The following is a 60,948-nucleotide window of genomic DNA, read 5'->3' on the forward strand; positions in this document are numbered from 1 at the left end:
GAAAAGACATGACCTCATAAAAGAAATATTTTATTTGATTTTAAAATAAAACTGGAAATTAATTTTAAATTTTGAAAAACAACCAAAAAATAAAATCAAACTGAAAATCCTTTTGGATAAAAATGAAAATCCTTTCAAAAGATATTTTAATCACACAGCCCATCAACAAATAATAACCAAACAAAAAATTGTGACATTCATATATGGGCCCAGGGATAGTTGGATTTAATGGAAACATATTGGACCACTCTAGATCTGATTTTTTAGGTTGGCCCAAATCATTTTGCAGTTGAAATAAGCCCAGATCACGCTGATTAAAGGGGAAATGCTCTTCTTCTGCTCAGAATTGTCTCATACCTGTTTATGAGACAAAAAGCTCCAGCAAACACATCAGCATTTTTCAAATAAAGAATCATAACTCAAAATTTCTAGACAAGTTCTAAGCATGCAGAATCTATCCTCAGCTAATGGTTTTGTGAAAATATCTGCTAATTGCTCCTCCGATTTAACAAATTGAATGCTAATATCTCCCTTTTGGACATGCTCTCTTATTGAGTGAAATTTCACTTCAATATGTTTAGTCCTAAAGTGCAAAACTGGATTTTTAGAAATATTAATGGTACTCATATTATCACACATCAAAGGAATATTTTCAGCATTTAGTTTGTAATCGGCAAGCTATATTTTTAACCATAAAAGCTGAGAACAACATGAAGAAGCAGCTATATACTCAGTCTCAGCAGTGGATAGAGCCACAGTTGGCTATTTCTTACTAGACCAAACATTCAAGGACTTTCCAAGGAAGCAACATAAGCCTGAAGTGCTTCTTCTATCAACTCTATCACCAAAAAAATCTGCATCACAATAACAAACTACAGAAAAATCATCAATCTTAGGGTACCAAAGACCGAAAGTGGATGTGCCATGAACATATCTAATGATCCTTTTAACTGCAGAAAGATGTGACTCTTTTGGTTTGGATTGGAACCTAGAACACAATCCAACACTTTGTACAATGTCGGGTCTAGAGGAAGTACATAAGAGAACCAATCATTCCTCTATACCTAGTCTCATCAACATCTTTCTCAGTTTCTCCCTTATCTAATTTAGAATTAGGATGCATGGGAGTTCCCATGGGTTTGGCATTTTTCATACCAAATTTCTTAACTAATTTCTTGGCATACTTTTTTTGATGAATGAAAATACCTTTTTCAGTTTGTTTAATTTGCAGCCCAAGGAAAAAATTAAGTTCACCCATCATACTCATGTCAAATTCAATTGTCATGAGTTTTCCAAATTCAGAATAGAAGGATTCATTGGCTGATCCAAAAATAATGTCATCAACATATATTTGGACTAGAATAAAAGAATCATTAGAGTTCTTGATAAATAGATTTGTGTCAGTGGTGCCTCTTTGAAAACCATTTTTCAGAAAAAAAAGAGCTAAGTATCTCATACCAAGCTCTAGGAGCTTGTCTTAAACCATAGAGAGCTTTAGATAATTTGAAAACATGATTAGAATGCTCTTTATTTTCAAAACCAGGAGGCTGCTCCACATATACTTCTCTATCTATCACTCCATTCAAAAATGCACATTTCACATCCATTTGATATCATTTAAAACCACAAAATGCAGCATAAGCTAAGAGAAGTCTTATGGCTTCCATTCGGGCAACAGGGGCAAAGGATTCATCAAAGTCTATTCCTTCTTCTTGGTCATATCCTTGTACTACTAGCCTTGCCTTGTTTCTTGCAATGCTACTATCTTCTCCCAACTTGTTTCGAAATATCCACTTGGTGTCGGTCACTTTCTTTCCACTTGGCCTTGGAACTAAAGTCCACACTTGGTTCTTTTCAAACTCAAGAAGCTCATCCTCCATAGCTTTAACCCAAGAAGGGTCACTAAGGGCTTCCTTGACATTTTGAGGCTCTATTTGTGAAAGAAGGCAACGTTTGATCCTTCATTTGCCTTTCTAGTGGAAGACCTTGTTTGCACTCCATGAGAAACGTCCCCAATGACAAATTCCTCGGGATAGTTCTTCAAGAACCTCCATTCACGAGATCTGGTGGATTTGGTGGCAGATTCAGTCACCAAGGGATTCTGGGTGCTGCTGTTTCCAAGATTTCCTTCAAATTCATGAGACAAAATGGAATTGTCTCTCAAATTTTGAGCAGTTGCAGTTTCTGGTTCAGTTTGACCAGAATTTTCTTTTTCATGATTTTGAGTGATTTCATCTTCCTTTTGAGCTTGATTTCCTGCATCACAATCTTCCAAAGTGCTTTGCACCAAGTTAGTATCACAAAATGTAACATGTATGGACTCTTCAATAATTCTAGCATCTTGATGATAAACCATATATGCTTTACTAGTTATGGAATATCCTACAAACAAACACTCATAAGCCTTTGGATCAAATTTTCCCAAATTCTTTTTGTTATTTAAAACAAAACATTTGCTTCCAAAGATGTGCAAGTAATCTAAGTTTGGTGGGAAGCCTTTCCAAAGTTCATAAGGGGTTTTCTTCAAAAATTTCCTTATGATTGTTCTATTCAAAATGTGGCAAGCCGTGTTAACCGCTTCAGCCCAAAGGAATTTTGGAACATTACTCTCACAAAGCATAGCTCTTGTCATCTCTTGTATGCTTCTATTTCTTCTTTCCACAATACCATTTTGTTATGGTGTTCTTAGACAAGAGAAGTTATGAGATATTCCAAATTCCTCACAAAAGGATTCAAATAAATTATTTTAAAATTCAGTTCCATGATCACTCCTTATAGAAGAGATTTTCAAATCCTTTTCATTTTGAATTTTCTTGCAAAAAGGTTCAAAGGCCGAAAAGGCTTCATTTTTGTGTGCAAGAAATAAAACCCAACCAAACCTAGTGTAGTCATCCACAATTACTAAACCATAATGTTTACCACCTAGGCTTTGAGTTCTTGTTGGACCAAATAAATCAATGTGTAGCAACTCAAGTGGTCTTTTAGTAGAGATGTCTTCCTTTGGTTTAAAAGAACTTTATGTTTGTTTTTCCATTTGGCAAGCATCACAAGTGATGTCTTTGTCAAACTTTATCAAAGGAAGACCTCTTACTAATTCTTTCTTTACAAGTTTGTTTATTGAAACATACGTGCATGGCCCAATCTCTTGTGCCATAACCACTTTTCAGTTTCTTTAGAGTGAAGACAAGCTACATTTTGATCCTTTAGTTCGTCAAGAGTAAGTCCATACATATTATTAAAACGCTTGGCAACAAACATCACTTCATTTGTCTTTTCATTAACAACACAGCATTCAAGCCTTTTGAAAACAACTAAATATCCTAAATCACACAGCTGACTTATACTCAAAAGATTATGCTTTAAACCACATACCAAAAGTACATCATCAATGAAGGTAGATTGCTCATTACCTACTTTTCCAACAGCAATGATTTTACCTTTACCATCATCTCCAAAAGTCACAAAACTGCCATCATACTTATTTAGTTTGATGAAGTAAGTTGACCTTCCAGTCATGTGCCTTGAACATCCACTATCCATGTACCACATGTCCTTTTTGTTCTTGGATGCTAGGCAAATCTGTATGAAGAGTTTCAAGTAGCCTTAGGTATCCAAATTAATTTGGATCCTTTGAAGTTAATCCATCTTGGTTGCCCAAGAGCATTGAAATCACAAACAACATTATAAACTTTGTTTCCTACAACTCTCTTTTCAATGAAACATTGTGCATATGAGTGACCAAATTTCTTACAATTTACACAATGATTTTCTGATGTGTGTCGCTGAAATTGAGGTGAGTTATATTGCTTGAACTTATTAAAGTGTTGAAATTTTCTGGTTTTTGGAGGAAATGCATTTCTTTTGACAAACTGATTTTTATTAAAGTTATTCCTCTTTGCAAAAGCATTTTCACCAGAATTTCTTTGAACATTTTTACCTTTCAAAAATGAGGTTTTATTGTAAAATGGTGGTTTCTTGAAAGCAACCTCATTTTTCGAAATGTAACCCAAACCTGGCCGGTTTGAACTCGGATCAGTTCTTGGTGAAGGCTCGGTTTCACTTGTGTACACTTCATCAAATTTTTCTTCAAAAGTTGAAACATATCCAATACCCAATTTGGTTGGTATGGATTTGGTATTTGATGAAGAAGCCACAAATTTTATAGAGGAAGTGTTGGAAACTGCATCTTCCTTGGCTATTTAGCCTAAACCAGATTTTTCAAACAATGGTCTTTGACTTGCAAGTAATTTGTCCAAGTTACTAGAGCCTTGAGCAAATTTTGCCAAGTCACCATTCAGCCTTTTAATTATATCATTTAATCTTTCATTTTCAGCAATTAACTCATGAGAAGGATCCACAATGTGCTTTCCTTTTAATTTTTCAAGTTCAGATTTTAGAAATCTGTTTTCTTCAATGATATCCAAAGCACATTCAGTTTCCTTCACTTTTTCTTTTAAAAAATCATTTTCAGCTCTTAACACATCTCTTTCAGATCTGCATTCATTGTACTTGTCAAGCAGTTTTGAAGTGTTTAAAGTGAGATCATCAATAATAGCATGTAAGTCCTCAATTGTCAAATCATAGTAATTTACCTCATCAAGATTGTTGTTTCCAGCCATGAAGCAGTCTTTGTCATCTCCTTCAGATTCTTCTTCTTCATTTGAGTCATTCTCAAGATCCTCCCAAGCTGCCATGAGTACTCTCTTCCTTTCCTTCTTTCCTTTGTCCTCCTTTTTGAGCTTTGGATAGTTTAGCTTGAAGTGTCCAGCCTCCTTGCAGTGATGGCACGTTACCTTGCTCAAGTCGAACTTGTGCTCCTTTGAACTTGAACCCTTGTATTTGCCTTTGTTCTTCATCATCCTTCTAAATCTCCTAGCAAAAAACAAAAGCTCGTCATCTGAAATACCATCACTAGAATCACTCTCTTTCGGTTCTATTTGTGACTTGAGGGCTATTCCCTTTTTCTTTGAGTCTGTGTTTGTGTGTGTGGCTTCATAGGCAAGGAGTTTTCCTCTCAGCTCATCATAGGTTATGGGACTTATGTTGTGACTCTCGGTTAGGACAGTGGCAGTGTTTTCCCATTCTTTTGTGAGGCTTCTAAGGAGTTTTCTCACCAAGATTTGTTCTGCATAGTTTGTATCCATAGCATCAAGGTTGTTGATTATGATTGAGAATCTCTCAAACGCTTCATCAATGCTTTCTCCATCCTTCATGCTAAACATCTCGTACTCTTTTCGCAGCATATCAATCCTCGTTTCTTTGACTTGTTTAGTGCCTTCGTGTGTAACCTGGAGTTTTTCCCAGATTTCTTTGGCTGTCTTGCATCTAGACACCTTCCGGTACTCTTCAAAGCTGATAGCACAGTGAAGAAGGTTGATTGCTTTAGCATTCAGCTCTATCTTCTTCTTATCATCTTCATTCCATCAGCTTCTTCTTTTGGAGTTACCACTCTATCAGCACTTGTTTTTGTTGGGATCTTGGGACCGCTCACAACAATCTTCCATATGTTGTAGTCAATGGATTGGATGAAAATCCTTATCCTTTCTTTCCAGTAGGAGTAGTTCTTCCCGTTGAAGAAAGGTGGCCGGTTGTTTGACTGGCCTTCAGTGAGGGTGTAGGCAACTGTGGTTGTGCCCATGTTGTTCGCCATTGGATCTTTGCTCCAAGCAGTTAAGCTTGATTCTTGAGACCTTAGCTCCTGATACCAATTGAAGGTTGTGGTAGGCTTAGAGAAGGGGGGTTGAATCTATGCCTTCCTTTTAAGTTGCTGTTATAATCCTTTTAAAACAAACTTTCAATTCTGATTCTGTTTGTACTCAGCAGCGGAAATTTATGAAACAATTTATTTTTGTCTCGTGAATATCAGAAAACAGAACACAGCAGAGAAGAGAAAAGCTAACACCAGCATGTATCTTGGTTCGGTTGCCTTGTGCTATGCAACCTACGTCCAGTCTCCTCCACAACTATGGAAGAATTTCACTATAGTTAACAGTATTACATACACCAATTTTGCAGGATTGACCCAATCCTTTCACACTCAAGTTCTAACCTAACTTGACATTGGCTATGCTAATACCTAACTATTCACTCTTAGTGCTAACCCAACTAAGAAAGGGATACCTCACAGGTACAAAATACAAGACATAAACATACCTAAAGAAATCTGAAAATAACTCTAGGCTTTTCTCTCAAGTGTATCACTCAGCCTTTTTTAACTCATGGCTTTTACTTGAGTTTTCTCACAATATGCCTTTTTTCTCAAGAAATTACAGAAAGATAAACATTGAAAAGTAAATTACAATCTGTAAAACATGAAGGAGATTGACTTCATCAACAGCCTCTGTGCTATGCGAAAAACCAGATTGGCAAGCCCCTAATTCAGTTCTTCATACTGGCAGAATGCACCTTTGATTAGGTTACACTGTCCAGTTAGTTGAACTTCTTCAAAGAGCTCTCTCAGAACAAAACCTCTATTCACTGGTTTTCTCTCCTTACTTTCTGAATGAACAGCAAGCTTCTTTTATCTCCTTGCATGTTGCTTGGTTCTTCTTCCAAGGTCAACACCTTGAGCCTTGAGCTTCACCAACCCACAGATTCACTTTTTCTCATCAAACCTTAGAGTAAAAACTTTGCTTCTGACTTCTTCATCTTGACCGAAAGCCATAAAGCAGTAACCATAGAAATCTTCTCATGGTCAACTTGATCTTAGCCATTGAGAAACTACTTGGTCCCCAAGTATCACTTGTGACCGTAGATGTAAAGCAGAATAGGGCAGAGAACAACTTTCCCTTGAATGCCATTTTCGGATAGAGCGGAGAGTTGGGAAGAAGAGAAGAAGATCTGATGCATGTAAGATGAGATGGATTACCTTTAGCCTAAGCTTGATTTGGTTTGGATTTTCTGTTTTAGCTTCTGTGTTTCAATCTTAAACTTTCTCTCTCTTGCTTCTTTGGTTACTAGCTTAGGGAAGAAGCTCTTTCTCTTTTTCTCTTTCTTACTTTTTTGAAGCTTTGATTTGACTTGCTCAGAGAGGAGAGTAACGTTGCTTTTGGTAAGGCAAGATGGAGGAAATTGAAATTCACTTTGAGCTTGGATTGGTTTGGTTCATGTAATCTGTTTGGCCCATCCAATTCCTTTGGCTTCTTTATTTGCTTTTTCTTGGGCTTCTGATTTTTGCTTTCAGCCCATTTTGTTTTATTTTATTGCAATTGGGCTGCTTGAATTGAATTTTGGCCTGCAACGTATAATAAATAATTAGTAATATGCAATTTTTAATTAATCCATACTAATTATTTATTTACCAAAAATAATGTTTGTCATCACTAATTGATTTAGTTAATTTCTTAACTCAACGCTCTCTGTTAGCATATTCCACAACCTCTTCCTATTCTTAAAAATAGGATTACCATACAAAAAGTTACAGCTCCAACCATTGCCTTTACTATCACTAATTTGAGTTTTAATATAATTATCACACCACGAGTAAACATTAATATTCACATTATCTTTCCACAAAATATATAGACCACCGGACAAGCTCCGAGGTTATACACAAAAGTATTTATCAAAATCTAACCTTCTCCTAATCCTTTTTATCTTAATATCCTTAGCTCTAGTTTCCATCAAAAAGACAATAGACGGATTTTTCTGTTTACATAAATTTAAAAGTTCATAAATTGTCGAGGATGCCGCCACGCCACGACAATTCCAGCTAAGTATGATCACGGCTGAGGTTGGGGCATATATAGGCCCGCCTCCTCAGCCATGATACAGTTACCTGATTCCCATTCTGCTGTCATCATAACCAAGTTCTCTTCCTTGTCTTCCCTTACTCCATTGCCTCCCTCCTTGTTGGTCTTCTTTTCCTGGTCATCTTTATTCACTTCCTGAATCCCTTCCATTGCAATTAACCTTAAAGCATTAGCTTTCACAGAGTCTTCACCATCTACCATCCTTGATCTCTTACAGTCCTGAGCTTCCTCTTCCAATCTGTCTTCATTTTACTCAATGTTAGATATCATAAGAATTTTCTTATCTTCCCTCTTCTTTTTCAGACTTAACTCAGTTTCTATTTTACGTACAAGTTGGAGTTCCCATCCTGTTATTTCTCCAAATTCCTCTTTTATAACTTCATTATCTTTTTCCTCATCAGCAGCTAACTCCACAAAGTACTCCACCCCTTCTTCATTATTTGATTTTCCCACCTCCTTTTTCTTCCTACTAAAAGCTGTTTGTTTATTTTTTTTTCTCTATATTCCCATTTTTCTCCTCCTTGATTCTGATTGTCTCCAACGTTGTCATGTTGTTCCTTCCCTTTGAATAATATGCTCCTTCCTAATGTGTTTTTCCTATAAGCTGCTGAGAACCTCCTTAACTCTTTTCTTATAGTGACCTCTTTTCTATTTTCTATTCTGCCTTTCTCTTTTTCCTGCATCGTATAGCTATTTACCTCCTCTGAAAATGTTTGTACCGTCAGTCCAACCCTTCTAATATTGTTTTCTGTTGGTTCAGGCCTTAAAAGGTTAAGAGGGACTTTTTCACACACTTTGTCTTTTTGAAAATTATTTATTTTTTAATGGGATTCTCCACCATATTCAGCCCAAATATTTTTTTCCTCCTGACATTTTTTTCTAATCTTTTCAACTTGGGCTTGCCTCTCCAGTTGGCCTTGGCACTTGTCTACAATCCCTCTCATCTCCCTCTCTGCAGCATTAATTGGATAGGCTGCCCCTAATTTTCTTGTGTTATCATTTCTTCCCTGAAAATTTGGGATATTTTACAATACTCGTACCTGCTCCCCTCCCCCATGCTCTCTCCCAGATTAGTTTTCCAAAAAATCTGCTTTTCTGAATTCATGCTGCAAAATCTATTTAGCTCTGATCATACTCTCCTCAGTGTCTTGTTTTCTGTCACTCTCTCTTTCTCCGCTCTGCCATCCACGCGCTTCTTCCTTTACCTCTTTCGCCTTCCATCCTTCTTGTCTTGAGCTACCAACAGCCATGGATGTATTATATCGGCCTTGATAAACTCCCAGACCTGCTGAATAACGCGGTTTTGTCGAATCCCAAGAAGCTATTGCTATTGGATTTGTGCAACTTTTCTTTTCATGCCCAATGATACCACAGTTAAAGCAATAACAGTCTGGCAGTCTCTCGTATTTGAAATGAACCCACATATGTGGTAAAAATTCTCTCGCTAACCAAAAGCCCGTTGGGAGTTGCTTTGTTATATTGATCTCCATTCTGATCCTCAAAAAATATCTCCGCAGAACTCCTTCCACCCTTCGATCTTTGGCTTCAGCAAGAACTCCCAGCATGTTCCCAATTTGAAGAGCTGCTTCTTTATGCATGTAATCCAGTGACAAGCCATGAACTTGTATCCAAAATTCCATTATATCATGATCAACTTCGAAAACTGATTCTCTCTCAGTCCACAGTATGAAGTTAATCAAGTTACCTCTCATATTCCATGGACTGTTTTGGAGTATCTGCAACCCTTTTCTCCTATCTTTGAAGCTGAAGAGCATCTTCTTTAGACTAATCTCTGTAATTGCTACTCCTTGAGGGTTGCCCCACATCCCCATGAGTGCATTCTTACAAGCTTTGAAGTTGATTTCTTTGTCCGATATAACTTTTTCTACAATATTGACACAATCAGTTTTAAATCCTTGCACTCCTGGTTTGTTGAGGTTGATAACTTTTCCTTCTATAGATTCCATGCCAAACTTTGCCATTTCATGATGTTTTCTCTTGTTTGCAAGTTTCTTGCTTCTGGCGTGCAATGTTTGATATACGATTATGTTGTGGTAAAATTTTAAAGGTTGATGTTAATAATATTTTATGGTGTTAATGTGAGTAGCAGCATTTATAACTCCTTTCTGGAGAAGAATTTATTGTTCTGAGAAATCATTCCTGGTGCGAAAAAAGTGGACTAAGAACTATTTTAGTTTACATTGCTAATATAAAAAACTACCTTGGATTGTAGGTGATAGGTTTTTTTTTTCATGATATTGTAGCTGAGTTTGATGGAGCCACTATGCTAGCTCAATTAGCTAAAAGACCTATCCGATCCAATGATAATTGGGCCTCTTAACTAATAGTGGCATGATTGAGGTATGTTGCACTTAAATATTTTGAGTTGCCCAACAAAAAAACAATGGCTTGAATTTTAGGATCCACATTCTGAATAGTACCGTATCTAAATATTGAGCTGTTATTCTCTAGGTTTGAACTAGTTATAACATTTGAAATTGAAACTGAAGAGTAACCTTTTTATCATATTTTATAATTTTTTTGTGCTGCTTGATGCTAATATACTCAAATAATGGTGCTTTCTTTTTAACCAGTGGTGCTTAGCACAATAGTTAATGTTCGAAGCAACTAGCTGAATCATAACCATGTTCTTCATGTCCAAGATGAGCAAGTTGTAATTAATTTGTGACATTGAGGATCATGTAATTAAAAAATAAAAGAATGGTTAGTTATTGATCTTGTTTGTGACATGACATGTGTCATGTGTGACTAGGACTGTTGTATGTTAATGTGTGGTTATCCATAATAATATGCTTATGATGATTTTGGACAACAAAACCTTAAAGCCTTATCCAAAATTATCTTCTTTGTTGGGCCATAAACATTGGTTACTTGACTTAAACGGAACTGAAATTTGGGCCCTACTAGACAAAATGCAAGACATTTCTTGATAGGCTTATCAGCATAATCCTATTTTCCCCCTCAAATTCTCGGATCACATGTCAGGGACAATTACTAATAGAACTTATTGGCTTTAATGGAATTAATTCTTAAGGTACTAAAGAAAATTAAATATCTTAAAACGAGTTTTTCAGTGGATATTTAAGAACAGGTAATACTAGCTCAACTACTAAAATTAATCAGTAATATAAAATAATATATAATAATTAATTTTAGTTTGATTTTAGTATATACGTATATTTTTGTTTAAGGATCAAAATGACACTTTAATATAACGTCGTTATTCAAAGGCTGTAAATAACCTATGATCCAAAAATCAAGATTGATACTTCTAGTAGTAATATATTTGAATGGTCTAAAGTTATATGAAATTAGTCTTGTACTAAAGAAAAGTTATCGCTCGGGTTTTTCCACTATAAGGTTTTTTATGCAATTTTTTTAAGAATTTATGCTCGTTATGAAATGGTGCTTTCATTTATAATTAACCGATCAAAGAGGATTATTGGTGGAGGGTTATAGCCAAAAGAGGAATTGTCTATAATTGAATTCATCGTTACCAAGTGAAATATTTCGTAGAGTGCAATTTTCCAATACCCAACTTTCGAAGAAGTTAATAGTACAAGTCTTACACTTTAGTCAATCTAATGTGTGACTATTTCTGTTTTTCTTTTCAAGATGCTTTTCCATTCTTGTACACAGATACACTAATTTTAACCCCTTTTTTGTGATATATATATTAAATAAATTATAATAATATCATAATATTTTGTTAATATTAAAATACAAAGTATTTTTTAATATTCTTAATGATATTTTTTTAAATATAAAAATTATTTAAGATATTATTTATTTTATAAATAATAATATATATTAATTCTATATTTATTTTAAATATTTTTTTGGATATGTCAAACGATATTAAAAAAGTATTTTTTAATTTTTATTAAGATAAATTAAACATAAAAAATGTGAAAACTCAGGTAAAGTTGATTTCACGTGAAGTTGATATCTGAGAGCCGTTAGATGAAAATTTAGTCAAATCAGTCAAATTATCTAACGGCTCTCAGGTATCAACTTCACGTGAAGTCGACTGCACCTGAGTTTTCACCCATAAAAAATACGCGTATCGAATAAATATCTTGTTTAAACTGTGTCTAATACATAGACAAAATAATTCAATGAAGTTGTAACTAATTTTTACAGTGTGATTCTTCCTATTAATTCTACTCCTTACCTTATGTACTGAAATTTGTTATTGATGTTCTAAAATATCAAGGCATGTCTCAATACATGAAGATATAACAGATGAATATTGAAAGGCCAAAAAAGAATTGATGATCCAAAAGTTAGGGTTGGTGATAAGGAGTGATAACGTTCTATACATGCAAATATAACAAAGAAATCATGATTATTGGAAGGACGCAAAGAATGATCCACAAATTAAGGTTTGCAGTGCACATACACACCAATCGATTATTGGTCTGCCACTATCTATATATTCAAGGATTGAATTTATTATAACATCGAATCAAATCGTCTATTTGTATATTAAAAAGCGTTACCATATCCTCTATAGAAGAATCTTGGACTTATATACATATTTATATAATTTGTTAATACATTCTTTGTTTTGTGGTGATCAGAGCAATGACCTGTAACATCTAGAAGGTTGGATTTTTTTTTTTTAAGGGAAAAAAAATGAAGGTGGCGTAAGATAAAATCGAACTACCTGCAGGATAATGCAAATTAAAAGAAATTCTGGCAAATTGGTCATTCGAAGTAATCCTCTTGGTATAATAATAATAATAATAATTAAATTTTTAAAAATTTTAACTTTTGATTAGTTAGTTCTTAAAAAGATATCAATTAAATTTTTTATATGTTATTCAGATTTTTAATAAATCTAAGTTAGTTCAATATCTAATGATTTATAAGCAAATTTATTCCTCTTTAATTATGAGTATCAGTTTTTTAAATATGCACCAAAAATTTCTCTCTGAACAAAACAAAAGGAACAATAAAATATAAATTGAAATTTAAAGACTTCAATTATAAGAGAAGAGAATTACATAACGATAAAACGAAATAAAAAAATTTCTACAAAGTTAAAATCAATAATTTGAAAACTTGAAAAAAAAGACAAGATTATTTTACTGAAAGGAAACAACTTGCATAAAAAGAAATTATAGAAAAATTTGAAAAAAAATGTAAAGACATTGAAAAAATCTTACTTGCAGCAAATTCAGAAAATCACTGGAAATGTATAAATGTGAAAGAGTATTTTTTGAAAACAAAATAGAATTGTACATATATTTTATTATTTATAGTGGTGTTTGTCTTATTATTGTCATATAAATATGAAATAATGTAGTTTTATACCGTAAAATATTCATAATTTTTTGAGTTTTCATACGACTTTTATTAATTATTCTCTATTTATTATGAATCTTTATCAAAATAAGTAAAGTTTTGTTCAAAAAATTAGTATCTACATGACAATTTTTCATAAATAAATACGTCACCATATAAGTACTACAATTAAATTTTACGTAATAAATTAATAGAAGGACATAAAGTATCCATTATTTATTATTGTAAAAAATTAAATTGATATTTTTTTCTTTCAAAAACTAATTAGTCCCAAATCAAAATTTTTAAATCCTAATTGTCATTTTAATCTAATAATAATAATAATAATGGATACTACATTTTCAATATTATAACTAACATGATTTGATTGAAGAAGTTTCTTGCATTGCATATTATTCCTAGACTTGGTTCCAACTTTCTATCAACATGGGCCCCACTTCATATTCTCTTGTGGATGTGAAACCAAACCAAATCATAATTCCTCTACACCCTGAGTTATACTGTGATCTTTATTTATTGTAGTTTGGTTTGTATAATAATATTAGTAAGGACATACATATAAATATTCAACGAATCATACTCTAAATTTATTCTTTAATAATTATTATTTCAAATAAATTAATCTTTTTTAAAGAAATAGAAACTTATTCTCAAATCTTTTAAAATATTATAATTTATAATAAATTAGTCTCTATTTAAAAAAAAGGTACGAAAAACAGATTAAATTATAAAATTTTAAAATATAATAAATATATTTTTTTATTTTATTAGAAACTAATTTATCTAGTATTAAAAAATATTATAGACTAATAATTTGTCATTATTTTATTAGATTAATTTATTAAAAAATTAAGATCTAGAGTGATGATATATAGTATAAACATATATGCTAATTGACAACATAACATTGAACACAAAGAACTATATGACACAAAGATACATATCTTCTAACAATAAATACTAATTGAGTTAGGTGCCGCAACTTTCTGTAAGTCAAGCTGGATGTGTTGGACTAAATTAAAGAAAACTATATAATTGACAAATCAAACCATGTTATTAAGCGAGCATAACATGACTTTAACTTCATCATGTAAGAAAACTCCCAATTGGTTAATTATAGTTCAATTATTTTGCTTCATCTCTTAAGAAAACTACTCCTAATTAATCCATTAGGTTCATTTTTATTTAATTTTTTGGGGGAAAGCTAAGCAAAGCAATGTCTTCACGTCACTACTAGCTATATAGTATAACTTAAGGATAAGAATGTGTACATGCAAATATAACATATATACCCCATACTCATACCATGCATATACCATTGTATTGTTTGTATTTGTATGATTGTACTTTTATACTGTTGTATGTAGCAGCTTCTCCATGATGTGCTGCTGAGGTGGTTCTTCATCAAACCTATCTCATCATGAGTCATGAACCAACAAGTAGGGTCAATTATTAACCATGTTTCTTCTTTTTTTTTTTTTTAATTATTTCCTTTAATCAAAGATATAGGTATACTAGGAAGCACTAATACGACACGCGATACGGATACGACACAATACGGATACACCGACACGTTCTTTTTATAAAAAATTGGATACGACACATTTAGGATACGTTGTGAATTAAAATTTAAATAATATATTAAATTAATAAAATATCATATTATAAATATAAGAGTAAATATAGTTGTATAAAAAAATCTTAAAATTATGCAATTATTTAAAAAAATTTAAACTAGTGAGTAAGTAAGCTACCAAAGACAAACGATAAGTAGATTTAGGTTTTGATTTATTAATTATTTTATTTTTAAATTTAAATTTTGATTTGTTTTAATTTTAGAATATTTTAAAATTAGAAAGAAAAAATTGGTTAATCGGACCATAAAATCACAAAATCAATTGAAGATTTGCAGTCTAGCAGAAAGATCCGTCTCATGAACATCTGAATCGAGTTGGACTCGTTCGGATTCGTGACAACTCTACCAAAATTCTGCATCGCAAAAAGACACGTTGTCGATACGCTCGTTTGAAGTATCCACCCCGTGTCGGTGTCGAATTCGCGTCCGACACGAATACGCTGGCACCATGAGAGAATCCGTGCTTCATAGTAGATATATCAATTAACCATGCTAAGTTTTCTTTGTCTTCAAAATATGTATTAAATGTATTTGGTAAGCATGTAAGAAATTTTTGTAGGAGTGGTGATATTTGCGTATAAACACAATCTAATAGTAGAAACTTAAAATACTAGAATAAGGAGGATCACATCAACCTAATTCAATCAATAGTTAAAAAATAATCAACGTCCCTACACAATTTTAAAAGGTCTAGTTTTAAAAAATCATTTTCTCTTGGATTTGGAATCTGAGTATGAAAAATTGACACCAAAATTTCATGTCTTTCTATTTATAGAATTTCAAATACTAAAAAGTTGGTTTAATTATTTGATTGATCTTTATAATTTTTATTAAATTTATAATTAAATTTTTATATTTTTTCAATTGAGTTTTTACACTTTTTTTTTAATTTTGTAATTAGGTTATTTTCATATAAAAAATATTAAAATTAACGGAATATTTTAAGAAAAAAAATATGTGGTCAAAGATGTAATTAAGTCTTTAATTTGCGAAAAAATATTCAATTGATTCTAATATTTTTTATACTAAAAATGACTTAATTACAAAATTAAAAAAATGTGTAGAAACCCAATTTTTTTTTAAAAAGTATAAGAATCTACTTATAAATTTAACAAAATTATAAGGACTAATAAAGTAATTAAACCTAAAAAAATTTCAAACTAAGATTTCATCTGAAAAAAAAAAGATCTGAAAGTTGAGTATTGTGTATGAAAAAATCAACACTACAAAATCATATCTTCTATAAAATTTTAAATATTCCAATAAAATATCTTAGAAAAGAAGATATCCAATTAGGAATTAGAATTTCATTTTAAGAAAGAAAATTATTGGATTTATTCTTTTTATCAGATAAATTAAACTGCCCCTAATAATTCTATGTATTAGGTTATAAATTCATCCAATTTTACACATTAGAACATAAACTCATTCACTCAAACCTTAAACGAATTTCTATCTATTATTTGATTTTCCCCAAATTTTAAATCCAAATACAAGATATTAAAAAATACATGATTTGTCACTTCAATAAACCCTTGGGTTTGATTGGAGTGCATATAGATTGTCATAGCGTTCTGATCCAAAAGAATGAGAGTGTTGAAAATGAGAAAGCCCCACAAAGGAATGTGGGTCCAATTAATTTATGATCCAGTTGGAGTGTGTTTTTGCCTTTGCCACCTCAACAATCCATCCTCTTTCTCTCACTATCTCTTTGGACACTGTCTTTAGCACGTAGCCAACCCATAATATAAGCTTCCATGCAACTCCAATAATCAAACCAGAATCCGATACATTATTAATTTATTATTGTCCAAGCTAACTCAGGCAGCCACCACAATAATATTAATATTCATGATATTCAAAAATATTTCATCTACGTTAAATATCGGTCATTATATATTTTTTTTATTATATTTATATATAATAATTCAGATTTTTTAAACTAAAAAATAATCAATTTGTCATAATAGAATAGTTAAATATATAATAGAAGAATAATAAAGAAGTAGTGTAATAACTTTTATATAAGATGTCAACTACATATTTCAAGATTCATTATTCATGTTGTTCAAATAAATCATTGGTTACTTAGCATTGTCCTTATTAATAATATTTTTGCTGCCTTTAAAAATAATAATACTATAAGTGATGTATATAGTAAAATAAATAATATCATATCATAAGATAATGAAGAAATAAATTTAGATCATAATAAAATCAAATAGTAAAAACCAAATCCTAAAATGTTAAAAGTTAATTAGAAAGTCACATAATTATATAAAATAGTTATAAGATTCTTTCTACTTTTTAATCTTGATTATTGTTATTAATGTAAAATCTTCTAATAATATTTCGTCGAACTTGCCAATCTCAATCTCATATAAAATTATTCCTCTATCTCGCCTACTTCAAATTAAATTAAAAGAATGGATCATACTTGGAAATTGAAGAAATATTTTTTCTTTTATTTAATTCACTTAATTTTTGTTTATATATGTATTCTCCTACTTAAGAATCTGATTCATATTCCTACAACTGCATTAAAGATTGCGAATCATATGTTGAAATTTTGGATTATTGCTTTTCAATTTGGATCAGTATGAATTTACTTGGTAATAAGCAGGCTAACTGATGATAAGATAATATATCACAACCAATAATAATTAGCCTATTTCTTTATTTGCCATTTTTTATTTAATAATTAATTTGATATTTTATCCGAACTTTTAGAGACACACAAAAAGTAAAGGAATTCAATAAACAACTCCAAAAATAACAAAAGAAAGATTTAGTTTCAGATAATGAACAACATTACAAAATACTTGAGAAACAAAAAAAAAAGTGAGTGGGGGAAACTCTATCTATTTAATTAGTTCTAATAATAAACAGGGAGAGAAAACTAATAACAATCAAAATATGGGTATTAAAATAGATATTAAAAATATGTATTAAAATATAAAATATGTATTAAAATATAAAATAGATATTAAAAATATATAAAATAATATATATTTATATACAAATATATAATATCAATTTTGTATATACAGAAAATATTTGTTTATCAATAAGTTGAAAAATTACAACTAATTAATAATAGAAAATATCATATATATCTTCTTCTTTTAGAAACATATGAACATTTCTATTATTTAAAAATAGTTTCCAACGAACTGATGGTACATTTGGGAGGCTGCGTAAAATAAAAACTAATAGAAAAAGAAAAGAAAAGAAAAAAAGAATTTCTGTAAAAATTCTGTTAAACAATAAGGTCCCACAGGGACAAGAGGTGACCCATGAGCTTTTATTTTTTGGTGCAACAAAAAGATAAACAAAGACACTAATGGATAATGATTATCTGTACTTTGTTCTTCCAGAGAATCATTGGTAGTTTGGAATGTATCCGTATAAATATAAAAAAAAATTATATACACACAAATTTACATATTTTTTAATTAAATAATTAGTCATTACGACAACATTTTTTAACTGAAATAATATTTAAAAAATATTGTCTAAAAATTGATAAGAGTTTCACTACACACACGGATAAGATCGGATCAGATATAACTTAAAATTTTATCCAATTCGCACTGCACTTATTGGATCGAATACAATATCTACATTTTTTAAAATCAGATCTGATCTGATCCGATCTACACATGCAGATCGGACCGGATATCGGGTATATCCGTATAATTAAAAAAAAACTATTTTAAAATTTATTTGACTGTTTTTACAAAAAAAAATCCAAAAAATTTATTTTTCATCTGTTTAAGCCTATTTACTTCTAAAATATTATCAATAAAAATTCTATTGAATAACAAAAACAAAATAATAACACAAGAATTAAGTTTAATTATTCTAAGTTGAAGTACAACATAAAAAATTAACAACAAGATATCATAAAATTCATAAAATAACACACTAAACATTACAAGAGAAACGAAGCTTTGCGGCGGTTTTTTTGTCGAATTGCGGCGGTTTCAAACCGCCGCGAAACAGCACGCCAGCGAATTAGGAGCCGCTGTCCATAAGGGTGCGGGGAATGCATTTTGCGGCGGTTTTCAGCAACCGCCGCTAAATGGGAGAAGTTATTTGCGTCGGTCTTAAAACCGCCGCTATTTGAAAAACAAGTTTTAAAAAAAAAATTGCGTCAGTTAAAAAACCGCCGCAATTTTATGCAAGAATTTAAAAAAAAATATGACTAGCAGTGGTTTTTGATGAAGCTCTGCTTTTGCAAGTGAGACACATGGCTTTCCATTTCATGACAGCAGGCTGTCTTGTTACTTATCCCATCCCCACAACCCTTGGAAACATGCTTCATGTCGGGAACGAAGTATCAACCCATATGTATATAACATAGACTGACTGAAAATCACCTAGAGCCAGCTAAACTTATCGTTTGATGACCATCACTATTAAAATTTTTCGCTAAGCAAAAAAAAAAAGACCTTTGTTAGCATGGCAATTAGACAGCCGTCTGAGAACTTTCTTTGCTTGAAAAGGTTCGAGCTTGCTAGCTACCCACCGAAGGACAATATTCTTACAATCACTGATCCGACTTGAGTTCTCAGTTTGAACACGCATTGCATCTATGCCCATAAGATCAGGAACTTTTGAAGCAATTGTTGTTGCAGCTTCCAATATAGCATTCTGACAAACTTGGTAGCAACATTCTTTCACTGGATCAACTTTCTCACAGGCAGATAAGGAGTTTAGAAGTATCCACTATGTCATGAAACTCATCCACATTTTTCACTGGGCAAGATGCCTCAGTGAAATTTGAAGTACGAATTGAACATATCTGCCTCAGATTAGCACTGGCACCTTGGCCCATCAAAATCTGCTCCACATCCGAAAGGCAGTGCCTGGCAGTGGTCCCATTCAGCAGCTGTGAAGTTCAAAACACAGAGTCCTGCAATATGCATGCAATGAGACCGTTAGTCAAAAGAGAGAGACAATCCAAATGCAAGCAATTGAAATCTAAACAAGCCACAACTATTATACAGAAAAGAACCTAATAACTATGGAATAGAGGTATTTGTGAATGGAGCCAACGGTGAAGGTGTAAGAAGAGGAAGAAAGGGCTGCGGAGCACCAATAAGTGAGATTTCAGGCAGCATAAAATCAACATGGTTGTCCTGAGGTACAGAACTTTGAAGATGATCTAATCTACTGCTATGGGACTCATGTGCACCTGTACCAAAACACCAGTAAGAGATAATATTTAACCATGTGCATGTCCTCGTTCTTTCAGAGATCACTCATGAAAAATTGTGCTATTTGCTGGAATCAAAATTCATACATCTCAATATAACTTGTGCCCAGAGTAACAAGTTAATATATCAAGACATATCATATAAGCCAGAAGCCACGTAAACTTGAAAACATGTAGAAAGCTCTATTTATTACTATCTTAATTTCCTTTTATGTCATGGTAAACATTTGCTACATCTAATACATATGGATGCAAATTTTCAGTGACATAAAACGGAATAGAGTGAGCGATTTGAGCCACTGGGAGTGTCCAGAGAGGGGGCAATATTAGTGTAGTTTCAAACACACTATTTTTGTGATACTAGAATAATTGAAGAGAGGCAAAAGAGACAGGAGTTTCATTGCACTCCCTTTGGAATAATAATACTATACCTGCATTTCTTCTTTTGGTAGCTGTTAATTATTTAATGGCATTCCATTTTGCTAATCAAACTAAGTTGTTAGTATAAGACTTCAATAGTAAAAAATATTAATTAAAAACTAAAACTTTCAATTTTCAACTATATGCAATGAATTAATACCTTCCAAAATTTTTACCAATAAAAGACAATAAAAAAAGTAAAGTATCAATTAGGAGGTGTACCTGTTAAGTCTTAATCCTGACACCATTAGTAGTATCCTTAATAATTGCTGTATCTAAATCACTTTCATCACTATGCCAGTTGAATTGTCTTCCCCAAAGCTTCTAATGCTGAAAAAGTTTAGATTTTTGGGTAATAAATAAAAATTAAAAAAGGTTAAAATGTCAATTAATTAGCTTGTTAAAGTGACATGAAGTTTTACACTAATAAAACTGTCACATGGAAATAAATTGATAACAATTTAAAATATAAGATTATAAGCGAATAAACTGAAAATCTGAGCCTAAAAATATAAACATTTTAAGCTAGCAACTAAAAACAGTGACACGAATTTGAATTAAATGCTGCTTTGAAGATTAAATGATACTTAATTTCATGTCCTGGACCACACAAAATTCAGCTCTGGGTTGTAAACCAGTTTTGTTTTTATTTGTTCAGATTCTTCAACTGTGGTAGTGTTTAGCTTTATCCCAAATTCAGCTGCAGTTGTCACAATCTCCATGGAAAACAATAACCTATTTATAGATCAGTCAACTACAAAACTTCATTTAATATCAGCTCAAACCTTGACAATTATTTCCATGCATATCCAAAGAATTCAACGCCCATTTGCATGCAGGTATAGCATATATAGACAAAGGGTCAAAATGAAGTACCCTTTAACTTAATCCAAATGGAAGCATGCAGAGAAGAGTGATGCTCAGAAAATTTGAATGGAAAGTGAAGAAAACACTAGCAACCAAATGTACCTGTAATTAGTTAAGGGTACAAAGTTAGCAAGCTTCCCACATTCTAGATCATCCTCAATACTTTATGTGTTAAGAGCAACCTTCTAGACCTCTCCATCATGCCAAACAATAACATCTATGACAGACCCTTTATCATCATAGCTCTAAAACACCAAAATGAAGCATAAACAGCAAATAATAAATCACATATCCTACTTTTTCCCTTTAACCAAAAAATAATAATAATTCTCATACAAAATGTAGCAAAACATTGTCGAAATTGCTCGGATCAGTATAGTGAAACATATTCAAAACACTTGGCATATTGTCGAACACTTGGCATGCAAAAACATAAACAACACAAAATAGCACTAACAAGCATTCTTTGCAATACCAAATCAAAATTCAACACTAATAACATGAAAAATTAGCAGCATTTCGCAGTGACTCAGCAAAGTATCAGTCAATTAATCCAAACAAATTGAAATTCAAACTCAAGAAGCTCTTAACAGCATGTTTAATTATATATAAACTAACACTAATTTTAATCAGAAAATCCTAATTCTAACCTAAACTCAACTAACAGCGGCAAATAATCCTAACCAAATCAAATTAACACTAGAATCAACATATAACTAATCCTAAATTAACTTAAATAGAGAAGAAAAAGTGATCTAAGAACCTGAGTCGAAGAATAGAGCAAGAATTCAGGAGAGAGGGATGCAGTGGCAGTGACCAGCCACTGCAGCATCTGAACTCGCTGGAACAAGAGTGGCTATATTCTGATTCTGCTACTGGGAATGAGGGAGGCAGGGGCGAGCTAGAGAGCCACAGTGCAAGGTTGTGAGGAGGGGAAGAAGATGGTCGCGGCGGCACTGGATGGTAGCCGGCGGCAAGACAGAGAAGGCAGAAGACAAGGGAAGAGAAAGAGAAAAAAGGGTTTTTGTGATGGTTGTTCGGCGAAGGTGGAAGAAGAAGAAGAAGAAGAAGAAACCTGAGTTTGGTAGGATCTGAAGGTTTGAGGTTGAAAGATGGGTTAGGGTTAAGTTTGGTTTGTCTTGAGAAAGAAAAGATAATGAGACTGAAGGGCAGAGCGGCAGGGGGCGTTTCAAACAGATTGGCAGCGTTCACCAGATTGGCCGCTACAGCTGCCACAAAATGGAGAGATAGCAGCGGCTCAACCAACCACCGCTAAATAGCCGCTGCTATCTACCGCCTCTCTTGTAGTGAAAATTCATATCACATTAGGGTTTACTTTGTTAAACTATGCTATTTATATGAGATATGCGGATATGCGGATATGCGGATTTGCAGATCGAATCCGCAAATATCACTGCCAAATCCGCAATCCGATTCTACCATAGTGCGAATCGAATCTGATCCGATCTGATGACTCTGTGGATCGGATAATATCTGCAAAATTTACATCGAATGCGAATAATTACCGCGAATATGCGGATATTATCCGATCTATGTGCAGCCATAGTTTCTTTCTTTTGCATATACGATCATTGTGTTATATGAGAGGCAATATTTTTTTCTTATTAAAGAACCGTTTTAATTTTGAAGGCAATCTCTGAGAAGTGTTGTCTATTTTTGAAAATTATAGGGGTTTATATTAGACTTTATTTTTTTAAAAAAGAAATTATTTTTAATTATGTGACACCCATATCTAATACGTTAGTTGATTATCTATCATTTTGCAACCGATTAAACGGGATAATTTGATAAATAATCTTGATGGATAAAGACCTCAATAAAATATTTTGAAATAATTGAGAGACACTTTGCCCCTCAACCAAATAATCAAGTATCGAAATGAATATTTTTTAATTATATTGTAATTTCACTTCATAGAGATAGAAATTTAATATAAAGAGACCAATCCTTAAATTCTAAATCATACTCGTGGATGCACAAATCCCCATTTTTACATAAACTTGACAAATTTTTATTTTTATTTCTGTAAAAAGTAATCTCTAGATATTCGTTTTAATGATTTTTTTGTCACCCCTTGACTAAATACATATATATTTTGTATAATTGGGAATTATTTTGTCATTGACAAATGACAATAGAAAGTATTTGCAAATAAAAAATATTCTACGTACACTAAAAATAATCACTAAATCAATTAATACATAATGTGTATTTATACTCTTAATTTATATATTTTTTAACTAAATAATCAATTAACAAAATAAATAATTAAATATGTCATAATAGAATAATCAAATCTATAATAAAGGAATAATCGATCATCAAACTTGTTTACAATACTATAACAAAAAAAATTTGAGATATCATCAAAAGTATAATTTCATACATAGGGATTGATTATTGTCGAATTTTTAGTATACACGTAGTCTAATTTTTTTTTTAATATATGGGATATTATTTAATTTATCTCCATAAACTTTTTTTGTTTAAAAAAAAGTAATAGCATTCACATATTTCTATGATAAAAATTGATGAAATCATATAATGTGCTATTAGCAGATCTTCTAGCAAGATTATGTTATGAATGCAGAAAGCTACTTGAAGCCAAATAGCCAATGTTATGAAATTTTAATTTGGAATCATGATCAAACCGGTATTTTATAATTAGTATATGAATTTGGCATGAGCAGAAAAGTATATAAAAGATACAACGAAAACATAATTAAGACCATACATATGATCTAATTCATTAATTAAATGTCTATTGCAATTATTTCTCCAACGAAAACATAATTTATTACCATTATTTTATATATAAATTTATTTAATTAATTAAAAGTCAAAGATTAATTTTAATACATCATTAATAAAAAAACATTTCATCCTCACTCCCTCGTATAGGTGCTAGCTAGCTTCTGCTTGGGGAATCTAACTATGAAAAAAATTATACTATTAGTCATGTACATTATATCTTTGATCTTGAGATTTTTACAATAAACTAAATACTTCGCTACAAAGAGCACAGAAAATATTGGCAGTTTTTTTAGGAATTTAAACCATAACAGATTATCAACATTTATACACTATTGTACAGTTATGTAAAATATTTTTACAATAACAATATATAAAATTAAAATCTCAGAAAATAGTAGTCTGAAATTGATCGAATAAAATTTGGAGTTTTTAATAAAATAATAAGCCATAACTTTACAGTAGACAAGGAGAAAACTAAAATAACTATTATTGCCATATATACAATTTGTGTTTATTATACTTCTTTATGTAATTGATTGCTCTAATTTTTATGCATGCTTATCTCTTTATGCAATCAACTTGGGTTGGTCGAGTGGTCAACTCACTCGTCCGCTTAAGCAAGTGTCAGGGGTTTAAATCCCGCCTTGTACATACAGCAACTCATTAGGCCAGCGACAAACCCTTAAATGGAGCTCAGATCCACAACGAATTAGTTCTTGACCTGTCGAGTTGGGAGATATCGTGGACAAAAAAAAAATATCAATTATGGGATGCTAAAAAAAAATGTTGAGATACCTTTCCGAGAGGGCCCAAAAAAAAACCCTCTCACATGATGATATTATTATTATGCCATCAAAAACACATGCAATTGTTTGTTAATAACGTGGATCGACGTGGGATTAATATAACAAACTTAGGAAATATGATATGTGAATGAATAATGATAGGTACTCAAACCAAAAACTACGCCACAACAAAGTTTCAACTATAAAAGGATTACATTTTACCATAATTATTGATGGTGCGTGCTATGCTTCTAGTTTAAGCTTTACCCACAAAATGCCTTTGTGACCATTTCGGTTATTGTTCTATTTTTGTCTTCATTTAACCACTGATGTGTATAATACAAATTGCTTTATGCTTAACTACAGAGAATATCTAACTATTGTTAAAAAATTAAAACAAAAAACCAAAAAATAAAGAAGCTATATACTGCAAAAATAAAGACAACCACCTAATTTCATATGGAGTAGTAGAGAATACTTTTAGTATAATCGAAACAAGATATGATGGGCCAAATGGAAAATAGAAACAAACCCACTTCGCTCATGTAACACACTTAAAGCTTCTAATATATATTAACGGAAATAATAATATCAACTTTTGGAATTGTTAAGTGTTCATAACACATAGTAAAAATATTAAAATAAATAACCAAGAATGATCTATTTTGTGTTAGAAATTTTACTCAAATAATTTATAGATTTAATTATTTTTTCAGTCTCTATAGTTTTGCTGAATTTTCAATTAGATTTATATACTTTTTTTTTTTTAATTTAGTCCTTATACTATATCAGATTTTGTAATTAAGTCCCTGTTGTGATAAAAATGTTAGAATTAACGGAATATTCCGTTAAACAAAACAAATATATCTAATACTTGATTGAATATTTTTTATAGTTTAATAGAATATTTCATTAATTTCAACGTTTTTAGTAAGGTAGAGACTTAATTACAAAATTTGATATGGCATATAGGAATCCAATTGAAAAAAAAAATATAAGAATCTAATTAAAAATTCAGTAAACTATAAAAACGACAAAATAATTAAACCTAATTTATATCATATACAAATATCTAATGACGCTTTAGCTATTTTAAAAATATTTTTCTTCTTCAAATATACAAAACCGTTATATACGATATACCACAACGAAATTAATTTTTATTGTCAATTCCTTATCTAAAGAACGTCTAGTCTAAATTGAGAAAAAATTATTTATCATCATATTTATCATCGGATTATAATCAATAAAAAAATCCTCGACTAAAACACAACATACCGTCGAATTTTTTGGATTTGACGCAAACAAATTTTTATTTTGACGAATTATATTAGTATTACTATTAGATTTGTTTAATGAAATGTGTGATTATAATTTATTATGTTAATTTAATATAATTAGAGATTAAATAATATTAAGATATGTTAAATAGAGTGAAATTAAGAGTGCTTGAGTTATTAGAAGATTTTATTCGAATATTAAGACTTAAGAGTACTTGAGCTGATGAAAAATTTTATTTGAGTTTAATGAATAAGTTTTTTTCAATTGCATTGCATTGAATTTATATCGTTTATTTTTGTTATGTCTATTGTTAATTTGGTGAAATTAGAATTAGGTTTTAATTAATTGCAATGTTGAGTTTTATTTATTTCTTTCACATTAATTTTTAAATTAGTTTTACCTTGTGAATTTAATAACTTATCTTTTTTATTAGAACGGTGCTATTTTCTCTGAGATTAATTGGAGTTCATTTCTTTCATAGTATGTGTAGTCATATTTTGAGTTGGTTTTCTATTTCTGAATATAATGAATTGTTTAAGTTTTATGCCCGACTAAATTTTTTTAGGATAGAGTTTTAAGACGGAAGTGGAAGAATGTTGCGTAGTGGTGCATTCTCGAAACTCTTATTTGCCGAAAATTTGTGGTTATAAGGGGTTGCACGCTAGAATGGTTAGGATTTGATGTTTTATTGAATGTGTATTTGTTCTAATTTATGTTGGCAGATGTTTCCTCTGTCGAATTTTCGTTTAGATTGTTTAAAACATGTTTGATTTATCAGAAAATAATAATTAAATTTAGTGAAAAATTCTAATTATAGAAGGGCACAAATTACCCGATATACAATGTTAATGGATATCGATTCCATTCTTTATAATAATAAGTGGGGAAGAAAACAGACATTGAAATTTGAGTTAGTGGGGATAGAGACAGTAGTCATTCTAATTGGTATAGTGTGTTGCACAATATAATTCGATTAGAGTATTTTTGTCGCACTATGTACAAGGTGTGGGTGTTTAAATGTGAATGATATGATCCAAGTTCGCGACAAGGAACACGAAAGTACAAAGACTACAATATCACTAAAGTAAATGTGACCAGGAAATATAGGTACTTAGATCATTTTATTCTATCTCAAAATGTACTATAAGTATACTATTTGTCTTATCTAAAGTCATGCAAGTCTAGTTGGGTTATTGTGGTTAAGACTAAGTTAAAAGATCACATCGAGTCTTATGCGACAAGGGATCAGCAACCTTATTGTATAACCCAGATAAATGAAAAATAATTAATAATAAATTAATTATAAACAAAAGGAGTTAAGAAATAAAAAATTTATAATTTGAAAAATTACTAGTGATAATTTAACTTAGAAAATAAAATTGAGTGCAAAAATATAATTAATTGAAAAAAAATATGCATTGACGTTAAAATTAACTGTACCGGCTTAAGTCAGTTCGGTGCTGTGAATGAGAAAACTAAAATTATAAAAATGATAAGAAAAATATTTAGAACAAAAATTGAGCACTTATCATAAAGGTTTTGGCCCTAGGTGAGATCAAACGGGCTAAAAATTGAATTGGGATTTCAATTGGACCCAAGTCCAAATCCAAAGCATATAAGCCAACCCCATTTAGTGAAAATTCAGCAACCTTTTTCTGTTTAAGAGTGAGAGAGCAGTGGATAGAGAGAAGAGAGAAAGAGAAGGAACCCTAATTTTCACTATTCACCATACACACTAAGATTCACATAATTTTTAAATCAAAGGTCCGATCGATGACTCGTTTACAATTACCCATTCGTCTCGACTCCTTCTTCAATTCTATCTAACAGTGTGGTAAGGAATTTCGAAAATTCTTGTCCCATTTTTAGTTTTTCTTTTTGATTTCGTGTTTTGGGTTTGACATGTTGAGTGATTTGTGATTTTGATGTTTAGGAGAAGCTTAACTATCATTTTTAGCAGAATTTTGATCCATGAACACGTGGTATAAGGTAAGAAAACTCTTTTCTTTTGATTTTTCTAATTACATACAAAACCCTAGTGTAAATTGAGATTTTGATGAAATTAGATGAAATAAGGTGTCTTGTATGCTTGGGTTGATTTGGTACAAATTTGGGAGCTTGGCTTGATTGGTGGGAGCTTGGAGGAGGATCAGTTGAGACTTGATTGTGCGAGTTAAAGCTTGAGATTAAGCGGAGAAGAAATTCAAAGGTTGGGAGACCGCGTCATTAAAGTACAAGTCTTAGTTTCGGATAGGCATTCTGTAAAGTTATATGAAAATCTAGGTTAAATGCACTAGGATAGTGTTGAATGATGTATGTTGATGATGGCTTTGTGCTGGAAAGGATTGAGACTAGAAATAATGGATGAGGGTTGAGACTTACCATATAACCCTGTTGGGATTAGTAGAATCCTAGGCATGAACCTTGTGTGTTTGGAGACTAGGATTGTCTAACAGGTTCATATAGTTTTACATAATCTTTATTTGGAACTATTACCCTACTGGAAACCTTCGCCTTCTCACCCGTTATGGAATTTGTTGATTTTCAGATACAGGGCGTGACACACCTTATTAAGTGTGCATGACTCCTTTTGACGAAAGCAAAGACTTGTCTGTTGGATTTCATTTTGGACTTAGATGTTTATTCTCAACTTTTGAATATGTATTTGTATATTCTTCTTAGAGATTCTGTATTATGGAGAAACATGATTATATTTTGTATACTTTGGGTTGTAATATTGTCTAGGCGGTCTTTTTTTCACATGTCGAGACTAATACTACTTATGTATCTATTCCGAATCTTCTATTTATATTTATGTCCCTCTTGTTATGTATCTAATGTTGTTTATCTTTAACATTTCATGAGTGATACGGTGATTGTTTTGTTATCTTTTCTTCACAAGCTCCTAATTATATTAAATATCTTCAAATACAATGTATGTATATTTTTTTTTAGGCATCGTAATGCCTCACCACCTTTCATTCACGACTATAGCGTAAGGATTTGTATGGTAGGATGTTACACTTACCAAATTGATAACCCAACTCCTTTGAAAATGGTGGTGGACACCGATGACCCGATCACCTTTAAGTCGGCTGTCATGGATGATGACATCATTAATCTTAGGGTAGATGATCACATACTACCACTAGAGGATGACGATCTTCAAGAAGAAGAGGAGGTCGATGGAGACGACGAAGAAGAAGAAGATGAGTTCAATTATCAAAAAATTACCTTGAAGGAGGAGGATGATGAACTAGAGAAAAAAGATGATAAATCTAAATAAGGTTAACCTAAATATAGTTTAACTAGTTTGTTGCATGTTTGAACCTTATTTTAGTGAAATCATATAATTATAATGAACGCTAGTCTTAGTTCTATCTTATGTATTTCTTTATCAAACTTTGATTATGACAACAAAGACTATCACGCTCCATATAGTCATTAGGGCTTTGTTTTGATTAGTTTAGCAATATTTTATTCCTTTCATATTTTTATTTTGTATATTTAATATTTCACATAATATATAAATTACTTTTTTCAGATAAATTACTAATTTATTCTTTACTAATTAGGAGTTGACTATCAATTATTAACTATTGAGGTTCATTATAGATTGAAAAGAAAAATTGACTTTTCTGTTAAAATTTTTTTAACGGTAACGATCATCCAGATTTATTATAAAAAAATAAAAAAATTGATGCTTCCGTTGGATTCACTGTCAGATTTTTTTTATGGTAACAAGGCACGAAGTCTCCTTTGGCGCCACAGTTATCGTCGAATAATTTTTTATGATAAGTGGCATCAGATTGTTGTAACTTAAACATCGTATTCCATCGCTAATTCCACTACAAGTTACCGTTGGAAAAAATAAATTCAATGTAAACATTTACTGACAAGGTTTATATTGTCGGAAACAATCCGACGCTAAATTCAACGGTTATCAATTTACTAGAAAATTATTTTCGTTATTTCGCTGGTAAATTCGACGGTATTCAACATTTTTTGGTAGTAAAAGATTGATTCTTTTCCGTAAATGTGGTTCTTATATGGCTCTTTAAGAGTCTCCACTTGCATAGAGTTGTTCAATCTGTTGGCCTTTCTGATACTATTGACATTGTAAGGTCCTAATTTCCAAGTTTTGTGTATACTTATTCTAGACAATACAAAAAGATTTTGTTACCAAATTGAAATTAATATTATTTGAAATTTCTTTTAAAAAATTGAGACTTATATGTAAATGCTTGGACCGTTCATACATCTACAAAGTCTTAGCTTGTTCTCTTTTTTTTTATATAGAGGTGTTTGAATAGTTCAGAGTTAATTGGTTCGCATTCAAAGTTCATTTGTGAAATTTCTTTTGAAGTGGTTCTAATCTCTAGAGCTAGAGGCACAAAAGCAAACTCAAAAGTTAGAAATACGAACAAAGATATGCCAATCTAGCAAGACATCGCCAATAGAAACAAAATCATCAAGCAAAACATATATGAATCAAAGATGATGAACTACTAGAAAAAATAGAGGATCATTAGCAGAATCGGATCTCTTTTCTCTAATCTCACTTGGTCAAAAAGAGAAGTTTAAATCAATGATAGAAGAAAGATATAGAGGAATAAAGGAGTCGGTGAAAATTTAGGGCTGGAGGGGAGGGGTTGGTAGCGGGACCCACTACAAAATTTCTATTTATTTATGGAATTTTTTTTATGGAGGTTTTTTAAAACCTCCCCAATCTATTTTATTTGTGGCATAATCTAAAACTCCCATTAATTACTGCTAGTTAAAATTTAAAATTTCAAGTCCAAAATAGTCCAGAATCTAAATCAATGTTTATGTGAGATCTGAAACCCTAGATCTACCGCCACCACTTTCATCTCTTCTCCATTATCACCATCAAGCTCGCTCCAATGTTCGAGATCAGAGGAAGAGTAAGCTCGCCACTGTTGCCATTCATGTCCTCGTCGTTGCCGCCATCAAGCTTCTATATCAATGTGTTGTTTCCTTCGTCTACACGCCATAGCTTTTGAGATCAGAGAGAGTGAGTTCGTAGCCACTGTCGGCGCCTCCATCAAGCTTATCAGTCGACGCGTTTAATTTTCTCCTCAATCACCTAAGTTCAATTTCTGTTTGTTCATTTTTTTTTCTTTTTTACTGTTATTTATTTAACTCAGTTTGGATATTCTTTTGTTTTTCACTTTTTCTCTACATTTTTCATGCATATATAACGTGGTTGGAATTTGTTATGAAGAAAGATCGCAGTCGTGGTAGTGTGGCGGCAATGATAATGCGATGGCAATGGCGGCGGTGGAGCAAAGAATGGTTCTTTATAGAGCGCAACAGGTGAAGAAGATTAGACATGGACCGAGGTCCCGAAGCTCAGAGTATCGCGGCGTCACCTTCTATCGAAGGATCGGACAATGTGAATCGCATATTTAGTTAGCAATCAATAATTCAATTATAACTTTCTTGTTGAGTTTTATTTCTCCATTTTAATCATTTTATAATTGATGCTATTTTTATTTTATTTTATTCTTCTTTTTTCTCCTGATTCAACAACTCCATGCTCCGATTCATGATTATTGATTAATTATGCTCTTGATTCAACAATAGCATAATAGATTCTTCCCTTTTCTTGAAAATTGATACTTTTCCTGACAACAACAGCACATATTAGAGACCATTGGAGCAAAGCAAAAGATGTTGATATTTGATAAGCACAACAATGACCCTCAGGTTAGTAAGTAGAACCATTTTCATTCATTTTATTTTTTCAACTCTTGTTTTTTATATTTTATTGTATAAGTTGATTATAACATCTTTGCTCATGTCAGGGTTAATGCACTGTCTAACTAACCTTATTGCAGTTTCTAAGGATGATGGTAATTCATGATGCAGATTGCTTTAAGTTCAGTAGCAGAATTGATTTAAGACAATGAAATTTTTGTTTGCAATTGTTTGAATAGAGCATTCTAATTATTTTGTACTAGTCACTTTTAAGAGATAGTAGTTGGGAAAGCTGTTCCAGTTTGGTACTGCTAGCATCCAAATTTTGATTATTTATTTCTTCAAGTTCATCTGATCACTGTTTCTTGTCAGATATAATCTGTAACAGGTACAATATACTTGATCAAGGTTTTGTTAAGGAATCGGTGTTTTCATTTTGGCTGAACCGTAACCCAGAGGAAGAGAATGGAAGCGAACTTGTTTTTGGAGGTGTTGATCCCAATCACTACAAGGGAAAGCACACTTATGTGCCTTTGTCAAGAAAAGGATATTGGGAGGTTAATCATTAAATATAGTCTTTTTCTTTAAAAATTACAATGCATTTTTTATTTCTCTTCTTTTTTTACTAACTTTTATCCTTTTTTTCTTTGCAAGAATTTGATATGGGAGATATACTTATTGGAGACAAAAAAAAATGATATGTGAAGAACAAAAAAATTAGTATAATTCTGCTAGTTTTTCTTATGACATGATCATAAATGGTTCATGATTTCAGTTCTAATTTACTGACCTGATCACATTTCTATCCAGAAATTTGTACTGACAGCTGTTTAGTTATTGCAGACTTAGGGACTTCTTTGTTGGCAGGTCCAACGATATGAATAAAATAAGTACTCTAACTATAGTTGCCAGTTTGTTCTTCAATTCCTTTTGTAGAATTTAGGGAGGTTAATGAAAGGTAGGTAACGAATTCCTTGATTTGGGATATACAAAAGCTTGGCCCCAACTTGTTCTCAACCACTCTCTCTCATCTCATTGCCACCAACTCTTACCACTTCTTCATTCCCTTCATTCTCATCCAAAGTACTCTCTTTATTATCTTTTCCTCCATCGAAATTTTCAACCCCAACTAGTAAAAATATGAAAGATCTTGTTAGCATTTTTATGTATTTTCTCTATCTTTCTAATATCATCCACTGTATTCTAATGATACTGATCTTTATTGCTGGTGGTAACTTTCTGGTTTTGGCAGGAAAATGGCCAGTGCTGGTTTATCTGGAACTCTTTCGTCAGGAATTAGAAATTTGAGCCATCTCTGAACATTGTGAGTGTCTCTCTTATTCTTCACATAAATTGTCTATACTTTTCAAATTTAATGGTGAATTATGGTGTATTGTTGACTCAGAAGTATCTGAAAGATGCCTTGTTTATTATGCTTTTTGTTCATAAATAGTCATAATAATCTTCCAATAATTTTTAATAGATGCCAAATAACGGTAGGAAAAAAATAAGTAGTCATAAAATACAATGAACTTATTTTATCATGTGACTAAGTGAATTTTTTCATTGCTAAACTTAGGTTACTGAAGAACAATCAGTTATTTGGTCCTATTCCAGCTGAGATAGGCAAGTTGTCAGAGCTCTAGACCTTTCCAGTAACCTGTTTGTTGGAAAAATTTCTAGTTCTGTGGGCTTATTGTCTCAACTAAGTTACTTGTGAGTGTATCTTAGCTTAACAAATGATCTTGACACGCCAAACTTATTTGAAAGAATGGTAAAATCTGACAGTGATTTTGTGTGCATAAACATCATTTAGTTTATTTATGTGCATTTTGGTGAATACAATAATCTCTATCGTCTTTCAATTTAACATGTAGGTTACAGCTCTATCAAAAATAGCTCAGAATACTCAAAATATTGATCCAAATTGTTGTTGCTGTCTCTCAAACAGCTTCAATTATATGGGAAGCAAGTAGTTCATTCAAGGTTTAGTTACTTGAAAATTCTCTATGGTTTCATTGAACTTCCATATTGAGTTTGAAACTGCTTTTTTTTGTGTAGATATTATTATAAGTTAGTAAAAAAACAAACCTGCTTCAGTTGCTCAATTTTTAAAGAACACTCTCAATCTGGATAAGGTTGTACCTTTCATGTAATGCAATTTAATTCTAGATTTATGTTTGTTCTTGTAATATATACCTCTTGGTTGTATTGGGGTAAAAAATTATGAATGAAAACTCTATGAAATTGATCCATGTGTATTTTGACTCATGTGCAAAAAACACTGTTAGTGTTGAATTTTGATAAAAAATTCTATGATTGATAAGCAGCTAATTAATGAGATGAGAGTATGTAAATGAAATGAGATTAATGAATGATTTGAAATTAAAAATAAATAAATAATTACAGAATTTGTGGAGGTTTGAAAATCTCACAAAATAGTTAATTTTTGTTAATTTTAAAAATTAATTTGTGGAAGTTTTAAACTGTCACAAAAGTTCAATATAAAACTCCCACTAAACACACATAAAACTCCCCACTAAATAAATTGTGGAGGTTTTTAAAAATTTTCACAAAAAATTTCGTAGTACCTTAAATTTTGGGGGTTTTGAAAACTCCTACAAATTATTTAGTAGGAGTTATAAACCTTCACAAATAAAAAAAAAACTGTCATAAATAAACAAAAACCTTGTAGTGACCACTGTCCACTTGACGATTTGGGGAAGAGAGGGAGATGGGTTTGAGAGTATGTACGTGGGAGGGGTGCTTCAAGGCTGTGAATGGAGTGAGGAAGGGAATGATATCTTTTAAATTTGGGGTTTAAATAACCATTGTATTTTGTTCGAAAAAATTAGATGGTCATGTCTCCTCATTAAAAAAAATCATTGTGCTTTGGGTTATTGTTAGATTTTATTCGTTGGTAAATATCATCTATTTTCGTCAACAAATTTTCTTATATTATTGTCGAAAATATTTTTATAGTAAATCTGACAATAAAATTTCGCCAAATCAAAAGATATTTTGTGTCATATTTACCATTAAATTTAACGACAAAACAGTAAATCCGACTATAAAGAACAATTTTTTTCACTTAATTATTATTGTCGGGTTTTATTAGAAATTTCTATCGTAATAGTGGCTTATTTTTTCGATAGTAAATTGTCAAAATTTTCTAACAGTAAATTCTATATTAAAAATTTCTGGTAGTGAATACGCATTTATGAATAGAGAAAAAAATCATCTTAAATAGCTATCTTTTGCGGTTAATAATTATTAACTACGATTTTTTACATTTTTTTTAATTTTTATTGACTGAAAATGTAAAAATACAATGAGTCTATTATTACATGAGTTTTTAATTAAAGGGATTCTAGTTCTAAACTGCATGATAATGCCAAATTCTTCTTCAAATAATACAGAGTCATCTTTAGTTTGTTTATATAATATTTGCAATTAGTTTGGTTTTTAATCATCACTAGCAACAGGAGTTTCGCAAATTTTTTTTTTTGGTGCGATTCGTTCGCTAGCTAATAAGCAAAGTGTTAACAAAAGCAATTGATATTCCCTTTTCTTTTCTTTTTTTAATAAGGCATAAAGCGAAAAATAATAATTTATAGCTTATAATTAATTTGGCTTGTATTGAAAAGGTTTAGTCTAGCACTCTAGCTACATTTACCCGATACAATTTAAAGATATAGAATAGACTAAACCATACCTTATTAATTTCACCGTCACTTTTTTCAGTTCACTTTTATCTTCCTCAAAAAGTTGTTTGTTTAATTTTGTCACACAATCAAGCACGAACTAACGAATCACTTAATAATTCATTTAATTTTCAACATTACATGTCCTGCTTTAATATGAAATATTCAACTGACATACATGATGATTATATACCTTTTTTTATGTTGAGATAAAACAAGAAACGGCAGTTGTTCGGTTGTTCCACCTGTTAGAAAATTATAATTATTTTGACTTTTTTTTTTATAAATAATACATATAATTAATTATAATCACATTAACTATTTTATATTATAAAATTTATATATAAATAATTTGATTTATTATTATAAATATTAAATGAAATAAATCAGTATTACTCATAATTTTAGTTTAAATGAAAATAAAATTAAAAAAATTAAAATTTATTATTTTTTGCTATCATTTAATTATTAACTCAATTTTTTTAATTTAATTTTTTTAGTCTAATAATTTAATAATATATTTTATCTTATATTTTTAAATATTAATAATTAATTAATAATAAAAAATAATAAATTCTAATGATCCTATAATATTTTTCTAAAACTAAATATTATATTTTACATAAATTTTCAGAATTTAATAGAAATTAATAGCCAAATATAAATAGAATTTCAAAATTTTAATCCTCAATATATTAAAATCATCTTACAATCTTTATCTAATCAAAAGGTTATTATTTAATCTAAAATAAAAATTTGATAGATTATTTTAATTGAAAATAAAGATCAAAGAAGTACAATTACCAAAAAATTCAGACATGCTTTTGTGCTCTCACGTCTATTTTTTCATAATTCAAGATAGATAGATGGTATTGAAATTAAAGAGCCTAAAATTCCAACACCACCATCTAATTAAATATTTAAAAATTGTGTTGACATAGTGGTATATTTAGCATGTGGCTGGGAATCTTGCTATTGTGGACCTCACATGCATGTACATGCCCATACTCTAAAACCAGTTGGTAGCCCATCACACACACATAATTTACTATTGGAGAGGAACCTCACTTCCTCCTCCATTTTCTTGTTTTTTCTTTTACAGAAAAAAAAAAGGGAATGAAATGATCATGATAGGAAGTTAGCACCAATTTTTATTTTCATTTTTTAATCTTTTAGTCAATGACATGATTCATTTTTAGACTGATGATTGAGAGTTTTAATTTATTCTCTTAATTATTCTTTCAATATTTAAATAAATAAATAAATAATATTATATTTTGAAACCATTAAAAAATAAAAATTTCAAGAAAAAATTTATTTAAAAATTAAAAAGATAATTAAAAAAATGAGTCAGAATTTTTAATTATTTTATTAAAAAATATGACTAAAAATTAACTATCAAATCAGTTATTATATTTATTTATATATATTGGTTTATAATTAAATATTTTTCTCATCAAATAATTAAAATTGTCATAATAATATAATCGAACATTAAACAAAAACAATCAAATTTATTTACAGTTGTATAATACATTTTTTATAACAAGCAAATACGTATTTTAATTTTATACAGCTAGGATGATTATTTTCTATTATATATGTTCGATCTCAATAATTCTTAATTGCACTCGAAATTATAAATATATGCCTAGATGAATACCATTTGTGTACCTAGCCCCTTATACAATCATGTATATGTATACAAGTTGGCGTAGAATTTTTTACATGCATGCATATATATGACAACATATTATAACTAATGCTATCTGATTATATTATTCTTTGGGGGTAAGTAAGGACTAATTAGGAAATAATGTTGAATATAACATAGTTGAAATGAGGTTAAATTATTGTGTTTATAATAATAGAAGAGCGAAGAATAATGAGAATTCTTAGAAAGCTCATTGGTTTCAGGTGAGATTAGATGAACTGAAATGACAGGGTACACAAATAATTTTATATTTAATCAGAACAAATATTGTTTGAATTTTTTAAAAAATATGGAGAATACGTGCTTAAGATCATTCTAGCTATTTTATCTGATATGATATGAAATTTAATTTTACGTAAGAACAAAATAAAAGAAACCCGGATTATTTAACGATAAATATATACTTTTTTTTTAATAAATTTTAATTTATATATAAGCTCTCTTATAAATGACTATAATGGTTTGTTTTAGTTTGCATTTTTTTATTTTTAATGTTGTTTATTTTCAAAATTATATGAAAAAGGTAAAAACAGTAAGAGAAATAAAAAAAAAAAAACATTTTTTTCTCTCACAAAATCTCAAAAAAATAAATAAATAAATAAATAATGCAAAAAATATACATGAATGGCTTAAAAATTCCATCACATGAAAAATGTACTCAAAATTGATATATAGAAAACAAAAGAGTCTCCAAAATATTTTAGATCCAACATTTTGATACTAACAAATTTTTATTTTTTAGACTTCTTTCATAATTACTCTTTTTAGACAGAATTTTTGTCTTTTAATTTGGTCACTTTTAATCAAATTTTTAATATACTTATTAGACAAATAAAATTTTAACAAAATGTTTATTATAAAACAATCAGATAAGAAAATACACTATAAAATAAATTAATTTCCTTATAAAATGACAGAAAAATCAAATTATCTAATGAAAAGGATTTTTCAAAAAAAATTTGAAAATAAAAGATTATTGAGAACCAAATTGTATAATCTAGAATTCTTTGAGATTAATTCCGGAGTTTATTCAAAACAAAAAGTATTAAAGAAGGGTGTTACGTTGTAGATATTATAATAAAGAATTGAAGTAGTTGCAAACGGGTGGAAAGATGTGAATATAGCTCGGTAAAAAGGGACAAAACAGGGTACGTATTATTCTTCTATGGGCAAATGGGGTCACGGGATTTTGATCTTTTTTTTTCTCTTACAAGTTTTTATTAGTCAGAAGCAGTAACATCATCACGGGGATGAAAAAAATGCCTTTGAATTTTGTTGTTGTAAACACCCAACCAGAAACAGAGGTTTTGAATGAAGCAGTCATTGTATTTGGTGGGGAGAGAGAAAAACACCCTTCACAAACCGTCAAATTTGTATGTTGACTTCTGTAATTTTCCCAATGTCAATGCACCTTAGCTTATTGTAACACAAATTAAAATGATGCTTTCATTTGTAGACAAACATTATCCCTAAAAAAAGTTGCATTAAAATTTTTCATTCAAAATTTTTTATATTACATTAAAATTTTTGATAAATAAATCTTTAAAAGTGCGAAACAAAATTTTATATTTTATTTTTATAATTAAAATTCAAAGATCTCAACGAAATAATTTCTTTTAAAAAATAAAAACATCTGATACAAAATTTTTCAAAAATCTATTTAAATATATACTCTTATCTGAAATTAAAACATTTGTGTCTTTATGTGTTGTTGTTTATACTATATGTTTTTTACTTTTTGCACATAATCTTTTGAATTCATACTAAAGATGTAAAAAAATATATAATTATATTAGGTATGCACTAAAATTAGTTACTAATATAAAATATATATAAAAATATAATATATATTACAAATAAATTAAATAATACATATATTTATACACAAATATATAATGACTAATTTTAATAGTTAATTTTAACGTGCAAATAATATTTTTAATTAGGCCATTAAAACGTGCAAATAACATTTTTTATTAAATGTCTATTATTTCTTTAAAATAAATGTATATTTCCATTATAAAATAATTACAAAGACCTAGATGTGGAGGTAGAATAATCATGTACTCGTGTATGTGACATATAAACAAAAAGATAAATTTGGAAGAAATAATAAAAATTAGTTAATAATGCTAACACCAATTTTAGATATGTAATTTTTAACCTTAGATGTACAGTTTTTAAAATTGATTCTATTATTTATTTTTGACCAACAAATAGAATAATATGAAAAAGATAAATTTTGATTAATTATATATACAAATTTTTGTTAATTAATTATTTTTTAAGCACCCTGTTTCAGAAAGAAAAAGAAAAAAAATGCACCGTAGGATAGAAAGCCTATTAGCGCGCGGTACAAACTACAAAGTGAAAGAAAACGAGAGATTCTCCCGTCCGTGACCCACTCTTCTCGGAACAGAAAAAAAAAAAGTTAAAAATAAATTAACTCAAAATTATATTAAATTAACATTAATATATATAGAGTAATAGAGACATCCCCCTTTTCCGTTGTTATTTTGTACGATTCTATATACGTCAATCTTCCTAAGTTATGGCATATAACTTGATTTATTCATTTAATTTTAGCATCTACCATATGCTTAAGCCAACTGGTAGGTCACTATTCACCACCACTACCATACCCACTGAGTCCAACTACGTGTTACTCCGAGTCACACTCACTCACTCACTACTCTTAATAAATAGTAATACAATTAATCAGTTAAGTGTTAATTATAAGGTTGATGGATGTTAGAATGATTTTATCCAAATAATTGGATTTTCATTTTCAATTATTTTGATGATCGACGTGGAAACCCAATCAAGATATGAAAAAGCTTCAAAGTTCAAACCCTTTAAAATACGCAACTCCCACCACCATGACCACACTATATATACACAACAACACACAAAGACACACCTCATTCATCACTTCTCACTTACTCATCATTCAAACATGGCTTCTTCCCCTTCTTGTTCTAATTATTGTTACAACGGTAACAAGAGTTTGTTAGCATCGGTTATCGTGTCAGTTATTGTGGTAACAATAACGATAAGTAGTGGGGGCGTGGCAATTGCGGAAGGAGGGAGGGTGCCGTTTGCATGTGACCCGAAAAACGGTTTAACGAAGACGTTCAGATTCTGTTGGACGCACGTGCCAATCCACGTGAGGGTGCAGGACCTCATAGGGAGGCTCACATTGGCGGAGAAGATAAGGCTGGTGGTTAATAACGCCATAGCGGTTCCAAGGCTTGGGATTCAGGGCTATGAGTGGTGGTCGGAGGCCTTACACGGTGTTTCTAATGTGGGCCCAGGGACTAAGTTCGGTGGGCCCTTCCCTGGTGCCACTAGCTTCCCTCAGGTCATCACAACCGCTGCTTCTTTCAACCAGTCTCTATGGCTTGAAATCGGACGGGTAAGATTTTTTCATCGTTCTCCATCTGTAGCCGTTTCATTACTCCATGCATCATTTTCTCAACAGTTAAACAACACAACTCACTAATTGGATGCAATACTTTATCCATATTCATAAAATATTGATACATAAGAAAGCTTCTTTTATTTATTTATTTATTTTATATTTAGACTAAAATTTATTAATTATCTTTTTTCATTAAAAATAATTAAAATGTTGATTCTTAACATTTTTATATTATCATTTTATTCTAACTTTTACGCACTTTTATGTGTGTGCGTGACTCTTGTTTATAACTAGCAATGATGGTGCTCCTTTGAGTTTTGAATGCGTGGAAGCAGTTGCCTTTGTGTTGATAGTTAAATATGATTAAATAATAATTTAATTAAATTTATTAAATTATTTAATAATTTTTTATTAATAACTTTACGTATAGATAATAATTGTATATGAATTTTTATCTTAATATGATATTGTAAGAAAATGAATCATTTTTTTCTGAAAAAAAATAGAAAGTTCACGTGTAAAATAAAAGAATTGAGTAATAATAATAAAACAGTATGTAATACTATAGAACCAATATAATTTTATTATTTTTTGTTCATATTTAATTAAAAATATTAGTTAAAAATATAGTGATGAATTGCTAGATTATTAAAAGTATTAAACTACGGATTAAGTCAGGAATTAAATTTTTATATAATAGACTTTCTCTTTTTTTATATATTTCTTAATATATATGTCAGGAATAAGCAACTAGTTGTCATTATTCAAATGTAAGAAACTAATCTTGACATATAAATATATATAATATATCCTTTTCATCCTTTAAGCTCTTAATTTTTATTATATTTTTTATTTAAAAAAAAAAAAGGGAAAGGAGTGGCGAAGTATACACTCAACTTTTCCTTTCATCCATCAGTTAGGCTGTTCATTCATTGATTGGTTCTCCTTTTCGGCCAATTATGATTAAATTAATAATTTTTCCATACAAGCATCTAAACTCTAAAGTATATGTATGATAACATAACATATTATTGGCTTCGAATACAGACAGTAGCCAAAAGGGTCAATTGCTTTTGTGGAAGTATAAAGTACACTTATCATATTTCTCTTCCATAAGTTACCCTTGGATATAAGAAATTAATTATTTTGGGACCACTGCCTTTAATAACAAATGATACTTATTTTCCATAATTAAATCATTAGTTTTAGTGTATAGTTTAATTTATACATAATTATTTCATTATTTATAAAATCACGGGGCATAATTATTTTCATGAATTTTAAAAAATGTTCCTTAATCTTTAAAATAAGCTGTAGTTTTCACTCTCTACCAATCTAATCAAGTTACAAGTCCTCAATAAAATTGAAAAGGTATCTATCTATAAATAGGGCTCAAGTGCTTTCTTAGCTTTTTCAATTATAATTACCAAAACATAGATATACGACGACGACAAAATAAAATTGTTTTCATAAATCATATACAAACTATTTATAACTACCCGTTATATATATGTTTTTGCTGTCCTATCATATGTGTGAGCCAAAAGACCATTCATTTTCATTTGCTGATTCTAACCCCTTTTTTTAGTTTATTAGAAAATAAAAATTGTCATCAGATAGAATAAGACAAATGTATATATAAAAATAAATAAATAAAATAAAAAGGGTTAAAATATATTTGTTATTTAATCAAATTATGGTGTTACTCGGCTACTCGCAGCTCCTACATGGAAACAAACAGTGTCCCATGTGCCTTGCATGCATTTGAAGATGATATAAAATCTGACAAGTCGCGTCACTTTATAATAATTTATAGGTTTAATTTTGTGTAAAATGTTTTATACAATCATATAATTATATTATTTTTTTAAATAATTATTCACGTAGTTAATATAAAAGCTAGTTATTTTTATTGATGTGACGTTACGTAATTAGATATACGTATAAAACTATTTTACATTGATAATATATCAACATTAAATTCTAATTTATATTTAGTTTATATGCTAAAGAAAACGGGAGTTGATGTTGAAAATTCATCAACTCAATTTGTCACCAACCAGTTTCTATAAAAGAAGTCCCATTACGCCATTATTTCATTAAACAAACGAAAGCAACATGTTTGTGATGGTTAATTAATTAAATGGACTTTGGTATGGTTATCCTTTGTTATTATTATTATTTATCTTCCCTTAGCTTGGTTAAGTTTAATTTATATAATATATAGTACCCTTTGACGTATCTAATTAATTTAACAAGTTAAACATGTACGTGTATGTTGAGATTGGATAATCAATAATTAATAAAGATTTCGGTGACAATTAATAGAGACCCGTCTAATTCCTTGATGAAGCATGCAATACACAAAAAAGTCTCCTCCTCAAGGATTGTTATAGTATTATTTTTGCATGTTGTTGGATGTTGCTTAGTGAAACATAAAATCCAACCACCTCTTGATTTTTTCTTAATCTTGTGTAATTAATTATTGTTTGGTGAAAACTGACCAAACACAAGGTGTTTGATGTGTTGCCCATCAACACCGCCTCTACATTCAAGTGGCAAAACCTTGAGTGCACCTTTTCATTACGTCTTTTTTTTTTTTTTTAAATTAAATATTTTTAATTACGACGTAGAAAGAATGTGAAAGAGAATCTTATATTATATAATGCCATTTAATTATATCCGAGGGACTTGTAAGAAGAAATTATTTATGTATCTATTTATTAACTTAAATTTTTATTTTTTAGAATAAATATTTTTTATGATATAATATTAGAGGTTTTGTGGAATTGTGGTATTATGACAAGATATTTAGATGTATATTATTTTTACAATAATAATAACTTAAATAAATTAATTTTACTAATATAAAAATATATATCGGTAACGATATATAAAATTAAATTAAGTTTATTTTTAGGCCGCTTTCTTCAATATAGATGATGCTCCCAAAGGTCATTATTCAGTTGCTTTAATTTTTAATAATTTTCTGTAACACTGATGAGCCAGAATTAATTACCTAAACACATTGAAGGGAAGTCCTTGTCTAGGTACAATATAATCTTGAAATTATTAAAGAAAAGGAAACTCGATATTCATTTGGTGGCATTATAGCATGACCATGTGACGTTTAGATTCCAAAATTGTCAAAGATAGAGTTTCTTGCTTGTTTCTTATTACCAATTGGTATTTCTTTAATATTCTCTTTGATGCTTTAGCCAAATTGATATTGAGACAAGACACAAGAAAAAATTAAAAAATTAATTAAAGAAATATTGTACTATTCAATTGAATGAGTATGTGAATTATATTTAATTTGATTGCTATGCTCATCAGGTGGTGTCTGATGAAGCAAGGGCAATGTACAATGGTGGAGCTGCAGGGTTGACATTTTGGAGTCCTAATGTGAACATTTTTCGCGATCCTCGATGGGGTCGTGGCCAGGAGACTCCTGGCGAAGACCCCACCTTGGCCGCGAAATATGCTGCAAGCTATGTGCAAGGACTCCAAGGCAACGGCGCGGGTGACCGGCTCAAGGTGGCTGCTTGTTGTAAACACTACACTGCCTATGATCTTGATAATTGGAACGGCATAGACAGATTTCATTTCAATGCCAAGGTACGTTTCAATAAATATAATTAATTTGTATAGTCAATAATATTACACTTATTTCTTAAAAAAATAATTTAGGAAAGATTACACATAGTATTATTCTCTTTGTAAAAAGAAAAGAAAACTAGTGCGTTTGATTTGTGTTTTTATTTTTTATTTTTTATTTTTAATATTTTTTAATTTTTGAATTTTGTGAAAAAAAATAAAAACAATAAAATTATATTTTCTGTTTTCAGCTCGTGTCCTTTGCAAAATCTAAGAAACACCAAACATTGAAAATGAAAACTAAAAATATACACATAAAGCTAGTGCACTCTAACTTTTTTGAAAGAGAAAAGTTTAAGGGTCAATAAAATCTATTTTTTTTTTGTTAGTACATTTAGTTATCAACTTAAATACCTAATACTTTTATTTTAGTGGTCTAACAACATATTTTTAGCCGACACTTTTAAATATTATAGACTAACTGCTACTAAAAATAATAAATTCTACTAATTCTCTAGTATTTTTTTTTTAAATTTTGAATTATATGCATATATAAATATAAATACAGACATGACAAATTAAGCATACTATGTCTGATATCATCACATCATTTTTGGCAGAAAAATTAATATAATTTACCCATTTTTTAAAAATTCTCCATATATATACATATATAAATATCAAGCATATATAAGGGTATAGTTGAATTTTCAAACTAATATTTAATTTTTTTTAGTTTAGATATATAATAAAAAATAATTAGGAATTTTAACTCATTCTTTTAATTATCCTCTTAATTTTTAAATAAAGAAAGTTTTGTAATTTTTATATTTTTTGTATTTTTTTTAAATAACACAGATATATATTTAAATTCTTATTTATTTAAATATTAAAAAAATAATTAGAAGATGAATTAGGTCTGTTAATCATATATATATATATATATATATATATATATTATCTTATGCTTGAATTCGGAACCACCCAATCATGTGATGAGCTAAGTTCTTCAAGTGGTTGCTCTATATGGGCGTTGATCGCACTTTTCATTATATGTCTCTATGCCTCTGCCTTTATTCACTTCTTACGTTGGAGGGAATATAAAGTCACACACCCTTTATCTAATATCCTTATCTAATATCCATATTCAGCTTGCAAAGCTATGAGACTAGAACCATATGGTGCTTGTATCATTCTTATTTCTTGGGATGTAACAAGTATTATTTTCCATTATTGCTATGAGGCATTTTTTTCATTAAAGTGATGCAAGTGGTTGATAATGACATTTGTCCACTTGCAATTAGTTTGGGTTAATTGACAGCGATGCAATTCAAACTACCAAATCATCAAAGATTATTTCAATAGAAAACATATTTTAGAATAATTTAATTTGTTTAATATAGAACTTGTTTGTCGAGATAACATATAATACTTACTAATACATAGATAAAATAAATAGATGTTCACTCAAAACTAACTAACTAATTAAAGAAAATATGGATTCATGTAGGTTAGCAAGCAAGACTTGGCGGACACCTATGACGTACCATTCAAAGCTTGTGTGTTGGAAGGGAAGGTGGCTAGTGTCATGTGTTCCTACAATCAGGTCAATGGCAAGCCCACTTGTGCCGACCCCGAACTCCTTCGCAGCACCATCCGCGGCCAATGGGGTCTCAATGGGTTAGTACTTATCTCTCATTCGATTCTTTTGTGTTAAAATTTCACATGACTCTGTCGATGAACAAAGTATCGACAAAGTTATGTTAAAATTTAAGTGAAAACTCAGGTGAAGTCGACTTCACGTGAAGTTGATATCTGAGAGTCGTTAGATGAAAATTTAGTCAAATCAGTCAAATCATCTGGCGGCTCTCACATATCAACTTCATAAGAAATCGACTTTATTTGAGATTTCACCTAAAATTTAACATATATATGGATGATTGCTTATAGTGTTTTTTTTTTTTTAATTTCTTATGAAATTTGTATATAGGTACATAGTGTCGGATTGTGACTCGGTCGGAGTATACTATGATAGCCAACACTACACAAGGACGCCGGAAGAGGCGGCGGCGGATGCCATCAAAGCAGGCTTGGACTTGGACTGCGGCCCATTCTTGGCGATCCACACGGATGCGGCCATTAGACAAGGGCTCATTTCAGAGAACGATCTTAATCTTGCTTTGGCTAACCTTATTACGGTCCAAATGAGATTGGGCATGTTTGATGGTGAACCTTCGGCCCAACAGTATGGGAATTTGGGCCCAAGAGATGTGTGTACCCCGGCCCACCAAGAACTGGCCCTTGAGGCAGCTAGACAAGGCATCGTGTTGCTTGAAAACAAAGGGAACGCGTTGCCTTTATCCCCTACGCGGGTTCGCACCGTAGCTGTCATTGGGCCCAATTCAGATGTTACTGTTACAATGATAGGAAACTATGCTGGTACGTCTTCACCAATTTACCAATTATTAATTAGCTTAGCATAGTTAAAGTGTATTTTCAAATTGATCTGGGAAATTCAAAAATTTTAATTTAAAAATATAAAATATTTTTTTGTTAAATTGTAACAATATCTTGATATCTAATAATATTAAATCACAAACTAAATTTTTAAAATATTTTTAATGTCTTTTTTAATTAAGTAAATCATGCAAGATAATTTTTTTAATAATAAATAATAATACATAAAATTTTTAAACCCATTTCAAAAAAATAGGCCAAAAGAATTATATTAGACACTGTGACTTGTGATAATATTTAGCTGTATCTAAATATTTTTTGAAAAATATATATTTTTTTTATTTTTATTAAGACACAGTTGAATAAAATATAATGCATATTAGACGATTATCGAATGAGTGTCATGTTTAAAATGTGTTTAAAATACAAATATGACAACAAGATGTCCATACTTCATAGTTTTTTTTAGAATACTTGTTAATACAACTCTTGTTTTTATTACTAACTAAATTTTGAATTAGGTCTAACTTTTGTTTACCAACATAAATTCTGGTTATTGATGATCTTTGTATGATACTGTGTATTTTGATTTTGGGTAGGTGTTGCATGTGGCTACACATCACCATTACAAGGGATTTCAAGATATGTTAAGACCGTACATCAAGAAGGGTGCAGGGATGTTGCATGTGGAGGCAACCAACTATTTGGAGCCGCAGAGATCGCATCCAGGCGAACAGATGCAACAATACTTGTCATGGGCCTGGACCAGTCCATAGAGGCTGAGACCAGGGACAGGGTTGGGCTTCTCTTACCGGGCCTCCAACAGGAGCTTGTGTCCAGAGTTGCCAGGGCCGCCAGGGGCCCAGTTGTCTTGGTCATCATGTCTGGTGGCCCAGTTGATGTCTCATTCGCCAAAAATGATCCCAAGATCACTGCAATTTTGTGGGCTGGTTATCCTGGCCAAGCTGGAGGAACTGCCATTGCTGATGTCATCTTTGGCAGAACCAATCCAGGTACCCTAAAATTCTTTTTTTTTTCTTTTACAAAAAAAAAAGAAAATAAAAAAAAATTAAAAAGTTCAAATAAGAGTATTTAGGATTTATATGGAATTAGCTTATGTTTTTAGAAGTAGGTTATATATATATATATTCACTACCTAACAAGAAATTGTTTAGATTATTTTTTGTAATTTGAAAGTGGCATGCAGAACATTGAAAACTGGCAGCTTTTAAGTTTGAAATCAATATAATTATAAAACATATTCTTTTTGGTCAACAAAATAATTTTGATATATCTTGTCCAAAAATAGAATAATTTTTTTTTATATACATAGTACTATAGTAGTGACAATCCAAATCCTGTCATATTTGATTTCATTTTTCGTTTTTTTTTTTTTGGTATAAGATGGGGCCTAAAGGCCCAGATTTCATTTTTATAGTAAAAATAAAAAGTTGAGTTGTTTCTTTCTCTAATTTTGGGCAGGTGGAAGGCTTCCAATGACATGGTACCCACAAAGCTATCTATCGAAAGTGCCAATGACAATAATGGACATGCGTCCAAACCCATCAACAGGGTACCCAGGAAGAACCTACAGATTCTACAAGGGCCCAGTTGTGTACCCATTTGGGCATGGACTAAGCTACAGTAGATTCTCCCAAACCCTAGTACTTGCACCCAAACAAGTCTCAGTGTCCTTCTCAACTCCCCTCAAAGCCCAAACAAACTCAACTTGGGCCTCATCTTCAATCAAAGTGAGCCATGCAAATTGTGATGCCCTACATATGGGCTTCCATGTTGATGTGAAGAATGAAGGGTCAATGGATGGGACACACACCCTTTTGATTTTCTCTAAGCCACCAATTAAAGGGAATAATAATTGGTCAGAGGATAAGAAATTGGTGAGTTTTCATAAAGTGCTTGTTCCTGCTGGATCAAAGCAAAGGGTTAGTGTTGGTGTTCATGTTTGCAAGCATTTGTCTGTTGTTGATGAGTTTGGGGTCCGAAGGATCCCAATGGGTGACCATGAATTACATATCGGTGATCTCAAGCATTCTATTTCTGTCCAAACTCAGGACTAAATCAATAGTTAGAACGGATTTAAAACATTGAACCGGGTTAATCAGACTCCTAATAATAGGACCTAAAAGCCGACGGTTCAATGGGATAAAAAGAAAAACAGAGGAACCAAATGATTTAAAATGTCAAACAAATTTGACACATAGAACCATAATTTTCTTTTTAAAAATTTTACAAAATAGAAATGATTGGAAAGTGTATTGATTGTGTGTTTGCAAATGCAAATGTAAAATAAGGAAATAGGGTTGGTTGGTCTCATTTGTAAGTGTCCATTATTATTCTTGATGCAAATGTAAAATAGGGCAAGTATAGGTGACATACATTTGTAAAATCAATCATCATATATATGGTTGCAAATGTACTATTATGGGAACTTTCTTAGTATGTTGAAAAGAGGTTTTGTGAACAAAGTATCCTTTGTCAATTGTCATGTTTCTAAATGTCATTTCAAGATTGAATGTCTTGCTTACTCAAAGTGAACAATCTATGGCAAGTTGTGTTTACTTTTGTTGCTTCTTTGCTCCCTTATTACTGGACAATTTTTGCCCATTCATGCAACAAGCCTCACAAATAATGATAGACTGAATTTCAAATTCCTATTTTTTTTTTTTTTTTTTTAAATTTCAAAGAAAGAGAGCCTTAAACAATGTTGGATCTTGAGGACTATAATGTAAATTTATAACCTTTTTTTTTCTTTGGGGTCATTAATCTCTTAAGGCTTAACTTGGATCTTCTAGGTATGTTAGATAGGTTAATGGTTTTTGAATTAAATACAATAATTAACCAGAAACAGAAAATATTAATTAAGCATTCTAAGGTCTAAGCTAACCCTATGCGGGCTTAACATGTTAAGGCCTATTCCATCATTCAATTTCCATGAACTACAAATTTTCTCCCTCAATTTTTTTTTTTCTGATGAATTTTTTTTAGCATTGTTTTTATTTTGAGCTATCCATTCTTTCCGGAGAAAGGAGGAAAACTATAGGGAGTGGGTGGTGCCATTTATTATACATTGTTGCCAAAGAAAACTTTATCGAAAGTAAACAGATCTTATTCCGTTAATTAATTGTATAATGAAGGACTAATTTATTCCATTACACACACACAAAAAAGAACAATGAAAATTTATAGATGATCATCCACTAGTGAAGTAGTTTGGTGTCACTTGCATATATAGTTGGTACTCCCATGCAAATATGTTATGTAATATCATGGAAATCTCTGAAGAGCCAAAGCTAAATAATTCCAAATTATTTAAGAACATAAATACGATAAGATAGGACAACAATTACATCAATCTCCCTACTAATCAGTCCTTTATTTATTTAATTTATTGAGTCAAAATTTAATTTAGTATTTTATAATAATAAATATAATTAATTATTTTTTATTATAATTAATTATTATGATAAACAATGTAAAAATTAATTAAGAATGATAAATCAAAAAAGTTAGAATTATACAAAATAACAATATTAATAAAATATTAAGCCCTGTATCATTGTGGATCTGGGCCTGGAAAGAAGAAGGGGGCAAGCCAGGAGATGGAATGCGGTATTGAAGCTGGTCCAGGTCAGGAGCAACATTGCGGGTCTGGGTTGGAGAAGCAGGTTAGGCCATACCAGCACCAAGAGAGTGGATCTGGGCCGGGTCAGACTCCTCCACGCGTTCCAGGGTCGTGGACGAAAGAAGCTGATTCATCCAGGGGCGCCTTCAGCGAGAATAGCTGCGCGACACCTCCCTTGGTGGACGACGTGGGCGATCGGGATAACTCACTTCCCTGTGCGTCGAGGAGAGGCGCGGCTGAATGTCCTGGCGGCGCGGCTGTTCGGTCTGGCGGGGGAGCAGAGGAACATAGCCATGCTCTGGTAAAATGCACCAGTGAGGGAGCTGCGACAACGGTGGGACAGAAAGCACTTGTTGGCTTTGTAGACGAACCGGAAGTGGAGGGAATTGTTGATGAGGTAAGAAGCCGGTCTGAACATGGCTGTCAATACATGATATGTCGGGGAAAGGTGAGTGAATTGGAAGAGATAGAAGGCGAAGATGAAGGTGTGGGTCAAGGCAATGTGAATGAATGGCGTAATGAGGATGCTGGATCCGAGACAGAAATTGAATGTGCAATACCAGATTTTGATCAGATGGGTACGCAGGCAGGACAACTAGTAGAGAATAATGAAATGTTGAAGCTAGCAGTGGAGTCAGGTGCGGTTTTTTATGACGATGAATAAGATATTATGGCGATTCTACAAAGTCAGAATGAAATAATCGCAGCAAAAAGAAAGATGGCAAAACAAAAGGAGAAAGCTAGGAGGAGCAGGCCTAAACAACATAATAAGGTGTGTAGAAATTATTTTAAATGATTTATAGTTGTTGGAATGTTAGAGGCCTAGGAGGGTATGGAAAGTGGAGTATGGTGAAAGAGTTAAAGAAAAAATATAGGTTGAATATGTTAGGGTTGATTGAGACGAAGAGGGAGGATGTGACTAAGTTTGATGTAGCACGCTTGTGGGGTTGTGATGCGGTGGATTGGGAGTTTGTGGAATCTGTTGGTGCATCGGGCGGTTTATTGTTAATGTGGGATAATTTCTTATTTAAAAGATTGAACTGCTATAAAGGAAATGGCTGGCTGTGCGTCGAAGGTTCTCTGACAAAAAGTAATTTCAAATGTGCTTTCTGCTTGGTGTATGGTGCACATGTTCGGAGTGAGAAACTGGTGATGTGGGAGGAGTTAAGTTACATGGACGGTCTCTGTCAGGTTCCGTTTTGCTTCATGGGAGACTTTAATCTGATTCTGCGGTTGGAAGAAAGGAAAGACGCTACTAGTCTACCGGCATCTGCGGAGGATTTTAAGGAATGGGTACAAGATTTACAGCTACTCGATTTACCGTTAATTGATCGAAAGTCCACATGGTTTTGAGGTCGTTCTTGTAGCCGCATTGATAGGATTTTGGTCAGCTTGGAGTGGCTTGAGGAGTTTCCAGATACTCGTTTGAAAGGAGGGCCGAGGGGCCTATCAGACCATTGCCCTTTGATTTTAGAAGACTCTAGAATTTGTGCGGGTCCAAGACCGTTCCGCAGTTTGGATTCCTGGTTTACACAAGAAGGGTTTCTGAAGCTGGTAAAGGATGAGTGGAGGAATTTGGGAGACGACATGTTTACTAACAAGCTGAAGGCACTGACAGTACCGCTCAGGAGATGGCATACGGATAATTTTGGGGACATGGACAACAGGATAAAGAAGTTTGAGGAAGAGATCAAGAAGATTGATGATAAGGTTAGTGCTGGTAGTTATGATGGAACAATGGAGGCTAGACGTAAGGCTCTGGTGACTTGCTGTGCGAAGTGGTATGTCAGAAAGGAGTTGCATTGGAAGCAAATGTCCCGATCCAAGCATACTAGAGATATGGACAAGAACACTAGGTACTTCCATAACCTAGCATCGGCAAGAAGGAGGAACAACAGAATCGATTCTTTAGTGATCAATGGAAGATTGGTACGGAATCAGGCCAGAATAAAGACTGCGATTATGGGTTTTTATAAACAGCTGTATAGACAGGAGCATGCCCCTTTGATTGGGATCCGTGATGGGATGGTTAAGCAGATTACTAACGAAGAGGCAGCAGTACTAGAGGAAATGCTGTCGACAGAGGAAGTACGAGAGGCAGTTTGGGATTGTGAGTCCAGTAAAGCTACAGGGAGTGATGGCTATAATATGAACTTCATAAAGAAATGTTGGGATGAGCTTGACCAGGAGTTTACTGCAGCTGTGTTGGGCTTTTTTCAGAGTGCTAAGCTACCAGCAGATGCTAATGTCACCTGGGTGGCCCTAGCTCCAAAATTTGTGGGGGCCAAGGAAATAAAAGACTTAAGACCGATTAGTATGGTTGGCTGTGTCTATAAGGTGATATCCAAAGTGCTGGTAAGAAGAATGCGATCAGTGATGCCACATCTAGTGGGGGAGACTCAGTCCGCATTTGTAAAGGATCGCAAAATACATGATGGTGCCCTCATTGCTTGTGAGACAATCCAATGGCTTAAGTTGCGAAAGAAGCAAGCGGAAATTGTTAAACTGGACTTTCAGAAAGCCTATGACAGAGTGAGATGGAGCTTTGTGGATATAGTGCTACAGAAAATAGGTTTTGGGCTTAGATGGAGGACCTGGGTGAAGGAATGTGTGACTACAGCATTTATGTCCTTGTTAATCAATGGGTCACCAACCAAGCCGTTCAAGATGGAGAGGGGGATCAGACAAGGCGATCCTCTCTCCCCTTTCCTATTTGTTCTTGTTGTTGATGTTCTGCACAGGATGGTGGGGGAGGCGGTTGGAAATGGCAGAATTTCTCCACTGCTGGTGGGAAGGGACAATATAGAATTGTCGCATCTCCAATTTGCAGACGACAGAATCCTTTTTTGTCCACAGGAAACGGAGTCGCTGGTGAATTATAAGAGGCTTCTGCGTTGTTTTGAGTTAATGTCTGGCCAGAGTATCAACTTTGAAAAGTCGAGCCTAATTTCAGTCAATTGTGAGAAGGAATGGGTGACGAACATGTGCGGTCTGTTGGGATGTGCCGAAGCTGTTTTACCTGTCAGGTATTTAGGAATCCCTCTTAGCGCTAATCCTCGGCTGGTGAAGACTTGGAAACCAATCATAGATAAGGTGGAAGACAAGCTGAGCTTATGGAAAGCTAGATCTCTCAACATAGCGGGTAAGTTGGTCCTTATAAAATCTTTTCTCAATAGCCTGCCAGTTTACTACTTAAGCTTATATAAGATGCCAAAGGGGGTTGCAGAAAAGATTATCGGACTCCAAAGAAGGTTCTTGTGGAGTAAAGAAGATGGGAATAACAGGATACCACTGGTGAAATGGGAGGTAGTTCAAGCGCCGAAAAAGCTAGGTGGCTTGGGGGTGGGAGATGCTCTAATTAGGAATGCATCGCTTCTGTTCAAATGGTGGTGGCGCTTTTCAAAGGAGGACTTCCCGCTTTGGAAGAAGGTTGTATGCTCTTGTAATCACCTGGACCCATCTGTAATGTTATCAAGCCAACCTTTGCCTTCAAGAGGGGGGCCATGGAAAGATATTTGCCAGCTAAATATTAAGGAGCAACAGGCAAGAGATATGATGATCAGGGGTCTGTCCATGGAGGTCGGAAATGGAAGAAACATTCGTTTCTGGGAGGATGCGTGGGTACAAGGTGGCCCTTTGAAAGATTATTTTCCGAGACTTTTCTCTGTTTCAAATCAACAAGGATCCGTAATAAGCGACTGTGGATTTTGGGATGGGTTAGAGTGGGTATGGGACTTCCAATGGAGGAGAGAACTCTTCCAATGGGAGTTAGAGCTGCTCAATCAACTTTACAAGCGGTTACGGGTTGTAAGATTATCGGTTGATAGAAAGGATTCAGTTGTATAGAAATTTGATAAAAATGGTATTTTTTCTACTAACTCCTTTGTGCATGTGCTACAGCAAGAGACTCTCCCAGCTGACATCACGAGTTACAAATTCACAAGTTCCATTTGGAGAGGGTTGGTTCCTCCAAGAGTGGAGCTATTTGCATGGTTTGTGCTAGTAGGCGGGGTCAACACGAAGGAGAGGCTAAGTAGACTTGGCATTATTAATCATCATGACAATATGTGTGTGTTGTGTAAAAAGGACATAGAGTTTGTACACCATTTAATTTTTGCTTGTGAGTTTACGTGGCAGGTGTGGTGTGCTTTGTTGATGCTTACTGATAGAGCGTGGACCGCCCCGGGAACTGTTAAAGAGTTCTTTGAGAGTTGGACTAGAATAACAGGTGAGAAGTCTGAGCAAAAGAAATGGTTGATAGGATTCTGTGCAGTTATTTGGAACATCTGGTTGGAGCGGAATAGCAGAGTTTTTCAGAGAGTAGAGACAAATGTTGAAGGAGTAAAGATTCTGTCCTTCTTGAGTTACAAGGAATGGTGTGAAGTTAATCCGTTTGGTTGTTGATGGCAATGCCGGAGATGACAACGGGTTACAACTTTTTATTTATGTTTATGTTTGGTTTTTGTTGTCTTTTGTTCCATTTTGCTCCACTTTATTGTGTTGAACTACCTATGTTCAAAAAAATAAAAAATAAAATATTAAGCCAAATTTAAAAAGATGCTGCACAATTAAGATAGTAAGATATACGGTCCAAGATTCTTGAGTAATTACACAATTGCTGTACTTTACAATCAAGCTAAATAAGGAAAGGATTTTCATTCAAAGCCAATGGCTAAGAGCGTTGAAGAGGAGATATTAATCTTTATAAAAGAAAGATCGAACCAAGAAAGTACTTTGAACAAAATTTGATCTGACATATATTGCTGTTATTCTTTATTTATTGAGTGTGTTCTTGTTTATCTTTAGTCTAAACTCAAGCTTATTTTAAAAATTCAAAGGATTAAAAAAATAATACAAAAGTCATTTTAATCTTTTTGTTTGAGTGTTTTGAATTTGAAAAGTGTGTTGGTTTAAAATGGATTTAGTTCCCCGTAGAAGGTTGAGTTAGTACCTAGCAAATGTGTTACTAAGCTTGAAATAGTTTAAGCAAGGTAAAGTATTAAATTGGTCTCTTAGGTTTGGGTGTAATAATTTTGTTTTGTTCTTTAAGGTTTAAAGTGTCTTATTTAAATTCAAAAAAGTTTCATTTAGCTTCAATTTAGTTCTACTGTGAGGTTAAAGTTAAATAATTAATGAAATGTTTTACATGACAGCAGTACAAGAACAAGGTCGATAATCTAGAGAACAAGTACAAGCTCCAAAGGCACAAAATCAACTGTGAATGCATCAATACATTTATTTAGCATTGTCCTTAGTTCTATAGAAAATATTTCATTTTAAGTTGTAATAAAAATGATAAATAAATGTATTGATGCATCCAGTCATCCACAGTTGATTTTGTGCCTCTAGAGTTTGTACTTGTTCTCCAGATTATCGATCTTGTTCTTATACTACTACATTTATAATTATTTAACTTTGATTTCACGGTGGGACTACATTGAAACTAAATAAAATTTTTTTGGATTCAAATAGGACACTTTAAACCTTAAAGACCAAAACAAGATTACGCCCAAACATAAGAAACCAATTTAGTACTTTATCCTTTAGGTAAAATTATAAGAGTGTGAATCTCTTAGAATTAATATTCGTAATTCAAATAAATTATAGTAAAAATTCTACCATTGTTATAATAAAAAATAGACATAAATTGACATTATATTTTGTAACAAACCAAAATATATCATAATATCATTTTTCTCCTTTTTTATTCTCTGCAATTTCAGTTATGTTTATTCTACACTATAGAACAAAACAAAATTAAAAATAATCTCTTAAATTCAATATTTTACACAATCTGTTTTATTAAATTGTAAAAATAATTCTTTGATTTAACCCCTCCTCAACTCACTTGAACCTTCGTATTTATTTTGTTTTTCTCTGTTTCAACGCTCAATAATAAATACCATGTGGTCCTTGTGACGAAACTAACTCTATAATCCCCAAAATATAGAATTTAAAAAAAAAAATAATAATTGAATATTACAAGTAGGAGAGGCACATGTATGTTGTCCAAGATATGGATATATATTATAAATTAATAATAATAATAATAATTTGCAGAATATCCTTTTATTCCCCTCTCAACTAAATATCTTCTTAATAAATTCGATAATCAGCAGCTAGCATATCTTCTGTATTCATAAAAATATTGTTTGTTATTTTATAACAATAGCAATAATATTTTTCAAAAAATTTGAAAAAAATTACCCTTTTAAAGTATAAAATAATTATTTAGTTAATATCAAATTTTTTATTATATATATTTTTTATAAATAAAAATATGAATTTAATTTGTGTCTATTACTACGCTAATCATTACTAATACAATTTCTACCTCTTACTGGATTTTTATGCTTTTCTTCTTACTTATTGATAAACTATTATTTTAATAATAAATTATTAAGAAAATCCAGTAAACTATAGAAGAGGAAAACGAAAAAGAAAGAGTAATTTATACTAATTAATTGACAAATTAATTTTATGGCATCACAAAACACGTGCAATATGGGGCCATTAATATAAACAACAATTAACCAATTTAGGTTAATTTAATTATTAGTTTATTAATTTATTTAAATAAATATTTGGAGTTTAAATTGACTGATTTTATATAAAAAAAATATTGATATTTTTTTTAAAATGGAATTATTTGGTGTAATTATAGATGGGTAGATTTTGTAAGAGAGAAGTCAACACGTGGGGGGCGTGTTGCAATATGTGGGGACATGTTGAATGATTTCCACAATACTGTAATACATTTCAAATATCAATATTCAACTAAAATACCATATCTATTTCCATATTAAAAATAATTTCTGGTTTAAATTTTATTTTGTATATATAATAATTTATTAACCAAAAATAAACTCTTAAATAAAATTTATATACTAAAAAATAGCAGCGTAATTAAAAAAAAAATAAAGAACAATTAACAATTTAGCATATCCACCTATTCTTCATAGAAATGTCGAATGTACACGATTAAGTGTGAGACTCAGAACTCTTTTGAGTGAGTTTTAACAAAAAAATATTTTCTTTTAAGTTATTTTTGTTTAAAAGATTTTTTTAAAAAAAATTAAAATAATTTAATGTTTAGATGTTTTATATAAAAATATTTTTTTATTTAGTAATTTAATTTCGTTATATATTCAAATTTTTTTATAACTAAATTTAACTAAGTTGGTTCAAACTTAACAAACACCAATTTTACTAATAAGAGCGTGTAGACACGCTCCAACTCTCAGTGACACATTGGCGCTTTTTTTTCTTCTTCGCGCTCTTTCTTTTTTTTCACGCTCTTTTTTCTTCTCTGCATGCAGTTGTTGCGTTTTTTTTTCTCTTTATTTTTCTGGTATTTTTTCAGCATTATGTATGTCTTTTTTTTTTGTTTGATTTTTTTCTTCTCTTTTTTTTGTTTTTATTCTTGTTAAGAGGGTAAAACAAGAAGAATTATGAGAATGTGAGATAAGAAAAGAAGAAGATGATGATGATAATAACGAAAAAGAAGAGGATGAGAAGTTTTAAATTATGCAGAATTTATTAAAAAATAGGGGTAAGTATTGTTTTGGTCCCTAACGTTGAGGATGAGAATCGAAACCGTCCCTCATCTAATTTTTGATTTAAAATCGTCCTTAACATTTTTTCATATTAAAATCATCATTTTTAATAAAATTTTATTCCTAAACTACCCTTATTTTAATAAAAAAATATAAAATTTAAAAAAAATAAAAAAAAGAACGCGTTTGGGGGGGGAGGGCAAAGGAAACATGTTTTTGTTGGGGTTGGGGGGAGGGAAGGAAACGCGGGAGGGAAGGGACGAGGCCATTGCTATAGCCGCCGCCGCCATCCGCCCACGAGCCGCCGCCAGAACCACGAACAGAGTGCGTCGCCGGGAAGGAGAGCTCGAGCTGCCGATCTACCCAGCCGCTTTTGCCGCCACCGTGGAGTGCGTCACTGCCATTCATGCATGCTCCTGCCACTGCCGATCTACCCAGCCGCTTCTGCCGCCACCGTGGAGTGCGTCGCCGGGAAGGGGAGCCCGAGCTGCCGATCTACCCAGCCGTCGAGTGCGTCGCCGCCGTTCATGCATGCTCTTGCCACCGCCAATCTACCCAGTCGCCGTCGCTCCGTCGCCCACGAGCTGCCGGTAGTCCTGCAATGCCGCTTGCATCTGCTTCTTTGTGCTTTGAATTTCTGATTTGGCTTTGTGCTTCTCTGTTGATTTGGCTTTGTGCTTGAATTTTCTACTTCTGCTTTTCTTTCTTATTGAATTTTCTGCTTTGTGCTTGAGTTTCTGCTTCTGCTTCTCCATCGTTGAATTTGTGCTTCTGCTTCTCTTGTTGAATTTTCTGCTTTGTGTTTCTGGTTGTGTTGATTTAGTTATTGAATTTGTTGAATTTGTGTTGATTTGTTGAATTCCTGATTCCTTGATTTGTTTAATTTGTGTTGATCATGTTGTTATTCTTGGTGGTGTTGTTGTTGGTGTTGGTGTTGGGATTGGTGTTGGTGCCGGTGGTGGAGGTAAAGGTGCCAGTAGCAGGAAAGGGTATTTTTGTCCGAAATAAATTAAAAGGACGATTTTAATACGAAAAAAAAATGTTAAGGACGATTCTAAATAAAAAATTATATGAGGGACGGTTTCGATTCTCACCCTCAATGTTAGGGACCAAAACAATGCTTATCCCTAAAAAATAATACCGAAATTTTTTAACAATGACACTGAAACTCCTTAATTTTGACATCGAAATTTAACTAAAAAACACAGCTTCTTTAATGCTGCATTTTTTTTGCTTATGATGATGATGATGAGGAGGAGGAGGAGGAGTAGTTTTGAATTGTTATTTTTACTTCTCATATTAGATTTGAGTAAACATGTATTATAATCTTATTTAATTGAATGAATGTAAAAAATAAATTGCATACTAAAAGAATCACAAGATAGCACCGAAATTACTTGAATAATGTAGGTTCACACTTATTGAATTGAATTCTTATAAAAAAAAACACCGAAATTTTTTAATTTTAACACCAAAATATTGCTATAAAAACATAAAAAATTCTTAATTTTGATACCAAAATTTTACTGCAAACTTATAAATGAGGAGAGGAGAAGGAGGAAGAGTTTTGAATTGTTATTTTTACTTTTTTTTAGGAGTATTGCTTCTCATATTAGACTTGAATGAACATGTATTACAATCTTATTTAATTGAATGAATGTAAAAAGTAAATTGCATACTAAAAAATCACAAGATAATACCAAAATTACTTGAATGAACATGTTTGTACTATATTAGAATCTTATTTAGTTGAATGAAAGTAGGTTCACACTTATTGGATTGAATTCTTGCTAGAAACAAAAAAAACACCAAAATTTCTTAATTTTAACACCGAAATATTTTTATAAAAATATAAAAATCTCTTTTTTAATATTGTATTTTTTGCTTCTTATTTTTTTTCTGTTGCTCTTACTTCTTTTAAGAGTATTGCTTCTCAATTAGACTTAAATGTACATTTATTGGATTGAAATCTTATATGTACACAAATTTAAAAGAGAATGAAGGAGGAAAAGAAACAATGTAATTTACGTATAAGCAAAAAACGACAACGACGTTGATAACGAAGATGATGATGAAGGAGGAGGACAAGGAAGAAGGAGAATAAATTCAAATGAAAAAGGAAGGAGGAGGAAGAGGAGGTGGTAGTGGGGACAAGACGACGATAACGAAAGAGAAAGATGAGAATTAGAAGAGGCAGTAGCAGCAGCGATGATGATGATGATGATGATGATGATGGAGGAGGAGAAGGAAAAAAAGGAAGGAGGAGAATAAATTCAAATGAGAAATGAAGGGGGAGGAAGAGAAGGAGGAGGTGGTGATGGTAGTGACAACGACGACGATGATAACAAAAGAGAAAGATGAGAAAAAATGAGAAGAATAAGAAGAGGCAGTAGCAGCAGCGATGAACGAGAAACACATTATAACAACTTGATTGGGTTTGGTTAGATAAATGACTTGGATGTAGGATTTTTCTATTAGTAATTATGTTTAGATATAATAATATAAAAATATTCTTTTGTTTATTTATTATGTTAAAACATTTTTTTAAATAAAAAGATCTTTTAAAAAAAATATAAATTGTAATTTTTAAAAAAAATATTTTTTAAATATTTTTATTTTTATTATAAAAATTTTGTCAAACACACTAAAAAAATAAATTTTTAATAACTTAATAATCCTAAAAAATCCATTAAAAGATAGATTTATTTTAAGTAATAAAAATACACATTATTTAATTATTTAATGATAATAAAATGAATGAATGAATATGATGTGTCATATTTGTTGGATATTTTTCTATTATAAAATAAAAAATATTTATTTTTTGAAAAAATTATTAAGATTTTAATTTTTTGATTTTTTTTATATTTTGGACAAAGTTGCTGCACTTCCGGCGAACTTTGTAATTTTAATAGGATTTGTCGTCCTCTCGCGAACTTTAAGTATTATATGAAGTTCACCGTACCTCCAACGAACTTCACTTTGAGTTCGTTCAGTATAAAAATTGAAGGGGAGACCACTTCATTTTTCACATTTCAATTTTACTTTCACCTTTTCACTCTCTTCAC

At 31.5% G+C, this 60,948-nt stretch overlaps 1 protein-coding gene and 1 long non-coding RNA gene across 10 annotated transcripts; one reads left to right on the forward strand and one right to left on the reverse strand.

Moving 5' to 3' along the window:
- Positions 1–18,553: 18,553 nt before the first annotated feature.
- Positions 18,554–22,884, reverse strand: LOC112741676 (uncharacterized). Of its 9 annotated transcripts, none has more exons than XR_011870741.1 (6): positions 21,990–22,884; positions 21,329–21,471; positions 20,947–21,094; positions 20,582–20,689; positions 19,739–19,918; positions 18,554–19,636 (listed from the first exon to the last, which is right to left on the reverse strand). It is a non-coding gene; the product is annotated as an uncharacterized lncRNA (long non-coding RNA). The 9 variants fall into 9 exon arrangements; XR_011870743.1 differs by having other exon boundaries at positions 20,947–21,113; XR_011870744.1 differs by lacking the exon at positions 21,329–21,471 and adding an exon at positions 21,236–21,328 and having other exon boundaries at positions 21,990–22,500.
- Positions 22,885–39,713: 16,829 nt separating this feature from the next.
- On the forward strand, positions 39,714–49,167 carry LOC112741677 (beta-D-xylosidase 1). Its single transcript, XM_025790744.3, has 6 exons — positions 39,714–40,621; positions 43,964–44,245; positions 45,735–45,904; positions 46,215–46,663; positions 47,281–47,694; positions 48,164–49,167. The coding sequence occupies exons 1-6, from the start codon at positions 40,007–40,009 to the stop codon at positions 48,757–48,759; spliced, it is 2,526 nt and encodes an 841-aa protein (XP_025646529.1). The 5' UTR covers positions 39,714–40,006; the 3' UTR covers positions 48,760–49,167.
- Positions 49,168–60,948: the final 11,781 nt, after the last annotated feature.

This window comes from Arachis hypogaea, chromosome 14 (genome assembly GCF_003086295.3).
Source record: "Arachis hypogaea cultivar Tifrunner chromosome 14, arahy.Tifrunner.gnm2.J5K5, whole genome shotgun sequence".
Taxonomy (NCBI): Eukaryota; Viridiplantae; Streptophyta; class Magnoliopsida; order Fabales; family Fabaceae; genus Arachis; species Arachis hypogaea.

Excerpts from the sequence above, each read along its gene's own strand:
- LOC112741677 (XM_025790744.3), top strand. The coding sequence starts at position 40,007 with ATGATCGACGTGGAAACCCAATCAAGATATGAAAAAGCTTCAAAGTTC. Across the intron at positions 46,664-47,280 it reads AATGATAGGAAACTATGCTG|GTGTTGCATGTGGCTACACA; the intron begins GTACGTCTTCAC and ends GATTTTGGGTAG. Across the intron at positions 47,695-48,163 it reads CTTTGGCAGAACCAATCCAG|GTGGAAGGCTTCCAATGACA; the intron begins GTACCCTAAAAT and ends AATTTTGGGCAG.